Source organism: Martes martes, assembly GCF_963455335.1.
Source record: "Martes martes genome assembly, chromosome: 17".
NCBI classification, from domain to species: Eukaryota; Metazoa; Chordata; class Mammalia; order Carnivora; family Mustelidae; genus Martes; species Martes martes.
The window spans coordinates 54,852,293-54,915,183 of NC_137905.1; the positions used below are offsets into that span (position 1 = coordinate 54,852,293).

General features: G+C 43.8%; 1 protein-coding gene and 1 pseudogene across 3 annotated transcripts; one reads left to right on the forward strand and one right to left on the reverse strand.

The window, feature by feature from the left end:
- The first annotated feature begins 18,423 nt into the window (after positions 1 to 18,423).
- On the forward strand, positions 18,424 to 19,040 carry LOC308358426 (nuclear transcription factor Y subunit beta-like; annotated as a pseudogene). Its single transcript has one exon. The product of its transcript is annotated as a nuclear transcription factor Y subunit beta-like (transcript).
- Positions 19,041 to 20,193: 1,153 nt separating this feature from the next.
- On the reverse strand, positions 20,194 to 58,996 carry LOC308358024 (KRAB domain-containing protein 5-like). 2 transcript variants are annotated; one of them, XM_080828004.1, is made up of 5 exons: positions 58,937 to 58,996; positions 51,502 to 51,560; positions 48,337 to 48,463; positions 47,745 to 47,840; positions 20,194 to 21,349 (listed from the first exon to the last, which is right to left on the reverse strand). In XM_080828004.1, exons 2-5 carry the CDS (start codon positions 51,514 to 51,516, stop codon positions 21,267 to 21,269), a joined length of 321 nt encoding a protein of 106 aa, XP_080684130.1. In that variant the 5' UTR covers positions 51,517 to 51,560; positions 58,937 to 58,996; the 3' UTR covers positions 20,194 to 21,266. The 2 variants fall into 2 exon arrangements, 1 of the variants encoding a protein (XP_080684130.1); XR_013968276.1 differs by lacking the exon at positions 51,502 to 51,560 and having other exon boundaries at positions 20,462 to 21,349.
- Between the last annotated feature and the right edge of the window lie 3,895 nt (positions 58,997 to 62,891).

A 62,891-nucleotide genomic window follows, 5' to 3' on the forward strand; every position in this document is an offset into this window, starting at 1 on the left:
GCATAGAGGACGAGGAAGGCATGTTCGGAGTCCATACAAATATTAATTTTTAAGGCTTTTGCTATTTGTAAAGCACAGGTGGGTATTATTAACTTTGCTTTTGGGGGACACATATTTGCTGACAGGGATTTGACTTCAACAGTCTAAGTTAAGATTTACTATAGCATACCCAAGTTTTCTAACCCTCTTTTCCATGAAACTATTGCCTTTGGTAAATCAGCTGTCATTTGCATTTTTAATAGAGGCATCTTTTATATCTGGACGACAAAAATAAACAAGATCAGTAACTTCTGAACAGTTATGCTCTATAGAAGTTACAATGGTCAGGTCTAGGTGTAAGGGTAGCTGGGATTTGACAGGTTTAAGTATTATTTTAGGCATACGTATAGCATTACCTGGTATTTAATGAGTCAGTTTCCCATCATCCACTGGTGGCTTTTGGCTGTGAAGTTCTTACAGTCAGGGATTGTCCCATAGTGAGCTTTGAGGCTCCTTCTACCAGGAGGGCTGTTATATGCTTGGCTGTTTGTTCGCAATTGTACCTCAACAGGGGTGGCTTCTAAGATAAATATGACTATGAGGGATGAAACCATTAAGAAGCCCTTTTTGTTTGAGGTCCAGCCTTAAGGAATCGCTGGCAAGTGGGAGAAACTTTTAAGAGATAAGGGCATCCCCAAGTACATCATCTGATCATAAAAAAGGGAGATAATGGATGAACCTACTTAAGTCCATAGTTAACCCATGGAGTGGTATAAGTGCTGGCTTTTAAGGAGGGATTTTGTCATCCCAACCCCACAAAATTGGTCAAGAAGCTAGCTGAGTTCTACATTTGTTGGGGAATTCATCCCATTTTCCAGTTTTTAAAATACTCATATGCCCATGGAGTCCTGCTGTTATTTCCACAGAATAAAAAGCATGAAGATTATATGTGAGCTATTGTGTAGCAATAGAAAAGCTGTTTCTCTTAAGTTTACCTTGAGTTGTCTAGCTTAGGCAAACATTTAAGGACAATCCAAACTAGGATGTAACATCCACAAAGGTGGGTTACTGAAACATAATTTCTCTCTCTAAAATTACCCTCATTTCCAGAGATAGCCAAATCATGACTAATCTGTTTGCAAAACAAGTCCAAACTTGGCCTAATGATTTATAAAATCTCAGCAAGAATAATGATCATATACAGAGATTTTTAAAAATTTGCTTTGCAGTAAGTTTTTCCAAGGAACCTCTAGGTGGAACTTTTAGGAGACTCTTTTGGCCAGAAGCCACGCCCAGTACTTACCATCAGACATGTGTGCAGTACCTGCAGATCTGAGTGACTTTCTCATCAGAAGGTCCACAAAGTATCCTGATGTTCCTGTACATGCCAGGAAGTGACATTCTTTACTTACCTGGTGAGACTGCTGGGAACTCTGTATGCAAGGTTATCAGCTCAACTTTTCCAAGGGAATTTATGGCTCCAGGGTTCATGAAGTCAACCTTAGTTCCTTAAAGCTGTCTGGTCATATCTGAGTCTATGCATGTCTTTCTCAAATATGACATTCCCGTCAAAGCCTTGGTAAAATAACCAACATTTCCAATGGTGTCCTGTTACAAGGAGAAGAGATTCTTACTGAACTTCTGGAAATGACTAGGATTGCCATGGAAGAAAGAATACTTACCGAGACCCTTGTAATTTCAGAAGGTTTAGGTAGAAAAGTTAACTGCTTCAATTTGTTTTATTCTTTCTATATATCACTGATGTCTTAGTGATGTGCTTTTGGAATACAGGTGAGGTTCAGTGGGGTGGAGTCCAGAGCCAACAATGACCAAGAAAGAATTCTTGAGACATCGTTGGTGCAAAATGGTTTATTAAAGCACAGGGACAGGACATGGTGGGCAGAAGCAGCTGTTATTGTGAAGGGTGGCTGATTCTTTACTATGGTTTTGGGGGAGGTAAGGAAAAAGGGAGGTTTTGGAAAGAACTTTCATATGCTAAAGAAGGCTCACAGGATACCAGAGGCCTTGCCCCAGTTAAGGTTGTTTAGCCCTTTTCAGTAAGACATTAACAAGAAGATAGTTGGGAACTTCCTGGAGGAACATTACACTCTGCCCAGCCAAGTATCTGTCAGTGGACTGCAGATTATAAGGACATTTAACTGTGTTATGCCCCAATAACGGGTCCGTGATTAAAGGAGCGAGACTGATACAAAGCGAAGGTCAAGCAAAGCTTTATTTCGCGCCAAGCATCAAGAATCTAACCGAACGTTCGGGGCCGCACCTCTTACAAGAGAGGGTGACCCTTCTCTGTTTCACAGTCTAGCTTTTAAGGGCAAAGGCCATGCGTTTGGCCTGGCCACGCACAGATGACCAATGAGATTGTAACACACACAGGAAACTCCACAGTGATGCTAGATGACCAATTGAATTATAATTTACCCTAGTAGACATTTGAATCAGCCTATTACACCTTGATTAGGATTGGCGCCAAAAGGGTACCCAAAGGGCGGGGGCCCATAATCCTTGGTAGCTAGGGAGACAGTATGCAACCCCCTACTGATCGGATGTCTCCACCTGGCCTGACCCACCTTTGTATCTGGGCATTGTTACCCGGAGCTGGTTTCTGGGACCCGCCTTTAAGTGAATTCCCTGGGGGAAGGGGAGCGAGGACAGTTCAAGGGCTAAACAAGGTTTTGTTTGACCTCAATGAAAGCCTCTTGACAGAATATAAACATAAAATAGGTCCTTACAAACTGTATCTACATTTCCTTCTGGAAGCCAGGTTATTAATAGAATGCTTTGTTCTTGTAGATTGCTAAGACATTTGTGAGCCAAGGGAGACTCATGTCTTGCAGGATTGTGAACTCTGTAAGCTTAACTATTTGTTTTTCCTTTCCTAAGCTTTAGGGCAGCCAGGAGTTCATGAGGAATATCACATATACCCCATGGGTGGGGTGGGGGGTGGGGGTGGGGTGGGGTGGTGTTGTGGGTGTCATTTTCTGCTTTGGCCTCAGCTTGCCTTCTGTTCCCTCATCATTAAGAGAAAGTTTTCTTAGTTTGGAAGAGTAAATATTAGAGAACCAGCAATGTTTCAACCAAGAGTTTACAAAACTATAATCCTTTAGTTCATTTAGTCCCATGTTACTATTCTTGTTTAGTCTGAATGATGTGGGAAACAGGCAGAAAAAAAGTTATTGATTTCCTTACTACCTAGAGCCCACTGACAAGTCCTTGAAACAGGCAGAGTGACATTCTTCTAGGGACTCAACTGCCTCCACCTTAATACTTTGCAAAGGGCAAAAGGCAATCCTAGCCTGACCTCTCTCCACCCCAACCAGGATCCTGTAAGTCTACTTGAACATATAAAAATTCCTTTGGAAACGTCCTTTATCTCTAAACCCTCCAAGATACACAGTGGCAATCATCCCCAAGCATATGGCCCACCGATATACATCTGAAGTGTCCCATGAGTAAGGTTTTATTAGATGGTAATACATGACCTTTTCCCAAAAACAGCTAGCCCCTCAAGGTCCTGGAAACCTTGCTTCCAGAATTCCTTATGTTAGGTCCCCCCCAAAATGGGTACCCCAATAATGGGTCCATGATTAAAGGAGTGAGACTGATACAAAGTGGAAGTCAAGCAAAGCTTTATTTCGCACCAAACATCAAGAATCAGACCAACTGTCAGACCGGTCGTGGTCGCCCCTTACAGAGGACGACACCTCCCTGCTTTCTGGACTAACTTTTATAGAGCAAAGTCCATGCGGTTGGGCCAGGCCACACACAGGTGGCTAATTGAATTACAATTCACCCCACAGTAGCCATGGAAACTAGCCCATTGCCTTGGTAACTAGGAGACAGTATGCGCCCCCCACTGATTGAATGTCTCCACCTGACCTGACCCACCCTTGTACTTGGACTTTGTTACCTGGGACTGGTTTCCAGGACTTGTTTTTAAGTCCCCTGGGGGAAGGGGAGCAGGGACAGTTTAAGGGTTAAACAACAAAGTTATTGTTTAACTTCAATGGAAGCCTCTGGCTAAAATAAAAATATAAAATGGTCCTTACACTTAGACACTGACACTCTCCGTGACGCCCTCGTAACTTGCAAGTATGTAATGGGCCTCTCTTCACAACAGGGGAGGTGGGGATGGGGGTGGGGGGGGCAACAGCAGCTCTTCCTGCCCATGCATCCTGTCCCTGTGCTTTAATAAACCACCATTTTGCACCAAAGACGTCTCAAGAATTCCTTTTTGGTCATCAGCTCTAGACTCTACACCACTCAACCTCACTTATATTCTAAAACTTCATCATGAATGCAGTTTTAGTTAATTCTGGCAATTCTTACTGTTATGCCCATTTAACAGGTCCGTGATTAAAGGAGCGAGACTGATACAAAGCGAAGGTCAAGCAAAGCTTTATTTCGCGCCAAGCATCAAGAATCAGACCGACCGTCAAACAGACCGGTCGGGGACGCCCCTACAGAGAGGACGACCCCTCCCTGCTTTCCAGACTAACTTTTTTTTTTTTTTTAAGATTTTATTTATTAGAGAGAGAGAGAGCAAGAGCGCGCACAGGCAGACAGAGTGGCAGGCAGAGGCAGAGGGCGAAGCAGGCTCCCTGCCGAGCAAGGGGCCCGATGTGGGACTTTATCCCAGGACGCTGGGATCATGACCTGAGCTGAAGGCAGCCGCTTAACCAACTGAGCCACCCAGGCGTCCCTCCAGACTAACTTTTATAGAGCAAAGGCCATGTGGTTGGGCCTGGCCACACACAGGTGGCTAACTGAATTACAATACACCCCACAGTAGCCATGGAAACTAGCCCATCACCTTGGTAGCTAGGAGACAGTATGCGCCCCCACTGATTGAATGTCTCCACCTGACCTGACCCACCCTTGTACTTGGACTTTGTTACCTGGGACTGGTTTCCAGGACTTGTTTTTAAGTCCCCTGGGGGAAGGGGAGCAAGGACAGTTTAAGGGTTAAACAACAAAGTTATTGTTTAACTTCAATGGAAGGCTCCAGCTAAAATAAAAATATAAAATAGGTCCTTACACTTACCCATTTCAGTTTTAATCTTAAAGATACTGAATACCTGTATTTGTCCTAAAGTTCTCTTTATGAATCTTCTTGAAGATGAAACTCATTTTGAAAGAAAATAGGAATGATTAGAAAAGAGAAAAACTCCGAATGGACATGGTTCAAGATCTGATGAGATGAAAGTTTACGATAGAGCTAGCAAGGAAATCGGGTTATTTCTGTAACGCTTCACAGAACACTTCAATAATCAGATATTAAGTGATGATTTTATATTAAAACATTAAAACTTTGGGAATTGCATATCCTCTCTAGAATAATTACAGCATTTATCCAAATGCAACCTAAGGCTCGTCATTGGTTTACCAGTGCTTCCAGAGTAACTTCACACGCCAAACAGAAAGGCCTAATGAGTTAGACTTCATTTACAATTTAATTCTTGGGAAATTTGTTAAAACCTTTAAGTTTTAAAGTACATGCCTACATAGAATTCGGGATCATCAAAGACCTGATAAAAGAGAGAAAGAAAAAAAAAACTTTACACTATATATATATATATATATATATATATATATTTATTTTTTTTTTTTAAAGCAAGAGCAGACCAACAATTCAAGAAAACTTTGTCTTCTGAACAAAGAATTTCAATCTTATACCACTGTACTTCAAAATCATTTTTAAAAAAATTAGTCTATCCTGAACATACCCAAAATTCCTCTCTAAAGATTTCCCTTCACTGTTACAGAACCTGGACTGGGTCCTGATGGAAGAAGAACCAAGCGGCACTTGGAGACCTTGTAGATGGGAGGTTTATTTAACATGGGCAGACTCAGAGGACAGTGTTCACCAAAGGTCTGAGCCCCGAGCATGAGCAGGGAGGGGAATTTATACCCTTCTACTTCTGCATACTTGGTACTTTTGACACGTGTGTGAGAGAGGGTAGGGAAGAAGAAGCCAGAAAGGCTTTGAGACAGGAACTGGAATTCCCTTGTTGGTTTGGTCAGCCATCTTAGACTACAGTTTTTCCTGATCATCACAACCTATTACAACTTTCTTCTACATTCAGATTTTGTCCCAAGCCATTTTTTCCCCAAATAACCACCTTATTTCAGACAAAATTACCTTTTTAGCCTTCAAAAAAAAATGTATTCCTATTCCTTTTATCTTTCCTACATATGTCCTACTTTTCTACGTAGAGTGTCTTCTCTTATTTTCATCAGTTTCAGTTATACTTAGCGACTTTTGCACTCCTAGAAACATTAGTCTCCAGTGACAACTAAGTAGTAACCAACTACTACCAACTACCAACTTGGTGTGTCAACTGTCACACCAGAATTCTTTAGATAGCAAATCTGTGAATCAGTTAAGCATGAAGCATGTTTACCCACAGACTCAAATATCCTCCGGTTTTTCCAGTAAGTAAACAAAAGCACAAACCTATGTCCAGTCCTCAAGGCTTTAGCACTTTATCCTGTTTGAAAAGACCAAGATGTCCAATGAATTCAATCCCATTTATCATCCAAGCAAAAGTTTCAAGTTTCAGGTTACCAAAAACTTTGATGAAAGCTATCTTAACAATTTCCTATGAAAACTTTGAGACAAGACAAGATTAACTATTACATGTGTTTATTGCTAACAAACTGCAACAGAGATAACATGGCTTATCTGACCTTCAGTAAACTTCAACAGAATAAAAGTTTCATGTTTACTGCTGATAACTTAAAGACAGGTCTATCTTAACTAAACCAACAAACTTAGTTTAGTTTTTGGTTTTGTTTGTTTGTTTTTTAAACTTAAGTACTGAACTGTGTTCCACCTGGGCCCATCCCATTTTCAATTTTTGTCTGAGACCAGTGGGGAAATCTGGAGTGGGAGGTATGCAGTCCAGGGCGCTCTTTTGGTTCCGTGACAAGGAGGGTAGGAGAAGCCAATGGTGCAGGAGGCACTGAGGATGGTTATTCAGAAGTTCTTCAGGTCTCACCCCAGGTGGTACAGAAACAGGAAGAAGGGCAGGGGGGACAGAAGAGGCAAAGTGCTGCCAGAAGACAGAGAAAGGGTCCCCGGTTCTAGAGGTCATCAAATCCAACAGAGGAGTCATCACCATGTTCTCCCACAAACCAGGGGGAATAGACGGTCTGTGTCAGGCTAGAGAAGACAGGGAATTTCCCCCAAAACAAAAGGAAAGCCAAGCCAGCACTGTTTCCTTAGAGTTGAGTATAACATCTGCCTCTGCCTGACCAGGGAACCTGAACAATGAATCTAGGCAGTCTCAGAGGCTAGCTGATGGTACTGCCCACAACAGAGAATGTCCTTTAGTCCTGACGAATCTGAATATCACCTCTGGCCCCACCTGCACCACAGAGCTAGCAGCATAGTTTTGGAAAACACATGGGGGACCACAGTGTCAATGGACATATATGTGGCAGTCTGTAATCTTAGAATATGAAATTACATCCAAGATGATTGTGGGGGACCTGGGCAGCTCAGTGGTTAGTATCTGCCTTTGGGTCAAGTCATGATCCTATGGTCCTGGGACCGAGCCCTGCATTGGGTTCTCTGCTCAGTAGGGAGTCTGTTTCTCCCTCTCCCTTTGCCCCTACCCCCACTTTGCTGGTGCTTACTCTAATAAATAAAACAAAATCTTAAAAAAAAAAAAAAAGATGACAAATGTTTTAAACCAGAAGTTGCCATGTCCCTGGGATATCTCTAGAAGAAATGACAAAATAGTTGGCTACCTTCAGATGACTGAGAATAAAGCCTCTCAAACTTGCCTTCATTCCATTTCAGTAAAGGAAGAGGTACACATACAAGAGAAATTCTGCGGAAGTCAGATGAAAAACTGGACCAGACAGATCATTCCAGTAATCAAATGCACACAGGTACTTGTTTTCCAAGGATCAATATTCACATTCAAATAGAGTGGACTCAGCATGAAACATGGCTTGTGGACTATCGTCTCATGAAAAATAAAATCCAAAATATTCACTAGTATCTGACACATTCCTCTACATAAAATGTACAATGTATGTCCCACAATTACTAATGCTTTATCTACTGTAATATATTTAATGTTCTTTTGATTCTATGTGTTAATACTAATACTATTGTCCTTTTATGGATAGAAAGGATTTAGATGAAGGTTTAGTGAGCCTCTCGATATTAGAGTCAGTGTTTAAACATGGATACCCTAAAAATCAACATGGGGAACCCAGGTCAAATGCCCTTCCAGGATGTGACCTGTGTTTGGATTCTCTTTCCTCTTTGACACTCAATGGCTCACCCAGAAGTCTTCACACAGAACTTCCATGAACTGAGACTTCAAACTGAAAATTCCAGGCTACATGACACACATGTAGCCTGAGTGGCTTTCTGGCTGACTACTGAGAACCAGAGACAGAAGTCAGGTGTCCGAGGTAAACACACAGGAAATTCCCAGCAATGAGTTCACTTTCACACCTGGAGAAGCAAGACTATACACCTGTGTACCTGACAACATTTTGTACAGCTACTACCTTGCCTGAAGAACACAACTATAAATGTGTCCCCAGACGTTGATTCTCAACATCTTCCCTAGACAGGCACTAGAGATTACTTAAGAAAGGCAAGTTGGGGAGAGGGGTTGTGCCCCAGGACTACTGACATGGGAATGTGGGAACAGTCACAACAATCCAAGATTTGTCCCAAGAACTGCATGGGACAGTGTATTCAAGCACTGAAGGATCAAAATATCCACCAAGAATCCTCTATCGGGGAAAATTATTTTCCATGAAGGTAGAAATGAAGACCTTCCCACATAGAAACCCCTGTACGTTTACCAGTAGTCCTGTCCTGCAAGAAATACTTCTATTCTTCTATTCTAATACTTCTACAAGAAGCACTTCTAGTTGAAATAAAAGGATTCTAAACAGAAACTAAAACCACAAGACAACATAAAGCTCTCAACTAAATATAAATATTTCCAAAATTATAGAAACCCACAGCATTGTAATAAGGTAGCACAGGTTGCCTTTATTTCTACCTCAAAATATTTTTAAAATATTTTAAAAATCAAAGCATAAATATAGGTAATAAAGCACACAACATAAAAGATAGAATTTGTGATATCAGAAACAAGGTGGGTGCAGGAATGGAGATAAGTAGAATAATTTTGGATGCAGTTGAGACTATCAGTTTATTTTTTTTTAAGATTTTTATTTATTTATTTATTTGACAGACAGAGATCACAAGTAGGCAGAGAGGCAGGCAGAGAGAGAGGAGGGGAAGCAGGGTCCCTGCTGAGCAGAGAGCCCAATGTGGGCTCAATCCCAGGACCCTGGGATCATGACCTAAGCTGAAGGCAGAGGCTTTAACCCACTGAACCACCCAGGTGTCCCAAGACTATCAGTTTAAAATGTTTTTTTATACCTTTCAGTTTCACTGTGAAAGCACAATGAAAATACATACAGAAGACACAAAAGTCCAGGAGAATGGTACCAAAACATGTCATGGGTATAACACTGCAAGTAAGGATAAAATATACCTGAACTTGAGACAGAGGTAGGAAGTGTGTGTGTGTGTTTTTTTTTTTAAGATTTTATTTATTTAATTGACAGACAGAGATCACAAGTAAGCAGAGAGGCAGGCAGAGAGAGAGGAGGAAGCAGGCTCCCCACGGAGCAGAGAGCCCTATGTGGAGCTGTATCCCAGGACCCTGGGATGACGACCCAAGCCCGAAGGCAGAGACTTTAACCCACTGAGCCACCCAGGCACCCTAGGAAGTGCTTCAAAATTACTTTTCAAAAGTGTCTCTCATGAAAGGAGAATAAAAATCCACCAGTAAAGAGATGATGAAATTATTTCTATAATACAACTCATGTAGGCATGATGCAATATATACTGATCACTAACCAGTGAAAGAAATATACAAGATGAGTCACAAGGTATGTATGGGTGATATTGATACAGACAAATACATAATGTTCTTGGCAAAGGGCATAAAGTGGATTCATATTTGAGTAAATGCACTGTCTTCAAATCTAGACTTAAAAATTGTTATCCTATATCAAGATACACAGTTAATAAGGAAACCAGAACTAACTAATGTTCTGGAGAGTCCCAGACAAAAGGAAGTGCATGATTATGGAATTGCAAAGCCAGAGTAAGACCAAATTGAACCCAAATTTCTACATTAAAAAACATGAATTATTTAGTAAGAAAACTACCAAATAAATACAATTTTAAACTGTGTATGCAAGAAAAACAAGCATTTGAATTACCGACAAATTCATTAAAATTCACCAAAAAAAAAGAAAGTCTAATGATAATTTTACAAATAAGTGCTTAAAAGACTTGAAAAAATATATCATGTTATTAATATATTCCTCCTTTTATCTGAATGTAAGATATAACTCATTCCTTGGAACCAAGCAAATTAAAATCCTTTCATTTCTGTTTTTTAAAATACTTTATTTTTTTGACAGAGCCCACAAGCAGGGGTGGGGGTTGTGCAGAGGGAGTGGGAGAAGCAGGCTCCCCGCTGAGCAGGAATCAGTCCTGGGTCTCAATCCCAGAAACCTTAGATCATGACAGGAGGTGAAGTCAGATGCTTAATTAACTGAGTCACCCAGACACCTTAATCTGTTCATTTCTAAATAAACACCAACAATGTGTAAAATGCCCTGACAACTTCAAAAAACATAAATATTTGGGATGAAATTCAGATACATTCTGAGGAAAGCAGATGAAAAGTACATGTTTAATTTTTAGTGAAGTAAAAAATTTGTGAACAAAAGTTTTTCCTTAAATAGGGGGATTTTACTAATTACCTCGCTTCTTATAAATCACATGCCTACGTCCTATCCGAACTTTTGATCTAAAAAAAAAAAAAAAAGGATGCTTATATATAACTATTTAGAAAATGAAAACACATAGGAAAAAGTCACAGGAGCTTCATACAAGACAGAATTATGAACTGATGCGATTTTTAATAAGGTAGCAACTGAGACTTTATTAAAGCCTACAAATTCTGAGATCCAAATGTTCTGACTCTCCTGTGGAATTCATTTAGGTAGGAATTCTATGTTATTTCAACACTGAGGAATGGAACAGAGAGTGGAAATTTCTATATTAGTTAATATTAAAAAAATAACTTTTTAAAAAAGACCTTATTTATTTATTTGACAGAGAGAGAGATAGTGAGAAAGGGAACACAAGCAGGGGGAGTGGGAGAGGGAGAAGCAAGTCTCCCACGGAGGAGCAGGGAGCCTGATGCGGGGCTTGATCCCAGGATTCTGGGATCATGACCTGAGCCAAAGGCAGGCGCCCAACCAGTGAGCCACCCAGGCATCCCCCAAAAATACTTGTGAAGGGAAAGAAAGCATTAGATTTTTCTCATTTCATGGAGGTGCTTTGTTATCTGACAAAGTTACTGAGTCTCAGTTTTGTAGAGTTCAGATGATAGCCTCCATAACATTGGAAAGCATAAACCAGAAAACATGTGGTATCTGTCTCCACTGTTCCTGGATTTCTGCACTAAACTCCAATATGTCAACCATGACCTGACACATTTCTCACAGGAGGAAAAACACAACTTGCAAAGGGCTAAACATAGAGTTCCCAGAAATAGGGAGATTTCTGCAGGGCCCTCAAAGCAATGGAAAAACTCTCAGATTATGGAGGCCCTCCCTGTGAATGTGATGGACCATGACTGGAGCTGAAGGACAATCCTTAGAGAATGAGAGACCAAGAATGTTGGATGGCATCTGCCCCTCTGTAAGAAAGAGAGAAAAAACACTACGCTTCTAAACTAATTTCTATTCCAAGAGCTACTCGAATGACAGTTTAAGGTCTATCATCTTCCTTTGCATTTGGACCTCCCCTCTGTCACCTGCCTCATTCATTCCCACCTACCTGGATGGAGGGATACAGTATCCTTTCTCATCACATCCCTAGGCTCCCTCTTTGGTTCCAAAAAGGAGACCAAGTCTGGCTTTGACACAATGAGACCTATTTATTAGAAAAAAAGGAAAGGTGGGGTGCCTGGGTGGCTCAGTTGGTTAAGCCACTGCCTTCGGCTCAGGTCATGATCCTGGAGTCCCAGATTGAGTCCCAGATGGAGTCCCACATCAGGAATCCCTGCTCAGTGGGGAGTCTGCTTCTCCCTCTGACCCTCCCCACCCCCTTGCCCTTTCTCTCTTTCTTAAAGAAAGAAAGAAAAGAAAAGAAAGGAAAGGAGTACAGCTGGAGATTCTAACTGTCAATTATGACTGTGCTCAGGAGAGAAGAGAGGACACTGCAAAATCAAGAACATGTTTTCCCAAATGCTGCTGAAAAACAGCCCCTTTACAATATGAAGGAGGGATTTCCAATGTTCACATCCTGACCTCCACTTCCAAGTATGAGATACAATAATAAAGAGTGGAAATTGAAGTAGAAGATGTGAGAAGTACCCATTTTATGCCGCTCGGTATTTAGAACTGACACTCATCTACAGAAGCGATGATGTTCCCTTAAGGAAGGGAAGGTAAATCTGAAAAGGACACGTCAAGAAGTTTCTTCTCTACATGTACAAACCCCTACTTATTTCCCTTTCTGCCTGGATCTGAATTCCAGTGTTCAAAGAGGAATCTCCAAAGAGACAGTCTTCACAGGAAGGGACAAAACTCTGAGTGGGGTTTGGAAATCTGGAAGGAGTCTTCCTCACCCATGAAGAGGAAGTGTCCGTAGTTCTCTAACGTCACAACCCTGTACAGTTGCTGCTGAGTGTGGGTCAGGAGTCCCCACTCCTCCTGAGAGAATTCTATGGCCACATCCCTGAATGTGAGCTGTCCCTGCAATAAATACCACAGTCATCAAGTGGCCATTGGCAGAGTTCATAATGTACCTAAGAGACAAGAAAGAGGGAGTTAGTTCCCTTTATCTCATTATAGTTTAAAATCTCCACCCAAGGAGGAGCACAAACTCATTTAGGTAAAATGCAAAGTACGTAGAGAAGTGTTTTCTTGAGGCACTTGTGCTCCCTTATGCCCAGCTCTATGGAAGATGACAAGGATCCACTTTCTAAATATCTACCCTAACCCTAAATAAAAAGAAATCATTCTCCCTTGCTCTGTATATCTCTACTTTGGAAGTTATTTACTGTTACCTCCTTATTTGCTGCAAATTGCAGGGTTTTTTTTGATGTGACAACCCTTACCGAGTACACTTTCTGACTCACCAATCAGTGAACTCATGTTAGTTCAATTATACAAGGACAACTAGTTCTGGCTTAGGTGATTTTTCTACTTTACACAGGAAGATAATTTTTAACACAGTAATATGCTCTAAAGGATTCTCTAATTTTGAGATAAGAGGATGGCACAGGATCCACAAAACCATTATTAATACTCTATGTTTCTTCAAGATAACTTGTCAAATGAAGGCATCAACACAGGCATACACATTTTTTACCATTGTGTTTACATCGTACAGATAGTTGTGTCTGTTTCTTAGGTGGAATCTCCTAGTGGGTTAAACTTCAAAACTGTGCACTGGAGATGTTGTGAAAATGCATATTCTGTTCAGGAGTACTGGGGTGGGATCAGAGTCTGCGTTTCTTTCCTTTTTTTTTTTTTTGAGATTTTATTTATTTATTTGAGAGAGAGAGGGTGAGAGAGTATGAGAGGGGAGAAGGTCAGTGAGAGAAGAGTCCCCGTGGAGCCGTGAGCTCAATATGGACTTGATACTGGGACTCCAGGATAATGACCTGACCCTAAGGCAGTTGATCAACTGACTGAGCCACCCAGGTGCCTAGAGTCTACCTTTCTAACAAGGCAGTAGCCTATGGGCAAAGGGATAAAGTTTTGAAGAAAGAGGTAGAACTCTAAGGCAAGAACTCTTGGAGGATTTAGAATAGGCAAAAAATGCTTTTAATTGGTTTTTTTTTAAATCTTTTTTTGTTTCAGAGAGAGAACACAAGAGACAACTTGAGGAAGACAGGGGTTACAGAGGGAGAGGTATAAGCAGACTCCCCCCTGAGCAGGGAGTCCAATGCAGGGCTCCAGCCCAGGATCCTGGGACCATGACTCAAGCTAGAGGCAGACACTTACCCAACTGAGCCATCCAGGTGTTCCCTGAATGGGTTTTATAGCCATTATAGATTCTGCTGGAAGAGCAAGAAAGCCAACAACAATCCTTTCTCACCACTTCCTAGTTATCCGAGACCATCTAACAGTGATTCATAAATTAATGGGTATGAATAATAAAAATCTCAGAATACACACATTATCCTTCTATTTTTTGGGGACTATTTTGTCGAACATCCAGTAACATGGAAGGGATTGGGTTTTTACCCAGGTTGTCTGACCTTTATAGAGTCCATCTAAAATGACATGCAGGTCAATATACAGAGAGGACCTTAAGGCAGTGTTCACAGCAGGTATCAAAGTGGAGAAGCATGAGGGAAACAAGAAGGGATCCAAATAAAATTGATCTACATTTTGTTTGTTTGTTTGAGAGAGAATGAGAGAGACAGCACGAGAGGGGGCAGGGTCAGAGGGAGAAGCAGACGCCCCAAAAAGCAGGGAGCCCTATTTGGGATTCGATCCTGGGACTCCAGGATCATGACCTGGGCCAAAGGCATTTATTTAACCGACCCACCCAGGTACCCAATTGATCTACCTATTTACTTTTCATGCACACATCCATACTTTGTAGAAAAGATTTTCTTTATTTATTGGACAGAGGAAGACAGATCGAGAGAGGGAGCACAAGCAGGAGGAGTGGGAGAGGGAGAAGCAGGCTTCCCACTGAGCAAGGAGCCTGATGTGGGGCTCGATCCTAGGACCCTGGGATCACGACCTGAGCTGAAGGCAAATGATTGATGACCGAGCCACCCAGGTGCCCCACATCCATACATTTAGAAAGTAGTTATATACACATTAAAAGTAATAGAGTAGAAAATGGCCATGGTGACTATTATGCAACATTTCAAGACATGACACTCATAAATAGCTTTGTGGATGGTGATTCTTCTTTTATTCACATTATCAACATAAACGCATAGAATGACAGCAATTAAACAACTCTTATTTCCGAGTCTATGAGGCTGAGGGCTAGAAGCAAAACATGTTTACCTGTAGCCCAGAAGGCTGACCTATAGGCTCCGTAGTTTTAGAACCATCAAATAAGAGCAAACTGCTACATTCTCAATGGATCTCGTGACTGCCTATACATCTCACCTAGAGTTAATATCGAAGTGAATAAATGCCTGAGAAATCTTGCAAAAGTAGTTATACAAATACAAATTCAAAGAAACACTTATGATCTCATACACCCCGCACAGCCCCTTCCTCAAGAACACTTAGCATAGAACCATGAACTTCATGCAGCCAAACTGCAGCTCTTTCTGCCCATGGATCCTGTGCTACTCAAATGAATTTCCTAAGTTTTATCATACAAGCTTTCAAGAATTATTTCTTGGCCATTTTATTTGTTTATTTTTTTATTTATTAAAAAGACTTTATTTATTTGACAGAGATCACAAGTAGGCAAAGAGGCAGTCAGAGAGAGAGGTGGGGGGAAGCAGGCTCCGTGCTGAGCAGAGAGCCCAATGTGGGGCTCGATCCCAGGACCCTGGGACCATGACCTGAGCCGAAGGCAGAGGATTTAACCCACTGAGCCACGCAGGTGCCCCTTTCTTGGCCATTTTAATCCATGATACCTCAACATGGTATTTCATTGAAAAGTTTTGTTTCGGTGATCATTTGTGCTCTATTATATTTCAGGATTTTAAGACCCTCAAAATGTTAATTATGGTGGCATGTGGGTAGCTCAGTGGTTTGAGCCTCTGCTTTTGGCTCAGGTCATGATCTCAGGGTCCTGGGATAGAGGCCCTCATCTGGCTTTCTGCTCAGCAGGGATCCTGCTTCCCTCCCTCTCTGACTGCCTTACTGCCTCCTTGTGATCTCTGTCTGTCAAATAAACAAGTAAATAATCTTAAAAAAATGTTAATTATGTGATTGTTCTCTTTTTCTGAAAACACAACGAACTAAATAGAAGTGTATGTCCAGGGGTGCCTGGGTGGCTCAGTGGGTTAAGCCTCTGCCTTCTGCTCAAGTCATGACCTCAGTGTCCTGGGATCGAGCCCCACATCAGGCTCTCTGCTCAGCAGGGAGCCTGCTTCTCTCTCTCTCTCTCTCTGCCTGCCTCTCTGCCTACTTGTGATCTCTCTATCTCTCTCCATCAAATAAATAAATCTTAAAAAAAAACAACCAAAAAAACAAAAAAAAACTTGTTATTAAAAAAAAAAAAAAAAAAAAGAAGAAGTGTATGTCCATGACATTAGTGTGGATAAAGAAAATCCAATGGGACAGAGGGCTGACTGCCTAAGAACCTCCACCCCCAAAAGTCAAATATATCAACTACACAAAGGTGAGAGCTCTCCCTGTTCAGTGCAAACAGGGATGTGGGACAGGAGCCAATGGTCGAGAAAGAATTCTTGAGATGTTTTTTGATCTGAAATATTGGGGTTCAGGAGTGAATGATGAAGAAATAGTTATTGAGATGTCTTTGGTGCAAGAAAGTGGTATTACTAAATATGGGGACAGGACCTGTGGTTAGAAAGAGCTATACTGGGTTTGTGAGCAGTGACTGATGATGTATGTTCAGTGGAGGAGGGGGTTGAGGGAACAATAGAAGTCTAACGAATTTGGAAGCAAGGTTTCCAGGATCTTGAAGGTGGTGTCATGATGAGGTCATGTATGACTATCTTGTAAAACCTTAGTCATGGACCCTTCAGATATCTATCAGTGGGCTCTATGCGTGGGGAATGATGGCCAACATATATTTAGGGGGTAGAGATAAAGAAAGTTTTCAAAGGGATTATCCTATGTTAAAGAGGACTTACAGGATCCTAGAGGTCTGGCTCATGTCAAGCTAAGGTTACTTTTTGCCTCCAACAAAACAACATTGCCACCATTGTGAACTCCTTGAGGAATGTCACACTGTGCCTATCTCAACTGTTTATCAATGGGCTGCAAGTAAAAGGAAATTTAATTTATCTGCACTTCTTTGATTTTGTTCTTTTCCTCAGAGAATACAAGAAAGGTGCATCTGGGTGGCTCAGTTAACTGCCTGCCTTCAGGTCAAATTGTGATCCCAGGGTTCTGGGATTGAGCCCCGGATCTGACTCCCTGGTCACCCTCCACCACTGCTCATTTGCTATCTTTATCAAATAATAAATGCCATCTTTTTAAAGTTATGTTATTATTGTTGACAGAGGGAGAGACAGCAAGAGAGGGAACACAAGCAGGGGGAGAGGGAGAGGCGGAAGCACACTCCCGGCTGTGCAGAGCCAGATGCAGGGCTCCATCCCAGGACTGTGGGATCCTGACCTGAGCCAAAGGCAGATGCTTAACCCAGAGAGCCACCAAGGCACCCAGCAACTATAATCTTTAAAGAAGAAAGAAAGAAAGAAAGAAAGAGAAAGAAAGAAAGAAAACCAGCTCGTGCCTGTCCCCAACGGTGCCATGGCCAGTGCCACTGGCCTTCCTGCTACACCTGCCCCCCCCCCCCACAGGGCTGGGGCCAGAATGGGGCAGGCTGCTCCGGCTGCGGGCAGCTTTGTGCTGCTGGAGGCAGGTAAAGCTGCCTCTTGCTCAGAGGAGCTCCTGGCTGGAGGCTGAGGAGGGAGCTCCCAGGGCACCGTCAGACCTCCTCTCAATGGCACCCCAGCCGGCTCCATTTTGTGCGGTGAGCTGGGTGGGAGACACTGACCTGGACCCCATTCCCGACCCTGGGCCCTTAGCAAGGCTGGTGCACAGAGTCAGGGTGGGGGTGGGGGGCTCCCAACAGCTAGCAGGGGCACGGCAGGGCCCGGCAGCTTTGCCCCAGTGCCCTGGGCGGGTAGATGCCTGGCAGGCGTTGGGCGCCGGGCTGGCGCCTGGGTCAAGGAGTAGGGGGATGCGCGCCACGGTGGGCCGCCGCGCGCCACGGTGGGCCGCCGCGCGCCACGGTGGGCCGCCGCGCGCCACGGTGGGCCGCCGCGCGCCACGGTGGGCCGCCGCGCGCCACGGTGGGCCGCCGCGCGCCACGGTGGGCCGCCGCGCGCCACGGTGGGCCGCCGCGCGCCACGGTGGGCCGCCGCGCGCCACGGTGGGCCGCCGCGCGCCACGGTGGGCCGCCGCGCGCCACGGTGGGCCCGATAGTCAGCCCACGGGGGCGGTGGGGCTAGGGCCAGCCTGCGATCCTGCCTGGGTAGGAACGGAGGTGCCCGGGAGGAAGGAGTGGATTTGGTCTCCCCGCAGTCTGGCTTACACGTAAAAAATGCAGCCATCTGGCGGCTTGTGGCCCCTGGACTTGCCTCAGAGGTTGAGAGTGGGCAAAGATCAGACCCCTTTTTAGAAAGGTGTTTCTGAACACCACTGACAACACGGTTCTCACAGTATTTCATGACAACAAATGGCGACAGTGCTACGACAGATGCTTCTCTACTAGGCACGGTTGCACACTGCATGGGAGGAAGGCACTATGTGATTCAGCCTCATGATGCCACTGAGCACAGCGTGAATGATCATGAAGACACAAATGGTTGAAAAGACAGTTTCAGAGAACAAGGTATCTATCTTCCAACTGCAAATGTAGCAAGGATCATGAAAAATGTCATACCTCAAACGGGAAAGATTGTGAAATGCCAAGGACTGTGTTCAAAAATGGGTAAGGGAGCTCATCAGCTTTGTAACATCTGAAGCAAATGAAAGATGTCATCAAGAGAAACGGAGGACAGTCAAGGGAGAAGATGTTCTCTTTGCCATGCTGACCTCAGGTTGTGACGGTTCTGTTGAACTTCTAAAATTATCCTTTCAGAAATTCAGAGAGGCTATGAAAGGAGAGAAAGGAACTGGTCGAAGAGTCATAGCTGCAGATGGACTAAGTGAAGAACTTACAGAGGGTCAATAACAAAACGTTATGGTTTATACAATGTCATATTTCTGGTGTTCAACAAATTCAGTTTTCAAGGTCTGAAGAAATGGTGGCATGGGGTGGAGAGAAGCTTAAGTCTGTATGATTCTGGAAACAGACACTAGATGGAAGTGACTGGGGAAAGAGGTCTCTTTGTACATTAAATAGCTGTAATGTAACCTCCTAATGCTTGACTGAGGGCTTCATTCTGACTTGAGATGCTTTGTCATGAAGGATTTTCAAGAAAAATTTGGATTGTAAAGGTATTAAAATATTTTTGTTTCACATGAGGTTGTTGCTCTGTAGGACTCCTATATACATTACATATTGCGATTTATTACTATCAGAGATTTGTAGAAAGTTTCTTATTTTCATGTTGAATCATGTTACTTTTATAATTCAAGTCAACCGCTGGGTTAATTCATGGTGTTTGCCGTTTCAATAAAATATAAGGGTGGAGTTAAAAGAAAGAAAGACAGACTCCAAGCAAAAGAAACTCAGGAGAAAGAAGTTTCCATCTGAAATGTGACGGTTTCTGCATATCACTCCGTACACCTAAGGTCTGTACAAATGTAAGACAGGGAATATGAACACTATAGGGGAGGAATCTGACAAAGAGCAACAAGCCAATAAAAGCAGTTAACAGTAGGTGTATGCCAACAAATTGATCTCAGTGCCCAAGGCACACCAAAGGACACACTGTCACTGGTGTTTTCTTGTGGTCTGAGAACAGTAATGCAGAATAGAAATCTAATTATGAAAATACAGTGGATATAAATGAAGTTAAATCACCTATAGTTTCTGTTGAGGCTGCTTTTAGGCAAGCAGACTTGATCAAAGGAATGGAGAAAGGGCCCCCAGCGCCCCTATGGCTGAATACAGACAGGTCCATCAGGGGACCCACCTCAAAGTAGCCATGGGCCCTGACCAACCACCGGGCTACTGACAACCAGGTACAGTAACCAGAAAAGGGAAAATTGGATAAGCTCCCATAACCCTCTTTTAAACACAGCCCCCACCACTGTCTCCTTACAGACAGCCTCTCCTCTGCTGTCCTGCCTGCTGCTCTCTTGCAGTGTATTCAATAAACTTCTAATACCTTTGCTCTGCCTCAGGTGAATTCTTCTCAGTGCCCACTTGACTGGCTTCCACCCAACCATGGACCCACATCTGGGGTCCCCATCGGACTCTCAGAGATACCACATTTAGACACCACAGTTTCCATGTGCTGTAATACCGACTGTATTTTTTTTTAATTTAAATGTCTATTTTTATTTAAAGATTTATATTTTAGAAAGAGGAGGGGAGGGCCAGAAGTAGAGGGAGAGAATCTCAAAGAGACTCCCCACTGAGCAGGGAACCAGGAGCGGGTCTCATATTCTAGGATCTGGAGATCATGACCTGAACTGAAATCAACAGTCCAGTGTGAAACTGACTGAGCCACCCAGGCAAACCTCTAGTATATTTTACATAGAACATCTTTTTCACATTCTTTTTTTTTTTTTTTTAATATTTTATTTATTTTTTGGTCAGAAAGAGAGTGAGCACAACCAAGCAGGCAGAGTGGGAGGCAGAGGCAGAGAGAGAAGCAGACTCCCTGCTGAGCAATGAGCCCAATGGGGGACCAGATCCCAGGACCCAGGGATCATGACCTGAGCTGAAGGCAGACGATTAACCGACTGAGCCACCCAGGCTTCCCATCTTTTTCACATTCTAAAGGGGAAGACTCAACAATCCCCTCCCCCAACTTCTTTCATCTGAGAAACTTCCAAATTATTCTGGAGCTTATATCCATCGTTTTACTTGTGCATTTTCTTACTCCTGGGCTACACAGACCTGGTAAAGCATACAGACAGGCCCTAAATGAGAAATGTTTTCCCTCCCTGATAAACCAGGACCAGACCTCATCACCAACGGGGATCTTAGACTCCACACACCTTCCCCTCTGGATATGCCACCAAGGGAATATTTTCAATACTTGCAGGACTTCAATTCAAAGTGACAACTGCTGATGGCCTACTGGAGCCAGGTTGGAAAGAAGGCAGAGAAGGGATGTAGGGGAGATAGGGGATACCTGGGATATAGGGGAGTAGTGTTCTAAAGACCTAGCCTATGGTATCACTTCAGAAAATGAATACTACATTCAAGAACACATGCACCAGAAACTTCAGAACTAGAGCAATCAACATTTGCCATTTCTAAATGCAAGGAATTTCAGGAGAAAAACATGACAAGACTTCTGACTTGGGATGCCAGGCTTACCTGAGAACTGGCCATTTCTTCTTTCACTTCATCCTGTAGATTTTTTTCTCATAAGGTGTTTGTAGAGAAGTCACAGCTCCATCAGGAAAAAATGCCCCTCAAACCACCAATACAAACTCTTCATCTGTAAACTGCTCGTGTGAAGACAAGACCCTGAAATGCAGATAGACCCAACATCCCAGTGCTTTGTGTCAGGAGCTGTTCAGAAACTTGGAGTTCCTACTTGAACACCAGTCCCTGAACCTTCCTTCTCTAATTCCAGGGGTGCTCCCCTCCCAAAATGCCCAGAGAGACAGAGAGAGCATAGGCACCATGTGCTGCATGGACCTGACCCTCCCAGACTCACGTAGCAGAGACCATGTTGCCTCTCCGTGAGCCAAAGCCTGCTCTCCGCTCTCATAAAATAACCTGAAGCCCTCGTGCTCATCCCTGGCCTCACTGAGAATCACCTGGAGCCCTTAATTAATGCAACAGGATTGTTTCCACCCAAACTGACCAACAGAATCTGAGGGGGAGGCCAACAGAGAAGATCCTTTTTGAAACTCCACACGTGATCCTATTGGGAAGTAATTGCGGAGGTGACCAGGCCGAGCACATTAGCCAAGGCTGTGGTGGTAACAGATGAAGATTCATGCCTTCACCGATCAGAGTTTCTGGAGACACATTCTCCGTCTTTCTGCTACACAGAGACACCTTACAGGCGGAGCTTTTCCTTACAAATGCAAAAGTCTTCCAAAAGTAAACACAGGATTTCAGAGCCTTTCCTTTATCTGCCTTTTATTTAAAATAACCAGGTAAAATAATGCTTATGCCAGACACATTTTAGGGTGACAAATTGGTCCCCTTCAGTCGGTAAAATGTTTCTTTTCATAAGTAACTGCCACACATTCCGAAGTGAATGTTCTTTTTACCCTCACATCAGCGATATGAGAATTTTAATTCCTCAACATTCTCACTGAAAATTGGTGTTATCTTTTTTCTTTTAGCCATTCCAGGAAATACTGAATGGCGTCTCACTGTAAAAGATGAAGTGGTCTTTCTATAGTGGTCCTGGTGACCGAAACGGGAAACCACATAAAAGAATCAAGTGGAACAAAAATCACATGGCTGGGGGAGCCTGGGTGGCTCAGTGGGCTAAGCCTCTGCCTTCAGCTCAGGTCATGGTCTCAGGGTCCTGGGATCAAGCCCCGCATGGGGCTCTCTGCTCAGCGGGGAGCCTGCTTCCCCCTCTCTCACCCTGCCTCTCTGCTACTTCTCATCTCTGTCAAATAAATAAATAAAATCTTAAAAAAAATCAAAGGGCTGCATTCATGCTTCAGCGAGACTCCATTTTAAAGATTAAGGGGTACATACACCTGGTGAGTACTGGGGGAGGTACAGAACTGTGGAATCACTAAATTTGACACCTGAAACCGAAAACATGTTAGGTTAACTAATTGGAATCAAAATAAATTATTTAAAAAGATGGACAGCCTGAGTGGCTAAGTTGGATAGGCAGCTGACTCTTGATGGGGCTGAGGTCAAGATCTCAGGGTTGTTAGATGGAACCCCGGGATTGGCTCTGTGCCCAGGGTGGAGGGTTCTTAAAATTTTCTCCCTTTGCCACTCCCCTCGCCCAACACCACCAGTAACAAGTGTACTCTCTCTCTCTCTCTCATAAGACGTTTTTTCTAAAGATTTTATTTATTTATTTGACAGAGAGAGACACAGCGAGAGAGGTAACACAAGCAGGGGGAGGGAGAGAGGGAGAAGCAGGCTTCCCACAGAGCAGGGATCCTGATGCAGGACTCGATCCCAGGACCCTGGGATCTCGACCTGAGCTGAAGGCAGACACTTAACGACTGAGCCACCCAGGCACCCCCCCTCATAAGAATTATTAAAAAGCATTTGTTCTATGTTAAGAGTACAAAATAAATTTTCAGAATTCAGAATTCAGTTTCAGAATTAAGTTGTCATAAACCAAAAAGAAAAAATTAAAAAGTTACTGTACAAGGACTGTGTGTATCAAAAAGTTAGCATTAAGAACACTAGGGGGCGCCTGGGTGGCTCAGTGGGTTAAGCCTCTGCCTTCGGCTCAGGTCATGATTCCAGGGTCCTGGGATCGAGCCCCACATTGGGCTCTCTGCTCAGTGGGGAGCCTGCTTCTTCCCCTCTCTCTCTGCCTGCCTCTCTGCCTACTTGTGATCTCTGTCTGTGAAATAAATAAATAAATAAAATCTTAAAAAAAAACATTAGGAAGGAAAAAGTGAACTGACTCTTGAGTACGGTGCTTTCAGTTTGCAGTGGGAGAAATAAGGCATCTGACTGGGAAGACCTCTCTTGGTAAATAACATGGCAAGTGACGACAGCAGGGAAATGTATTGTTACTTGGTTTGAGTGTCACCATAAACTCAGTTTGGTGAGGACTAGGCATCTTCTGTTATAATAGGTCACACAATCTGAGAGGCTTTGCCGTTCTCCTTCTGTGCTTGGGTAGCCACAGTTGTTTCTTGGCTAGCAATGGGATCGGTGTGTCTGATCTATCTCCCAACTTGCAGCCCAATAGATTGCCTGTTTACAAAAAAAACCCCTTGGAATTCAGTTATGAATTACTAAAAGGAAGGTACTTTTCTTTTGTAATACTGCATGGCCACAACACACTTTAGAGTCAGGAGAAGCACAAATTGCAAGTCTGTGACACAGATGAAACTGCCTTTGGAAATTTAAAATTCTTTTTTTTTTTTTTAAGATTTTATTCATTTATTTGACAGAGAGATCACAAGTAGGCAGAGAGGCAGGCAGGGTTGGGGGGAAAGCGGGCTCCCCGCTGAGCAGAGAGCCTGATGCGGGGCTCAATCCTAGGACCCTGAGATCATGACCTGAGCCAAAAGGCAGAGGCCTAACCCACTAAGCCACCCAGGTACCCCTAAAATTTAAAATCCTTCACAATGTAACCCAGTGAAATGATGCATTCTTGCAGTAAGATTCTGAATGAATCCAAACATAAAAACGACATTAGTTCCTCTCAGTAGACAGCGGCAGAGTCAGCTTCAGCATCCAGCAGCCATCCCACAGGGATTCCCATTCAGGACACCAATAATTTAGGTGTTCCATCAGGGGAAGTGTAGAAGAATCAGCCACTTAACATACCGAGCACTTTGAATTTAGGCAGACTATCTACAGAGAAAACCATGACATGAAATATAGTAAGATCACTCTAATTAGCATATTCATTCAGAGCTAAAACATATAATGGCATAAAAACTAAGAATAGTCACCAAAACGTTCTGAATTTGGGAAGAATGAGGAAGGGAGAAAAATAAGTATTTCTATTTGTGTGCAAAGGTATATTTTGGGCAACAGCTACAAGTCAGGCAATATAAAACAAAAAATTTCTTATATGTGCAAAACACAAAGTACGTTTAAGATTCTTCCTTATATTCTACTTAGTTAACATATGAAGTAATATTTGATTTAGGTGTACAACAGTGATTATACAATTCCATAGAACATTCTATGCCTATCACAGGGGCAGTCTTTAATCCCCATCATTTACTTAATGCATCCACTAAGCCATGTCCACTCTGGCAACCATCAGGTTGTTTTCTAAAGTTAAGAATCTGTTTCTCGGTGTGCCTGGGTGGCTCAGTCATTAAGCATCTGTCTTCAGCTCATGTCCCGATGCTAGGGTTCCAGGATCAAGCCTCAAATCCTGCTCCATGGTCAAAAGAGAGCCTACTTGTCCCTCTCCCACTCCCACTCCTCTCATTGCCTCTCTGTCTCTCTGTAAAAACAATAAAATCATTTGAAAAAAAGTTTATTTCATGCATTACCTCTCCTTTTCTCTTTCCTTTCCCATTGCTCACTTGTTTTCTGAATTCCAGACATGAGTGAAATGATACAATACTTGTCTTTCTCTGAATTATTTCCCTTGGAAGGATACACTCTAGCTCTATCCATGTTGTGGCAAACGGCAAGATTTCATCCCTTTTAGGGTTATAAATATGCCTTTCGATTTCTATCTTTCTTCGTTATTCATTGAGGGGTCAATGAACACTTGGGCTGGACTGCTTCAAGCAGATATACTCACTGCCTCTCACTGTTGAACTGTTTCACCAACTAATCCATGCCATGCAAAGACCCAAAATACAGAACTACACTCATTATGGTGCTGAGAAAAGGGAGGAAAGTCCCGCACAGCAGGGAAGCAGCTTCCCTGAAGATCACCCAACCACCCTGGATCTGACCTTGACTGGGGTGATCTCCCTGGGAAATGAGGGCTTGGGAGCAACCACAGCACGTGTCTTGCAGATCCAACCTATTCCACTGTCCAGAAGGCTTCTTCATCTCAAACATCTATTCTACCCTGTGACATCTTAAAGCTGCCCTCATGATTGCGTCATCCAACACCCTCTTCCATCCCTTGTCACGGATCTAGGCAGGGAAAGTAGTGTAATCACTGACATCCAGTAGCATTAGTCCTCGAAGACACAGGAGGTCGATCAAATCCTCAGGATAAAGCAGGACCTCCCTCCTCCTGAGAAACCCACATTAGCCAATTCTTTCCCCCATGACATGTCTTCATCAGATGACACAAGCAAGAGCTCCTTGTGCCTTTGCAGTGACTAAAAGGAGCCACCTCCGGGTCCCTCCCCACACGGGAAAGAGTTCCTCACATTTCTTTTCAATAGGTCTTGACTTTCTCTTGAAGGATGATGCCTTCCTCAAATTTTACTTAGATTCACATCCCACATCCCCATGCTAAATGTCTTAATACCCATCAGCTTTCCATCTCTCTAATCTCAATGAAGCATTTTCTGAGGACACTCTCTCCATAGCACAGCCAAAAAAGAGTGCTTGTGGTGCCTACGTAGCTGGAAAGAAAAATGAGGGCGAATACAACTGGAGATCTGGAGATAACTAGGTCATAAACAAGTAGAAGTTATTTTTCGACAACTGGGGAGTCACTTGGGAAACTCAGGACACTTCTCCTCTACGTGCTAATTCTTCATCTTGATTATTTTCTGTCTCTTCTCTGGGCTACCACATGACTCTTATTGGGATAGATTTCACTTTCTTATGGGGTATCTATGACACACATAGCATGGTCATCTGCACATGTGTACCTCATAGACACATCAAAATACCACGCAGTGTAGGACATGGGGCACATGCTTTCATTTGGGGTCATGGTGCAGTGCTAGAGACTCCCAAGTCTAAGTCCAGAATATGCCATTCTGACTAAAACAGATTTAGGGAAGCTCTGGGGGAGGGGGAGTCTTCTCTAAGGGACATGGGAGGGAAAGCATTATGAGAAAGAGAGATGGTGGCTCACAAGAACGGAGTGCAGATGTCATATGAGATGTTCCACAAACTTGATACCCTGCAGTGTGGTGACTGGGGAATGCACATGTGAGAATGGCTCCTGTCAGTGCAAGGACCTTCAAAAATGCTGGCTACACAAAATCGATGCCAAGTAGCAGTATCATGGAGTACATGAGCTAAAACACCACTAATACCTCTATGTTACATACCTTGGTAATACAGCCACGGTTAATATCATTGTATTCACAAAGAGGAGAAAATCACAGCATAGACTAGGGGAAAAATAATCACATATCCCTTAAACCTTCAGACAACTGAGAAAATGGATTCCTAGGTAAATTGTTTTACTCCAGTATCATATAGGTGATTGATTCGATTAGCTCCCTACAACCTTCAATGAGATAAATGAACACTAGACGTAGGATAACTTATCATTCATGACACACCCATATCCAGATGTTAAAACACACTAGGTTTTATTAATGAAAATATATCAAGTTCACACAAACACGAAGTTATGCATTTCAAATCCACTCTATTGTCACCATTCGAAATACAGAATACACATGTGCAAAAGCATTCGAGTGTTTTCAGAAGGATATGGAGTACCTATTTCCAAAAATCTCAGGACTGAGGTACATTCCTCAGAAATGTGTATGTTCAACGGTATGGCATTGTAAAGAAGAGTTAGCTACCCTCCTTCAGTCATCTGTCAGGATTTCCTCATTTAACCACATCAAGTCATACTCTCTAAGGATTGCACTTAGAAAGATACATTGGTAGTTTACTGAATGGCTACCTCTTTTTCCTTAAAGAACAATCAGGAAAACCTCATATTTCTAATATTGAGGAAGTTCTTCAGTGTCAATACATGCAGAAGTGTGTGCTCTGAACACCCATCCCATGGAATCATACGTCAGTGTTATAACTGTAAGCACCATCTCCACTGAGATGTACTTCATATGTTTTATATCATACGGTCATCTTCCACGGAAAATTAGGTATGCATGAGTCCCACTTAATGGAGCAGAACATCCTATATCATTGATGTAACAACAACCAACCACGTGGTCTTACACACCCACAAGGAAAGGAGGAATTTTCTGGAGTGATTTCAGAGGAAATACATTAATTCTGTTAATCACAAATCTCAAATAGGGTTAATGTAAAAAACTAAAAAAAACCTGAAATCCTTATATATATGAAAAAGTCAACCCACTAAATTTATTGAAACAGACTGCCATATACACTTACTAAGTGTTTAAATTTGATTTTTCATTATAATTACTATTTTCATAGAGAGTAATGTTTGAATAGAGTGAATAATGTATTCCATTGGCTTGACTTCTTTAGCATTTACTGGCATCTGATGTTCAATTCAATAGTTTTCTAAACATTGCTAATTTTCTATTGACTTTCCTTAATGCACCCCCTGGTGTGTGCTCCAATGTATACTAAAATGAAAATCTTTCCACATTCACGATGTTCCAAGGGTTTGAATCTAGTATGCATTTTGACCTATTGAGTAAGCACTGAATTCCAGTTACAGGCTTCGCCATGTTCTTTACATTTCACACTTTCACTCCTGTATGAAAACAACGATGTTAACAAAGGTGGGAGTCCCACTGAGAGGTCAGACACATTCTTAGTATTTGTACACTTACTCTCCTATTTAAAATCTCTCATATGGAGTCAGGAGGGAGCAGTCCGTAGGCACTCTCTCACATTCATTACATCCGTAATTTTCTCTGCAGGGTGAATTCTGATGTGCAGTACGGGTTGTGTGCCTGCTAGAGGTTTGGCCACATTATTCATCTGGTGTCTTTCCAGTATGAATTCTCTGTTTAGAAGGTGTGCATGCTGGACAAAGGCCTTGCCACACTGGTTATATTTGTGAGGTTATGGTCCAATATGAATTCTCTCATAGGCATGAATGGGTGAGCACTCCTTTACTGATTTTTCTCACATTCTTTTTTTCTTTCTTTCTTAAAGATTTTATTTACTTATTTGACAGAGAGATGGAGAGAGAGCACAAGTAGTGAGGAGGGTCAGGCAGGGGGAGAGAGAGAAGCATGCTGCCTGCTGAGCAGGGAGCCTGATGCAGAGCTCAATCCCAGGACCCTGGGATCATAACCTGAGCCTAAGTGAGCACCCTAACCGACTGAGCCACATGGGCGCCCCTTTCATTACATTCTGTACACTGGTAAACTTTCTATCTAGTATGGATATCATGATGTTTAATGAGGACGGAGTGCCTGTAAAGACCTAACACCATTCTTGACGTTGGTAAGGTTTCTCTCCAGGATGAATCCTGTGATGCTGATTGAGGGCTAAGCTGTCCTTAAAGGCCTTGCCACATTCATAACTTGTTAAGGTTTCTTTCCAGTATGAGTTCTGTGATGTCGAATAAGGCCTGAGCTCCGGTTAAAGCTCTTGCCACATTCATGACATTGGTAAGGTTTCTCTCCAGTATGAATTCTGTGATGTCGTATAAGGGTTGAGCTGTGGATAAAGGCCTTGCCACATTCTTGACATTGGTAAGGTTTCTCTCCAGTATGAATTCTGTAATGTTGAGTAAGGCTTGAGCTGTGGCTAAAGGCCTTGCCACATTCTTGACATTGGTAAGGTTTCTCTCCAGTATGAATTCTGTGATGTCGAGTAAGGTCTGAGCTGTGGTTAAAGGCCTTGCCACATTTTTGACATTGGTAAGATTTCTTTCCATTAGGAATTCCCTGGTGTTGAGTAAGCCTTGAGCACCAGTTAACGGCCTTGCCACATTCTTGATATTTATAGTGTTTCATTCTGGTATGGGTTCTGCTATGCTGACTTAGGTGTGAGTGCACGTTAAAGGCCTTGCCACATTGTTGACATTGGTAAGGTTTCTCTCCAGTATGAATTCTATGATGTCGAGTAAGGTGTGAAAGGCAGTTAAAGGCCTTGCCACATTCTTGACACTGGTAAGGTTTCTCTCCAGTATGAATTCTGTGATGTTGAATAAGGCTTGAGCTCTGGTTAAAGCTCCTGCCACATTTCTGACATTGGTAAGGTTTCTCTCCTGTATGAATACTGTAATGTTCATTAAGAGTTGAGCTGTCCTTTAAGGTCTTGCCACACTCTTGACATTGGTAAGGTTTTTCTCCACTATGAATTCTGTAATGCTCAGTAAAACTTGACCTCCAGATAAAGGCCTTGCCACATTCATGACATTTGTAAGGTTTCTCTCCAGTATGAATTCTGTGATGTCGAGTAAGATCTGAATTCCGGTTAAAGCTCTTGCCACATTCGTGACATTGGTAAGGTTTCTCTCCAGTATGAGTTCTGTGATGTTGAATAAGGCCTGAGCTCCGGTTAAAGCTCTTGCCACATTCGTGACATTGGTAAGGTTTCTCTCCACTATGAATTCTGTGATGTCGAGTAAGGATTGAGCTGTGGTTAAAGGCCTTGCCACATTCTTGACATTGGTATGGTTTCTCTCCAGTATGAATTCTGTGGTGTTGAATAAGGGTTGACCTGTCATAAAAGGCCTTGCCACATTCCTGACATTGGTAAGGTTTCTCTCCAGTATGAATTCTATAATGTTCAATAAGACTTGACCTCCAAATAAAGGCCTTGCCACATTCTTGACATTGGTAAGGTTTCTCTCGAGTATGAATTCTGTGATGTTGCATAAGTTGTGAAGGGAAGGCATAGGCCTTGCCACATTCTTGACATTCGTAACTTTTCTTTGCATTATGAATTCCCTGATGTTCAGTAAGCCTTGAGCTCAAATTAAAGGACTCGCCACATTCTTGGTATTTATAGGGTTTCTCTGTACTATGAATTTTGCAATGTCGAGTGAGGTGAGAGTGCCTATTAAAGGCCTTCCCACATTCCTGACATTGGTAGGGTTTATTTCCACAATGAATTTTGTGATGTTGAGTAAGTTCTGAGCATGATTTAAAGGCTTTGGCACATTCATTACAGTTGTGATTTTCCCCTGCAATATGAATTCGTTTATCTCTATTAAGACTTGAGTGATTGTTAAAAGCCTTGCCACATTCTTGACATTTGTAAGGTTTCTCTCCAGAATAGATCTGCAAATGACCATTTATTGATGAACCGTCCTTAAAGGTTTGACCACCTTCTTCACATTTGTGTATTTTTTCTCCAGTATGCATTCGCTGATGTTGAGATAGTGTTGAGTGGCAGTCAAAGGATTTACCACATTCCTTAAATATGTAAGTTTCATCTCCCTGAGGGCTTATCTCATGGATGTTTAGGCTTGATGACTGACTAAACATGGTCCCTGGTTTATTAGATGTGAATGGGCTTTTTCCCTCATGAATTCTCTGATGATCACCAACACTGGAGGACTGGTTATGACCTTTCCCACATTCATTATCTTTATGAAGACTGTCTCCTGAAGGGAGTATACTGAGGTTAGAGCTTGGATGAAAGCCTTCCCCACATTTCTCACACTCATAATGGTTCTCTGTCAACCTAGCCCTGACACATCGGTGAGCACTGGAGCCCTGGTTCAATGTTTTCTGAGATTCAGTGCATTCAGCAATTCTGTCTCCAGTGAAAAGCCTCTGGTCATTCTGGAGGGTCGACTCCTCAGTGAAGCCCCTCTCGAATGCATCCCACTGAGCACTTTGTTCTTTATTTCTAAATCTCTGATTTAAGGTCAGGCCAGTCCTATCTTCCAAATGGCTCAAATCATTATTCTCAGCATGGACTAGGTTACTTTTCAGATGTTCCAAATGGTCTGTCCACAAATAGCTATGATTGACTATCTGATTGGAGCTTGTGCTGACAGAAACACACTGCTCTGCAGAAACAGTTGACTTAAAAAGCAATTTTTTCCACAGCAGTTTATATCCTTCACCGTCTGGGGCAGTGAGATTCTCATTAAGGGCAATTGCCTTGGTTTGGGTGTATCGCCCAGAATTTCTTTGAAGCCCTTCACTCTCCCCATCATTGTCCCAATCTGTGCTTAAGTGTAAAATCTCAACAGCACTATGTTCGTATCTGTGCATTGATACCTTCTGGAAAGAACCTTCTATGCTCCGCTTTAGCAGGAAACTCTGAGTGTCATGTGAAGATACAGCTGAAAGATACCAAATAAAAGTAAAATCATTGCACTTACTACATTCAGAAGAATATACTGATGACTTCTAATACAGAAGCATCAAGTCAATCAGACAATGTCAGAAAGTTGGCTGAGAAGGAGTCATCAGGACTTCATTTCTCCATGGACACACAACTGGCACACAATGTACTGAGCACATAGCCTAATAGAGAATTCTGCGGTATGGTCATGGTGTAGCACATATCACTTTCCTGTATCTCTAACAATCAGGAAAAGGGTCACATGAGCTCAAAATTAGCAGAAGAATAGAGGATATAGAAACAGAAAACTGAACTGAACCAAATAGGGTACAGTAAAAATAGGAACGTATCAACCACAGGAAAAGCTGTTTGTCAGAAAAGATCAACAACACTGACAGCCCATGAACTAAATAAAGAATAACTCAAAAAAGACCAATTAAATGAGAGGTGAAGAAGTGAAAGCAGACACAGTGTAACTGACTATAGGTATAAAAGTAATTGTAAGAGGCAACACTGGATAATCAGGGCCCACAAATTGTTAATAAGAGACAAGTATACATTTCAAAAAAGGTATAACCAATTTAGACTCCATCACTCAGAAAAGTAGAAAAAAAATCTCAGCTGATCTGCAAACATGAAGCCAAATGAAAGGGGAATAAAATTAAAAACCCCAACAAACAAAAAACTGTGTGCCAGATGACTTCACTGGATATTCAAACAGACACTGAAGGAGAAAGGACTGCAAATCTCCTCAAACATTTCCAAGGAGTGACGATCAGAGAAACTAGCAGAACACTCTCTCTGTGGCACCAGCATTCCCAGCTCATGCAAGCCAGATGAAGACACTAGAAATCACGAAGTTTGCAAAACTCTACCTGTGACGCATATTCACTCAAAGTCCATAATAAAATAGAGGAAACTGAATCAAAAGCACATTTTCCCTTTTTACAAGATGATCAAGTGGGAAACGGACCTGGAATGAAGGGTGCTCCAACATATAGAAAACCGTAAATTCAAGACTCCACATTAACAGAACGAAGGGCAAAAATGACATGATCACATTAAGGGAGACAGAATACAAATATGGGCATAATGGACAACATGTCATGATAAAAATACTCAAAGTAGAGAGAGAAGGAAACCCCAACCTAATGAATGGCACAGATGTATGAAAAGCTGAAACCTATTCAGTAGGGACGGTCTGCAAGCTTCCCCTCTATCATCAGCAGGTAATGTAGTAAGCCCGCCACTGCCTATAGTACTGGATTCTCTATTCAGAACAATTGTGCAACCAAAAATACAGTAAAGGAATCTAAACTGAAAAAGCAACAGTAAAACTCATTGTTCACATGGGACATGATTACAGAAATCCCTGAAGATCATTTTAATTTTTTTTACTGCTTTTGGTCATTGTTTGTATTGTTTATTTCTGCCAATTTTTCCCTACTAGACTTCCCATTTCCCAAGTTTTTCATGTTATACAATACAGAGTTAAGAAAAATGTTGGAATAAACAACTTAATTTCCACCAGAAGAACTAAAAACGGAAGAGACCAGGATTAAATTTTATAGAGGAATGAAATAAAGAAAAGTCTGAAATAAATAAAGTAGAAGATTAGTGCTAATGGAACATAGAAAGTAATGCCCATTTCAATCAATAAAACAAAACTGGCAATGCTTTAACTCCACCAACCATTACATAATAACAAATAGGGAAATTTTTTTTTAAGACTTAATTTATTTATTTGACATACAGAGATCACAAGTAGGCAGAGAGGCAGGCAGAGAGAGAGGGGGAAGCAGGCTCCCTGCTGAGCAGAGAGCCCGATGCAATGCTTGATCCCAGGACCCTGAGATCAAGATCTGAGCAGAAGTCAAGAGTCAGTACTTACTCAAGTGAGCCACCAAGCACCCAATTATTTTTTACCTCCTATCTCTGTGGTAAAGTTCTCACTATTGTTTTCTCAACTCCTCGAGAATCCTTATGATTGGGACCTTAAATTCTCCATCAAGCTCCTCACTACTGTTTCCAGTGTATCTCTGGCCTTGGTCTTATCTGCTTGTTTTCTTTGGGATAAATTCTTTCATCTTGGCATTTGTCTAACTCTCTACTTTGTTCTGTCCATTAGAAGTCAGTGATGTCTCCTGCTGTATCCTTCAGGCCAGTGGTCTGCAGGGGCTCTCCTTGCCTGCTACGGGCAGTGTTTGGTCCCTGGCCGGAATGTGGCCAGTTTGAACTAGGTGAGCTCTGCTCCAGTTGTGAAAGGAGACCTGATGTCAACTCCACCAGGACTGCGGCCCTGTAGAATCTCTACTCAGGAGACGTGATGTGGGCAGGGGCTGACCTTGCTGAGCCTGAGACAAGCCTCACTGAGAAGGGCAGTCCCCTCAGATCACAGGGGGTGGGGCCTGGTGCAAGCAAGGCAGACAGCTAGTGTCCTCACTGAGTGGGGCTCAGTCTCTAAGCTACAGGACGGGAGAGGGCTCCCATGTTTTGGAAGCCACAGGTCACTGAATGTTTCCTCTCAGGAATGTGCTCCTAGACTACTGAATACTCTCCCCACTGTGTGCCCCAGGTGGTCTTCAGATGGCTGTTTCCATGCTGTGAGCCCCCAGGTTGTTTGCCAGCCTTCTCTCCAGGAGCACCCCAGGGCCCTCCTGGTTCTATCCCATCCAAACCTGGTGACCATTAAACCTCCAGGCTTTAAGATATGCTGGTTCCAAGAACTCATGAAATTCAGCCCTTCTCCGTCTCCAAGCCAATGGCTTTGAGAAACCTCCTTATGCATCCCGAGTGCTCCTCTGTCATGACACCTACTGCACAGCTGCGGCTCTGTCCCCTCCACAATGCTATACTCCTCTCCTCCCTAAACCATGTCTCCACACTATCTGCCATCTTCCATGTGGCCTCTTCTCTCCTCTTACTTAGGGAGTTTGTCCTGTCACTCTTCAGCCCAATGTCTGGGGCATTTAGGAAGACCTGACAGTTACCTAGTGGTGCTCATGACAGGACACATGAGTCTAGAACCCTCCTACGCCACTCCCATTTCTTCTCCCAGGAATCCTTACTGTTTTAATCCTGTTAAAACTCGTATGGATTTTATAAACCTGGTACACAAACCAACACATAAAAATTAGTTTTGTTTCTACACAACAAAGAACAATTCCCCAAACAGAGACATCATACATTTACAGCAAACCTCCTCCCCCACAAAAAATGCTTCCAATTTAACATAATGGTAGAGGTCAAACCAGAAACAATGAAAAGTGTAATATACTGTGCTGGATTCAGAGAATGAATAACTAGGAAAAGCATCCATGTTCTTTCACTGGAATAACTGAAACACAATAAATCTTGAAGTGACCTACAGAAACTGCAATCTCTACCAAAACTCCAAGGTCATTTTTGTGCAAAGATCAAAATCCATCCTAACACTATGTGATGTCATGGGATAACCCATACCCAAAATATTTTGGGAAGTGAAGAGCATATATCCCGACTTAAGGTATACAACAAAGCAGTTATCAAACTAATGTCCTATAGACATGACCTCAGGAGTAGAATAATGGAAGAGTGTGGCTGAGCCAGATGTGCACTTCTCCAATGTTAATGTGTGTGTCAATGAACTGAAGATCCTGTTAAAATTCGTATTCTGGTTTAGATGTTTGCGTGAGGACTGAGTTTCTACTTTTCACAAATGTGCCACTGATGTCCTACATCGACAATGTATGCTTCGCTCACAATTCCAGGACTGAATTATGATGAAGAGATTCAAAGGTTCCTAAAAAGGGGGAAGAGCATCGAGGTGACCATGGAGTCCTTCCCTTCCCTTCACTCTTCATTCAAGCCAACCTGCCCCTACAAACGACTGGTCACTGTTCTCTGGACCTCCTCTTATTATTCCTTCTTTAATTCACCACGCCACCGTATTCATGGAAATAGCTCCCTCCTTCACAAGAAATGCAGGTGCAAACTGCTCCTGGCTGCAACACTGGCTTTTGTAACCTGGACCCCACTGAATCCGTGGCCTTTATCAATTTCAAGTTTCCCCTGCATTTTTGCTACTACCTATGGCTTCAGGCTACAGGATCACTTCTTTCCACCTAGGCTTCCTCCTGAAAACTGACTTTGGTGGGGCGCCTGAGTGGCTCAGTGGGTTAAGCCTCTGCCTTCAACTCAGGTCATGATCTCAGGGTCCTGAAATCGAGTCCCACATCTGGCTCTCTGCTCGGCGGGGGGCCTGCTTCCCCCTCTCTGTCTACTTGTGATCTCTCTCTCTGTGTCTCACAAATAAATAAAATCTTTTAAAAAAAAACTGACTTTGGTGAATATGAACACAGTTATAAAAGTTGGTTAAACTTTCTGGTCTTCTCCAAAGAATCCACTTACACAGAAAAGCCATCCTGAAACCTGTGGTCATTACTACACACTCTTAAATGGTGAGAGATAAGAGAGACCACACTCAAGGGAGTGGACTTAAGAAGCTCTCACAGAAGTACTGTGAAGTATGTAAGCCCGATGATTCACAGACCTGTACCCCTGGGGCTAATAACACATTATATGTTTGTTTGTTTTTTTAAAGATGATATGGTCCATATATACAATGGAATATTATGCCTCCATCAGAAAGAATGAAAACCCAAGTTTTATCAACATGGACAGGACTGGAGGAGATTCTCCTGTGTGAAGTAAGTCAAGTACAGAGAGTCAAGTATCATATGGTTTCACTTACTTGTGGGGCATAAGGAATAACACGGAGGACATTGGCAGATGGAGAGGAGAAGTGAGTTGGGGGGAATCGGAGTGGGAGGTGAACCATGAGAGCTGGCAGACTCTGAGAGACAAGCTGAGGGTTTTGGAGGGGAGTGAGGTGAGGGTTTGGGGGAGCCTGGTGGTTGGTATTAAGGAGGACACATATTTCATGGAGCACTGGGTGTGGTGCATAAACAATGAATCTTGGAACACTGAAAAAAACAAAACCAAGTTAAGAAAAAAAAAAAAAAAAAAAGCTCTCACAGAAATGACTGTTCTTCCGTGTACCCCCGTGGCTGCTCAGCCTATGAGGACCACAGGCTCTTCAGGTCTTCCAGCTCACGTCTTCACACTGCTGGGTACATGCTTCTCAGTCCCTGTCCCCTCCCTTCTATATTAAGGAAACTTTATCTCTACTGTGATACAGATCAATTTGCTTTCCTAGGACTTTATCCTAATATGAATACTTATGAGTAGCTTCCTTGAAGAGTAGGGCTAGTTTTCTTTACCTGCAAATCTTTTTTTTTTTTTTCAAGATTTTTAAATTTATTTATTTGACACAGAGAGAGAGAGAGAGAGAGATCACAAGTAGGCAGAGAGGCAGACAGAGAGGGAGGGGGAAGCAGGCTCCCCGCTGAGGAGAGAGCCCAATGAGGGGCTCGATCCCAGGACCCTGAGATCATGACCTGAGCTGAAGGCAGAGGCTTAACCCAGTCAGCCACCCAGGCGCCCTACCTGCAACTTCTTAGGACACTAGTTTAATCTACATAGGTATATGCTTCTTGGTACCCATCTTGATTTCTTTTCTATTAATGTATAACGGACAATGTTCCATTAGTTCAGGTGTAGAACATGGGGATTCGACAACTCTGTAGGTTCTACTATGCTCACCGCAAGTAACTACCATCTGGCACCATAATATGCTGTGAAAATACCATTGGAGGAGTTCCCTGTATTCTTTTCACCCCACGGAAGCCTCTACTTCCCATTCCCACTTCCTCATGATGCCCATCATCCTTCTCCATTCCACACTGGTAACGATCAGGCTATTCATTGTATTTGGGTGTCTCTTTATGCTTTTTTCATTGTGTCTTGCATTTGTGATAATGAGGTTTGACCCAGAAGTAATTATGCGATGTGAACTAAGTCAGAGATTCAAAGATAAATACCATACATATTCACTTCTGTGTATAATCAAAACAACACTGTAAATGAACAAACAAGAAACAGACCTATGAATATCTATTTTGTTTTAAGGGACGGCTGGGTGGCTCAGTTGGTTAAGCGGCTGCCTTCAGCTTGGGTCATGATCCCGGGGTCCTGGGATGGAGTCCCACATCGGGCTCCTTGCTCAGCGGGGAGCCTGCTTCTCCCTCTGCCTCTGCCTGCCTCTCTGCCTGTGCTCACTCTCTCTGACAAATAAATAAATAAAATCTTTAATAAATAAATAAATAAAGTCCACGGATAATCTCAATAAATATAAAACTTCCAAGATGACACACATTCTATGCTGTAACCCGTTGGTCTGTAACCATTTTCCAATACTGCTAGAAGACAGGAGGTTCCCAGGTCAAAATCCAAGTGTCTTATGGCTCATGACACAGCAAACATCCTAAATCATCTTCATCACAGTAATTCCACTGGCCAGCTGCCCACCCCCAACTGGTACTGGGCGATGCTGCACATGCGGTGGGTTTGTGTTGGAGGCTCTGAGCATAAGAAACCCTAGTGGCTTCAAGGAACATCTAGCATATATGCCCGATCTTTGGCCATGAAAAGAGACATCTGTTTTCCAATATAATAAACTCATCTGTCCGCTACCCACGATCAAGATGCCATCACTATACTACCAAATAGGAGTTGAATGACAATTATAACTAAAACATCAATCAAGGAAACACCTGTGCAGATCATGAGGTCACCACATGACTTCAAGGAATAGTGATAATTCTATATAAGGCACATCTGTGATTCGGTGCAGATATCCACAACAGTAACCAATACATTTTCCTTCATGATCTTTCGCTGCTCATCTGGTAGTGATATACAGCTACACGCAGGGTAGGTCACAAAGTCAATGTACCTGGAAGGTTTGACTTTAAGATTTTCCAACCATCGGCCATAGGGCCAATTGCAAAGCTCTGGAAGATGCCCAAGACGCACACGGTACCACCAAAGACACATCCCTGGCCACTCTGTAAACCTAACAATGAAGTGTGCATCCGACATCATGGCCGAAATCTTTCATCCAAAAGCTGTCAGTGTCGGTGGGACTCCCATTACAGACAATGGCCAATGAGTTGCCTATGCTCCCCTGTTTGGCAATAAAAGCTGTAGAACTTATCCCACCTCCAGTGACGTAAAGAGAGAAAATGGTACATCTATCAGGTTGCCACGATTGCAGGACAGCCTGCAACACAAAGATTATGGCATTTGCGCAGCTCCTAGAGGCACGTCTGCTGTGGGAATAGAGGAATAATCACTCATCTGAGCACACAGGCCCACGGAAGATCGATGACACCACAACTGACATTGGGTGTGTGGTCCTGGGAGACTGCTAACACCACTAGAGGAGGAAGACAGAGAGATAAATCAACGGAGAAGTCAGCATCTAAGATCTTGGCTGTGTGAATCTATATCAAGACATGACTTGTGTAGGGAAGCCTGGGTGGCTCAGTCAGTTAAGCTTCTGCCTAAAAACTGGATCCTGATACAGGGTCCTGGGATAGAGCCCTGCCTGGGGCTCCCTGCTCCATGGGGAGTCTACTTGTCACTCTGCTTCTGGCCCTCCCCTGACCTTGTGTTCATTCTCTGTCTCTCACAAATAAATAAAGTCTGTAGAAAAACTGATCTGTGTAAGGAAATGACAAGAAAACATAGTTCAGGGGCACCTGGGTGGCTCAGTGGGTTAAAGCCTCCGTCTTCAGCTCAGCTCATGATCTCAGGGTCCTGGGATAAAGCCCTGCACTGGGCTCTCTGCTCACTGGGGAGCCTGCTTCCCCTTCTCTCTCTGCCTGCCTCTCTGCCTATATGTGATCTCTGTCAAATAAATAAATAAAATCTTTTAAAAAAAAGAAGACATGGTTCAACTTTTTCAGAGGACATTTCATTTTGTTAGCCATGTAGGGAGAAAAAAATTAGGAAACCCCAGACACTAAGGAAACCAAAGAGCACATTAGTTTATAATACATTTCTGACTGATCAACATAAGGATTCGATCTCTGGGGTATGATATAAGAAAAAATTTCTAAGAGGAAGAAAAAAACACCACCACCACACCAACCATGAATGGTGAAATGAAGAAAGAAATTACAAAAAGAATTCAAAACATCTGTGTATCACAAACTCGAGAGATAGAAATAGAGTTAGACAGGATACAAAGGACTCATTCTCATGATATATGGAGAACTACAAAGACTGAAGAAAAAGGCATAAGAGAAAAAAATGAGGACAAGAACTTGCTAGACACTTTGAAAAAGAGACTGGCCAAAAGTTAGTGCCCAACTCTGTAGTAATAGAGAGAAACACCACCAGCAACAAAGCAGATAAAAGTAGGACATGGTATGATCATGTATGACCCAGGAGCCAAACATCAAAATCACATAAGCTGCCAATATGGGGACAACACAGAAACCGAAATTTTTCCTCTATCTATAAATAAAAAACTGGATGATCAAATTTAAAGAAACGGAAGAAGAAACAACCCACGTAGTGATAAGCAATCAAATAAGCAGCATGGCAACACAAACTTCTCACAGAATAATCATTAACACGGAAGGCATTTGTCACTGTTAGCGTTATGTTTCAATATCAAAAAATTCATGATTTAAACATACTACCTCTTGGATATCAAGCATGTATATGTGCAAATTCATACACACATATAAAAAAAATATATACACACAAATACATGTATACGGGGAAACAACTGTTTTTAGCCCAGGAGAGAGAAACTTCCTCACAGAGGGAGGACCTCATGAAGATAGTGAGAAAGTAGTTCCTCCTTTGCTCAACAAGCAACTGTTCACATGAGACACCAGTGTGCGATTCTCAATACAAAAGGGTGAGGCTGATGCACCCCGGGACCCCAGAGACCAAGAAGGACACCCCTAACAGGAGGAATTTCACGTGGATCCCAGCGCGCCTTCCCCGGGCCAGCACAGTGCTCCACTAAGAGGGACCAGAAGGAACTACAATGGCTCCACAAAGAAAATGACAGCCCAGAGCGGACATCCAGCATTCCCCAAATGGCAAACCACTCTCTGGGTGGCCCAGTGAAAGCTCACCTCACGGGGATCCCTGGGGGCATCTGTGGTGCTGGACCACTGGGGATCCTACAGACACGGAGAAGGTGGGCACGGCTTACAGCAACCAGTGCTCAGATCGTAGAGCTGCCGGACCAGACAGTGCTCCAATTTATAGTGGCAATGAACCAGAGATCCACGGGAATCTGCCCACTTGCAGAGAGGAGATGAACCTACCTGGCTAAGGAGATTTGTCAGCAGCTGTGGCTGACTTGGGTGTCCAGCCAACGCTTTGAACTAGAACATTCTCTGTTCTCTGTCTGGGTAGCTATGCAAGTTCTAAGTCACTTCCCATGGCTGATCCTAGCCTCCAATCCTGCCCCACTAGAAGCCTGAACAGAGACCCTAGACAACCTCAGAGCCTCTCTAACAGGCTTCTGGGGAGAAAACCGAGCCAGCAGCATGGACCAAGCATTGAGCATAACATCTTACTCTGCATGAGCAGGGAGCCTCCTCAGTGAACCTGGGCAGCCTCTGAGCCCAGCCTATGGTCCTGCCCAGCAACAGAGAATGGCCTTTGGTCCTGCCACATGTTCAGCATCACCTCTACCCCTGGCTGATCATGGAGTTGCCAGCATAGGTTGGGAAGGCACTCAGGAGTCCACAATTGTCCATGGACAGATGTCTAGCCCTCTGTGCTCATAGAGAATAAGTGTATATCCAAAATGATCGCAAATGTTTTACAGCAGAAGCTCCTGAGGTCTATGGTATGGATACCTCTAGAAGGAATGCCGAACAGCTGGCTACATTCAGATGACTGAGAATAAAACCACAATTTCACAGGATTCCAATGAAAATTGGCATCAGACAGATACTTCCAAGTTTCAAATGGACACAGGCTATTTCTTTTTACAAGGTTCAAAATTCACAGAGAGGATTCAGTATGAAAAATGACTTGTGGGCTACTTTTTATCATTAAAAAGAAAATCTAAAATATTCACTAGCGTCTTACACATTCCTCTGCATACTGCATACACTGTATGTCCCACGGTTACTGAATCTGCTCTTAATGTATTCAATGCTCTGGATTCTATGGGTTAGGGCTAATACTATTCTCCTTGTACTGAAAGAAATGATTTATTTTTTCATTTATTTATTTTCAAAGAATTGATGTACATAAAGGAAGGTATAGTGAGCCCCTATTGGTAGAGTCAGGGTTTGAATCTGGCTGCCCTACATAGGAACATGAGGCACACGGGACAAAGGAGAAAGAGGCCCTTCTAGACGGTGACCCGGGTTTGGATTCTCTTTCCTCCTTGACACTCAATGGTTCACGCAGCCGTCCTCACACAGAACAGCTTCCACGAACGGACACTCCAAAGTCAACATTCTAGCCCACAGCACACATATATAGCCTGAGTGGTTTCCAGGTTGACTACTCAGAAGTCGACACAAAGGTCAGGCACCCAAGGAACAATACAGGAAAGGCCCAACACACAAGAGTCCACATTCACACTTGGAGACCCAAGACTACGCAATTGAGTATCTCACTATATTATCCACAGGCTACTACCTTCCCTGAAGAACCCAACTATGAATGTGTCCCCAGATACAGGTTCACAAGATCTAGTCCCCAGACAGCCACCTGAGACTAGGTAAGAAAGGAAAGGTGGGGGGCTGCACCCCAGAGCTACTGACACGGTAGTGCAAGGTTAGCCATAGGAATCCAAGACTTGTAAGTATTCCCAGTGATTCGGACCCAGGCCAATCTGCACAACCTCTGCAGGAACTAAGTCACAGGTCAATCTGAGTTATCCCTAAAGAATTCCCTCTCAGGGGTGCCTGGGTGGCTCAGTGGGTTAAGCCTCTCCCTTCGGTTCAGGTCATGATCTCAGGGTCCTGGGATCAGGCCCCGCATCAGGCTCTCTGCTCAGCAGGGAGCCTGCTCCCTCCTCTCTCTCTCTCTCTCTCTCCCTGCCTCTCTGCCTACTTGTGATCTCTGTCTGTCAAATAAATAAATAAATAAAATATTAAAAAAAGAAAAAGAAGTCCCTCTCAGAAACCCTCTGTGCTTGTGGTCACATTAGTGTTGGGACACACACACACACACACACACACACACACACACACACGATTCCTTTTCTTCTGAAGTTATAGGTACACACACACACATACGTATGTACACGTACTTCTTCCTAGTTAGTTCTCTGACTCCAAAATCTGTCTTTAGCTTAATATGACACATTGCATTCTGTGCATATCAAAACCCTAAAACTCTGCTTGTGTTCTCTATGCTCACAGAACAACTGGAGAAACATACAGGGTAAAATTTTACTGAGAGTCCCTGAGAATTCTCTGACTAGGCCATATCATTATATTTTTAGTGACTTTGTTCAATTAGCACTTGTTAGGTAGAAACCCTGGGCATTAGTTCAGTACAACAAAAAGAAACTCACATTTACAAAAACCATTCATGACCATCCTTATCAAAATCTTAGCAATAAAAAAGGAATTTATACATACTGAAATAGAGAAATACACTCAAAACCATTCTGTGAGGTCAGCAGTACCCTGATACCAAAGCAGTATAAACAAAAGATAAAAGGCTGGTTTATCTCACGAATCTTCTGCTACTCTGGCTTTCTTTGGACACCCATCTACATGTACTAATAGAGTCAAAAGAAAAAATGAATCACACTGAAAATAACTGTCCCTCTCTAGAGATCCATCTGCCCCTGAATCCTTTCAGGTCTACTAACAAATACAGTTAACCACTGAATAACATGTTTTTCAACAGTAACGGTCCACTTACAACAGACAAGTTTATCTTGATAAATCCAGTACACCACAGTAAATGTCTTTGTGCTGACTGCCTTAATATTTTATTTCCTCAAATTACTTCCTTTTTTAAAAATTTTTTTAAAAGATTTTATTTATTTTTCCTAGGAACATCGCCAAAGGCAACAGAAGCAAGGGCAAAAATGAACTATTGGGATTTCATCAAGATCAAAAGCTTTTGCACAGCAAAGGAAACAGTTAACAAAACCAAAAGACAACTGACAGAATGGGAGAAGATATTTGCAAACGACATATCAGATAAAGGGCTAGTATCCAAAATCTATAAAGAGCTTATCAAACTCAATACCCAAAGAACAAATAATCCAGTCAAGAAATGGGCAGAGGACATGCACAGACATTTCTGCAAAGAAGACATCCAGGTGGCCAACAGACACATGAAAAAATGCTCCACATCGCTCGGCATCAGGGAAATACAAATCAAAACCACAATGAGATACCACCTCACACCAGTCAGAATGGCTAAAATGAACAAGTCAAGAAATGACAGATGCTGGCGAGGATGCGGAGAGAGGGGAACCCTCCTACACTGCTGGTGGGAATGCAAGCTGGTGCAACCACTCTGGAAAACAGTGTGGAGGTTCCTCAAAAAACTGAAAACAGAGCTACCCTACGACCCAGCAATTGCACTACTGGGTATATATCCTAAAGATACAAACGTGGTGCTCCGAAGGGGCACGTGCACCCGAATGTTTATAGCAGCAATGTCCACAATAGCCAAACTGTGGAAAGAGCCTAGATGTCCATCAACAGATGAATGGATAAAGAAGATGTGGTATATATACACAATGGAATACTATGCAGCCATCAAAAGACATGAAATCTTGCCATTTGCGACGACGTGGATGGAACTAGAGGGTATCATGCTTAGCAAAGTAAGTCAATCGGAGAAAGACAACTATCATATGATCTCTTTGATATGAGGAAGTGGAGATGCAATGCGGGGGGGTTGGGGGGAGGTAGGAAAAGAAAAAATGAAAAGATGGGATTGGGAGGGAGACAAACCATAAAAGACTCAATCTCAAGAAACAGACTGAGGGTTGCGGGGGGGAGGGGGGACGGGAGAGGGTGGTGGGGAAATGGACATTGGGGAGGGTATGGGCTATGATGAGTGCTGTGAAATGTGTAAACCTGGCGATTCACAGACCTGTACCCCTGGGGATAAAAATACATTATATGTTTATTAAAATAAAAAAATTTTAATTTTTTTTTTTAATTTTATTTATTTGTTAGAGAGAGAGCGAGCGAGCACAGGCAGAGTGGTAGGCAGAGGCAGAGGGAGAAGCAGGCTCCCCGCGGAGCAAGGAGCCCGATGTGGGACTCGATCCCAGGACGCTGGGATCATGACCTGAGCCGAAGGCAGCTGCTTAACCAACTGAGCCACCCAGGCGTCCCAAAAAATAAAAAAATTTTAAAAAAAAGATTTTATTTATTTGACAGAGAGAGCTCACAAGTAGACAGAGAGGCAGGCAGAGAGAGAGAGGAGGGAAGCAGGCTCCCTGCTGAGCAGAGAGCCCGATGTGGGGCTTGATCCCAGGACCCTGGGATCATGACCTGAGCCAAAAGCAGAGGCTTTAACCCACTGAGCCACCCAGGCGCCCCTCAAATTACTTCCTTATAAAACTATGGTATATACAGCAGACCACATACAAAGAATGGGAAGACTGATGACATGTTGTAATTAACCCACCAAACACCACAGATGAAAAGAGACTTTTGAAACAGCATGGTAAATGCACTTCACCTTGTGCAAGAGCTCCTAGAAGAGCAGTAGTGGGATCCCAGCAGTCCCAACAAGAATGGGGCCGGCATAATGCACTCAGGTACTGAAAGATCAAAAAATACCACCAAGAATACTTTACCGGGCAAAACTCTTTTCCACAGATGTAGAAATGAAGACATTCCCAAGTAAAGACCCCTCTACTTTTACCAGTAGATCTGTCCTACAAGAACCATTAAAGGAACACTCTCTAGTTGAAATAATAGGATTCTACCCAGAACCTGCAACCACACAAGAACGCAAAGCTCTCCACTGAGCATAAATATATAGACAATTACACAAACCTGTAGTGTTGTAATGAGATACCAGTCACGTTTACTTCTGCTACAGAGCTTTTTTTTTTTTTTTTTAAGTATTAAAATCACAAATGTAGGTCATAAAGTACACAACATAAAAGAATTAGTATCAAAGTTGGGGGGTGCAGGGGTAGAGACAGGAAGAAGAATTCTTTATGTAATTGACACTGAGTTTTAAACTGTTTTACAACAATGTTGTTTTAAGGAATCTCTCAGGTAACCACAAGGAAAATACTCCCAGAAGACACAAAAGGCAATCAGAAAGGTACCAAGGCATATCATGGGTATTCATCTTACAATTACAGATAAAATATATCTTTCATATTTCACACCAAAACATGATACAGAAGTGTAAAAAGTTTGAAAATTACTTTGAATTCAAAATAGTCTTTCTCTCACGCAGAGAGAATAAAAATTCACCCACAAATACATGGTGAAATGAATTCTATGTGGATGACAACTCACCTAGACAGGGTACAACATTCACTGACCACTCACCAAGGAGACAAAAAGCACGGGTCACACAGTATGTATGTGTGACATACAAAAACAAGACAAAGACACACAAAATTTACCGGCAAAACACATAAAAATCTTTTTTTTTTTTGAGTTATGCTCACATGGTCTTGAAATATACTGAGCTGAAAATTCCCTTCCTATAACAACACACACAGGTAAGACCGAATCCACACCTAACGAATTTGGTGGAATGAGCCAGACAGAAGAAACACATTATTAGGAAATTACCAAATTAGAGTAAGACAAAACTCAACCCACGAAATTCTAAATAAAACACTGATGTATGACAGAAAAGGAAAACTTCCATATAACCATAATTTAAAACTGAGTCCATGTACCCATGAAAAACAAGCATTTGATTGTCATGTCTTCGTGGACTATAACATCGTAAAGAATTCTCATTAAAATCAATCGTAAAAAGCTGTAAATGAAAATTTTATGAACACTTAAAAAGCTTGAAAGAAATGTACTACATTATTAATATATTCCCCCTCCTGCACAGAATGTAACCCTATAATCCATTCTGTAAGACAGAGGAAACAAACAACATCTTCATTTCTCAGTATATAAACAGCATGGAAGTTGAAAAATATGCTGAGACACACTGTATATGAAATTAGTAGTTGGGGTTAAATTCTGATACATTCTGAGGAAAGTAAAGAAAAAGCTCATGATTAATTTCCCAGAAATAACATCACATTACTGAAACGATTTTCCAAACATGGGGATTCGGGGTACCTGTGGGGCTCAATTAGTTAAGCAGCTTCCTTCAGTTCAGGTCATGAGCTCAGGGTCCTGGATCCAGGGCTCCCTGCTCAGCAGGGATGTTGCTTCTCCCTTTCCTTTTGCCCTTTCCCTACTCATTTTTTCTCTCTCTCTGTCTCTCAAACAAATACAATTTTTAAACAGAATAATATGGGACTTTTACTAACAGTCTAACTCACTTCTTAAAAAGCACACGCACATGTCATATCAGGACATCTGATGTACAAAATACTGAGCTAAATCACATATAGAACGAATTAGAAAGTGAAAACACACATGACAAAGTCACAGGAAGTTCACAGAAGAGAGAATCATGATGCAATTATTAAAAAATGAAATAATAAATGAAACATTATTAAGGGCTACAAGTTCAAGTTCTAAATGTGCTAGTTCCCCAACAGCATTTGTTATGTAGGAATTCTAGGAAACAAAGAGAGACATTACACTATTTCACCACTGAGGAAAAGAACTCAAAGAGCGGAAATTTCTAAATGTAAAAAAAAAAAAAGAAAAGAAAAGAAAAAAGAACACTTGAAGGGAAATAAAGCAGTAAATTTTCTCATTTTAGAGCGGTGCTATGTTATCTGATGAAGTTACTAAATCTCAGTTTTGTTTAAGAATAATATTAAAGCCTCTAACATTAGAAAGCCAAGGCAGAGAACATTAGAAATCTGTCTCCAGTGTTCTGGAAATTTCCGCACCAAACCCCACTGTGCATACATCGACTCTGTCCTACTTGTCTCATGTGAACCAGAATTTACAAAGACTTTAGCCTAGTTGGAGAGCAGATGTCCCTCTGGGAGAGAAAGAGACATAAACCTGGGCATGTCTCCAACTGACATTCATTCAAGGAGAGCTACTCGAACCACAGCTTAAGGTCTACCTTCCTCCTTAAGACTTGGACGTCCCCTCTGTCACCTGCCTCACTCATGCCCACCCACCTGGATGGGCGGCTACGGTCTCCTTTCTCTTCACATCCCAGAGCTGCTTCTCTTGCTCCAAAAACATGATCAGGTCTGGCTTTGACACAGTGAGACCTGTTTATGAGGAAAAAGAAAAATGACTATTGCTGCCAATACTAACTTTCCGAGTCTTGTGTTCAGTAGAGAAGAGATGACGTTGGACATTTCTAGAAAATGGCTTCCCAAAAGCTGTTGCCCAACAGTCCATTTAGAACACACTTGAGGCATTTCCAAAGTTCACATCCTGACCTCCCCTTCCAAGTAGCAGACATGAAAATAAGAAGGGAAAATTTCAGTCTCAGATGTGAGCAGCACCATTCTATGTCACTCAATGTTGAGAACTGCCACTCATCTTCACAAGCCATGATGTTACCTTGAGGAAGGAGAAGCTGAGGCTGAAAAGGAAACATCATGAAGATTTGTCTCTCCATCCACAAACCCCTACTTTTTTCCCTTTCTGCCTGGATCTGGAATCCAGTCATTCCAAGAGAAATCTCCCAAGAGGCAGTCTTCACAGGAAGGAACAAAACCCTATGTGGGGCTCTGGAAACCTGGAAGGAGTCTTCCTCACCCAAGAAATGGAGGTGTCCATAGTTCTCTAACATCACGTCCCTGTACAGTTGCCGCTGAGTGTGGGTCAGGCGTCCCCACTCCTTCTTGGAGAATTCTATGGCCACATCCCTGAAGGTCAGCAGTCCCTGTAACAAATACAACAGTCACCAAGTGGCCATTGGCAAACTGTGCCCCTTAGATGGTCCCTAAGATGAGGAGGAAGTTAGTGTCACCACCTAGAACCAGACCTGACCTTTCCTTCTCTATGATATGAGTGTGGAGTGAAAGAAAACCTATGGGGCAGGGGGCTGCGTGGTTAAGAACTTTCACTCCTTCCACTCCCAGGAAGTCAACTCTATCCACTACAGAGGTGACAGCCCTCCTTGTCCAGTGCAAAGTGTTGGGATGTGGAAGAGGAACCAATGGTCAAGAAATTCTAGACAAGTTTCTGATGTAAAATATTGGGGTTCTGGAGTGAATGATGAAGGAATTGTTGAGATACCCATGGTACAAACACTGGTCCTAACGCAAGGGGAGAGGAAAGTTGTGAGCAGTGACTGCTTCTCTGCTTTCAGGTAGGGCGGGGGTGAGGGATAGCAGGAGGCTCTAAGGAATTTGGAAGCAAGTTTCCAGGACCCTCAGGGCCTCCCACCTGGTGTTTTGATGAGGCCACTCACTGTTTAGTAACACTTTAGTCAGGAGACCCTCCAGATACCTATCAGGGGCCCCAAGCTTGAAGGAGGGCGGCCAAGCTACTTTTGGGGAATAGAGTTCAAGGAAGTTTCCAAAGCAACTTTCAAATGTTAAAGAGGAATTACAGGATCCTGTAAGTCTAGATATTGTCAAGCTAAGGCTGCTTTTTGCATCCAACAAAACACTAACCTTAAGGCAGTTGTGAGTTCCCTGAGGAATGTCCTACTCTGCCTTTCTCAGGTATTTATCAAGAGACTGGAAGTTGAAGGAAATTTAATTTTATCCACACCTCTTTGGCTTTGTTCTCCTCCTCAGAAACTACAAGCAAGGGGGACCCGGATAGTTCAGTGGGTTAAGGGTCTGCCTTGAGCTCAGGTCATGATCCCAGACTCCTGGGATGGAGCCCTGAATTGGTCACCGGACTCAGTGGGGAATCTGCTTCTCCCTCTTTCCCTTTCCTCACTCCTGTGCTGTCTCAGCTGAGAAAATGTGTAAAAGAAGGAAAGGAAGAAAGAAGGAAGGAAAGAAAGAGAAAGAACGAATCTACAAGCAAGAGAAATGCAGAAGAAGTTTACACCTGAAATGCTATAGTTCCTGCATATTCCTCAGTATCCCATGTTCCTTAGAAATGACAGGAGGGAAAATAGGAACATGACAGGGGAGGATCTGGCAGACAGCACCAAGCCAATAAAAGAAGTTCCCATCAGCTGAATGGAAACAAACTGATATCAGTGCCTAATACACAAGAACGGACACACCATCACTGGTATTTTCCTGTGGACTGAAACCAGGAATTCAGAATGTAAATCTACTTATGCAAATACAGTGGTTATACATACACATTTCAAACACTATTCCTTCTGTAGAACTGCTTTTTGGCAAGCAGGCTTGAGCAAAGGAGTGGAGGAAGGGCCCCAGTGTCCCCTTGGCTGAGTCCAGACAGAGCCATCAGGGGACGCACCTCAAAATTACCAAGACCCTAAGGAACCAATGGGCTTCTGACAACCAGGTACAGTGAGCAGAAAGGAGCAAGTTCCTGGTTCCCCAAAATTCCTCACCTTCCTTCCCCCATTAAGAACCGCCCCCTCCCCACCCCTTGCAGACAAGCTCTCCTGTGCCCTCCTGCCTGCTCCTCTCTTAGGTATTCTGGAAACTTCCACCGCCTTTGTCCTGCCTCAGGGGAATTCCAGCAGCTCTGCAGGACGGGCTTCCAGCCAATCACAGACCCACGTCTGGGGCCCCAAGCGACTGACAGAGACATTACACTGAGATAGCACAGCGTCCCTGTGCTAGTAATAACTACTTTATGCCTTTCTTTTCTTTTAATTTTTAAGATTTATTTTTATTTTCCTCTTCTTTAAAGATTCTATTTATAGGGGCACGTGGGTGGCTCAGTCAGTGGGCATCAGCCTTCTGCTCAGGCCAAGACAGGTCCTGGGAACGCCTCCTACATTGCGGGGTGGGGTGGGGCGGGCGGAAGGAGGGGAGGGTCCTGGCTCAGCAGGGAGCCTTTGGCCTCTGTCCATAGCACACCCTACTTGTGCGCTCACTCTTTTTCTTACAAATAAATTTTTTTACAAAGACTGTATTTATTTCAAAGAGAGCGAGAGAGACAGCACAGACAAGCAGAGCAGCAGAGAAAACACTGAGGCAGGACCCTCGCCCACCTGGGAGCCCCATGTGGGGCTGAATCCCAGATCCCCGGATCAGGACCTGAGCTGGAGGCAGAAAGCAGACCCTTAACCAACGGAACCACCCTCGGTCCCCAAGACTGATTTATATTCTAGAGGAGATGGATGCGGGCGGGAGAGGGAGAGAATGTCAAGAGGACTCCCCTCTGGGCACAGAGCCAGAAGCGGGGATACCTGTCCAGGACCCTGAGATCCTGACCTGAGCGGCCATCAACAGTCCAACCTTAGTTGACTGAGCCCCCAGGCACTCTCTTCTAGTCCATTTTAAGTAGAGTATCTCTTTCACGTGCTAAAGATGAAGACACACACACACACCCGTTTTTAGAATGAGAACTTTCCACGTTTTTCTGGACTCAGACCCACCGAGCTTATATCTGCATTTCCTTCCTCCCCGGCTGCACACAGCTGATCGAGAATGCAGACGAGCCCGAATGAGAAATGATTTCCCTCCCTGATATCCCAGGACCAGACCTCATCAGCCACAGGAATCTCGGACTCGACACCTTCCCCTCCGGATCTGCCACCAACGGAATATGGTCACTCCTCGCGGGACTTTAATTCAAAGTGACAACGGCTGATGCCCTACCGAAGCCAGGTTGGAGACACAGGACAGGAGGCTCTGGGACATGGAGAAGCATTCTACAGACCTAACCCTGAGTATCACTTCTGACCAGATCTTATAAACAGGTGAACGCAGAAGCGAGAAGCACCCGCACTCGAGGCATCCGCATCTGCCGCTTCTAAACGCGAGGGTCTGCGGAGAAACAGGGGACACGGCTCCGCGGGGACACCAGGCTCACCTGAGAACCGGCCATTTCTGCCTTCGCCTCCACCTCTAGATTTCGTCCTCACGAGGGATCTGTGGGAAATCACAGCTGCATCAGGAGAAAATGCCCTGAAATCCAGCAACAGAGCTCCTTGTCCTCACACCGCTCGCCCGCGGGCAGGACCCGGAGATGCAGAAAAGGCCCAACTTCCCAGTCCTTTGTGTCCGGAGCAGCTCAGAAAGCTCCCGTGAGGACACCCATCCCTGCATTTTTATTACCTGCTTTGTGGGGAGGGAGGGCTGCCCTGCCACCGCCACTCACAACTTCAGCGTCGGCATCGGAACCGCGGGCTGCAGGGACCCGACCCTCCCAGACTCACGGAGCAGAGACCCTGTCACCTCTCCAGGACCAAAGCCGCAAACCCACTCCCAGAAAACCACCAAAAGCCCTCGGGCTCCCCCCTGGCCTCGCTGAGAATCACCTGAGCCCTTAATTAACACAACAGTGTTGTTTTCGCCCAAACCAACTGACAGAATCTGAGGGGGAGGCCCGCAGAGGAGATCCTTCCTGAAACTCAACAGGTGACCCTGCTGGGAAGGAACTGGGGAGGTGACCAGGCCGAGCAGGGGAACCAAGGCTGGGGCTGGGAGCAGAGTTCGAGCCCTGCCTTCTCCACCATCAGACTTTCTGGAGACTGGTTCCTTCTCTCTCTTTCTGCTACAGAGAGGGAGACCCCTGACAGACCGAACTTTCCCATATAAAAGCAAATGTCTCTTGCAAAATAAACACAGGCTCTCAGAGCTTTTCCTTTCTCTGTGTTTGATTCAAAATAACCGGCAGAAAATAATGCTCAGGCCAAACAGACATATTTTCGGGTGACTAAATACTCCCCTTCAGTAGGTAAGTGTTTCTGTTCCTAAGGACCTGCCACACAGTTGTCCACAGTTCATCTACTTTTTACCCTCCCTTCAGTGATGTACAAGAATTCTAACTCTCAGCATTCTCAGGAAAATTGGATGTTATCCTTTTTCTTTATTTTGGCCATTCCAGAAAACACTGAGTGGTTTCTCACGTAAAGTATGCAGTGTTCTTACAACAGCTGTCTTGGTGACTGAAATGAAAACCACTTTCAAGGCATCAGGTTGAACAAAGAAAAAAGCAATTAATGCTTCAGTGAGACTTCATTTCCAAGTAAGTAACCTTTCTCTTCTCCACAAACCTCTTCTCCTCGCTTCTCAGTACTTTGATTCAGGAACCTGGTTCCACCCCGATGACATGATGAACAGGGCTGACAGCACAGACACAATTCCTCTGGAAATCGGACATAATCCTGTATTTCCCTACAAACCCCCAGCCCTTTCCCCAGGTGGGCTGCAGGTTTCACAGCCCCGACCTGCTGAGGCCTCCTTGTCTGGCAAAGCAATGAAGCTCTGGCTGCCCTTGATCCCCAGCTCTGTCTGCACATTCTGTTCTGGGTGTGAAGCATGGAGGAGGTCAGTTCACACAACAGAATGAATGTGAGGAGAAGAAAATTTGTTTTTCCTGCGCTGTTCTCAATTCTTCGGCTGGTCTAAGACTTAAAATGATGTAAGACATTTTCAGTAGAGAAAGCAATGAAGTTCTTCATTATGGGAATGAGAAAGACATGAGGCTCAAAGACAGGTGTTTGAAGATTCTGTGTCACGGTGACTTAAGAAGGAGGAGGTGGGGGGGGCGCCTGGGTGGCTCAGTGGGTTAAAGCCTCTGCCTTCAGCTCAGGTCATGATCCTCAGGGTCCTGGGATCGAGTCCCACATCGGGCTCTCTGCCCAGCTGTGAGCCTGCTTCCCTTCCTCTCTCTCTGCCTACCTGTGATCTGTCAAATTAAATAAATAGAATCTTTAAAAAAAAAAAAAAAAAAAGGAGGCGGTAGGATTTCGAATTTCCAAAGAGGGGATTATATTCAGAGGAGAAAGGAAAGATGAAAATATTTATCAAACAATGGTTAGTCCTCCAGGTAGGCAACTCTTTTTCTTTTTTTTTTCAATTTTATTTTTTTTCCAATGTTCCAACATTGTTTATGCACCACACGCAGTGCTCCATGCAATACATGCCCTCCTTATTACCCCCCAGCAGGCTCACCCAAACCTCCACCCCATCCCCTCTTTAACCTTCAGTTTCTTTCTCAAAGTCAATAGTCTCTCATGCTTCATCCCCCTCTCTGATTTTCCCCAATTCACTTCTCCTCTCCTTCTCCTAATGTCCTCCGTGTTATTCCTTATGCTCCACAAGTAAGTGAAACCATATGATAATTGACTGCCTCTGCTTGACTTATTTCACTCAGCATAATCTCCTCCAGTCCCATCCATGTTGATATAAATGCTGGGTATTCATCCTTTCTAATGAAGGCATAATATTCCATTGTATATATGGACCATATCTTCCTTATCCATTCATCTGTTGAAGGGCATCTTGGCTCTTTGCACACTTTGGTGACTGTGGCCATTACTGCTATGGACATTGGGGTACCGATGGCCCTTCTTTTCACTATGTCTATATCTTTGGGGTAAACACCCAGGCATGCAATTGCAGGGACACAGGGTAGCTCTACTTTTAATTTCTCAAGGAATCTCCACACTGTTTTCCAATTTGGCTGCACCAACTTGCCTTCCCACCAACAGTGTAAGAGGGTCCCCCTTTCTTTACATCCTCTCCAACACTTCTTTCCTGTCTTGTAATTTTGGCCATTCTAACTGGTGTAAGGTGCTTTCTCAATGTGGTTTTGATTTGAATCTCCCTGATGGCTAATGATGTTGAACATTTTTTCATGTGTCTGTTATAGGTAGGCAACTGTTTGTGATATAAACTGTTAATCTCTGGTATCCATGTAGGAAAGAACGTTAGGGTTTGATACCCATGGCAACGAAAGAATTCTTGAGATGTCTATGGTGCAAAAGGTGATTTTATGAAAGCATGGGGACAGGACCCAGGGGCAGAAAGAGCGCACTCTCTATGAGGCGTGGCCCATTATATACTTTCAAGTTGGAGGGGGTTTGGGATAGCACAAGTATCTAAGGCATTTTGGAAGCAAGGTATCCAGGACCTTGAGGGGTCTATCGGTTCTTGGGAAAAGGTCATTTATTGCCAACCAAAAATCCTTAGTCAGGGGACCCTTCTGATGTCTATCCGTGGGCCATCTGCTTGGAGGATGATTACCAATAGGCATCTAGAGGGTTTGAGAGAAAAGGGAAGTTTCCAAAGGAAATGTTTTATGTTAAAGTAGACTTACAGGATCCTTCTGGGGCTTGGGGAGTTCAGGTCAGGATTGTCTTTTCCCGTTAGCAACCTATTAACATCATGGCAGTTGAGTCCTTGGAGGAATGTCACTCTACCTGTTTCAAGGATATGTCAATGACCTGTAGGTATAAGGCTATTAGTATTTTTTCTTCTGCCTTTGTTTCCCACATCATGATCAGCTCTCTTCCTAATAAAGGCCCTCCATCTAATTGATTCCTGAATACACACACACACACACACACACACACACACATATATAACTTGGCATCATTGCAGAAGGCAATAATGCCATTTGTATCACAGGACAAACCTTGAAGACAGGTTTCTAACTTTTTTTTTCTTTTTTAAGATTTTATTTATCTATTTGACAGACAGAGTTCACAAGTAGGCAGAGAGGCAGGCAGGGAGAGGAAGGGAAGCAGGCTCCCCGCTGGGCAGGGAGGCAGATGTAAGCTGAATCCCAGATCCCTGGGATCATGAACTGAGCCAAAGGCAGAGGCTTAACCCACTGAGCCACCCAGGCGCCCCTCAAAATAACAGATTTAAGCAAAACATATTTGAGTACAGTTGACCCATCAGTAAGATATTTGGTAGTAAAATCATGCCAAAACAACATTTGAAATTATATCTCAGCAAGAAAGTTTCAGCAAACACTATGATCAGCAGTCAACACTGAGAGCATTTTCATGACAGTGAGGCGGGGACTAGGGGCCGAGTCTGGGCTCTCCCCATTCACCACACACAGGAGGCCTGAGCGGGGACCCAGAGAAACAGGTAAAGGCGGAAACAAGACAAGGGCAATAGGAGGCTAGAACTGCTATTATTCATAGAGGATGTGATTACATACCTGAAACAGCAGAGATTGTATTTCGAGTGTTTAGACTAACAAGAGAATTGAGAATGTCGGGGAGGGAGAACTTCCCCTGCCCTGTGGTCCATCTCACTGGCCTTAGAATCAAATTGACATGAGACAGGCGTATGTCCGTGGAACCCACACAGAGATGCAAGTCCAAGGACAACAAGGCACCACGAAGCTTACTTGAGGTAAGGAGAGGGGCAGGGAAGAAGACTCCTTGGCAAGGTGAAAAGAGAAGCTTGGAAAAACAAGATTGTTCCATCAGGCAGATGAGGGGCCTCGGTTAACACTTGTCTTCCTGCCGCAGGCTCACCTTCCCGATGTGTATTAGGCAGTTATGTGGGAAGCAGAGGGCCCTTCCTGCATCTGCTGGGTTTTTATTACTTTTAGCTCAGAACAACCTTTATGTGCCACTCTTTGGAGCAGCCTGCTTTGTGTCCCTACAAGAACGCAGTGCAAACCCTTAACACAGCGACATCAGTCTTTCTTCTTTACTAGCAGTAATTAAAAAATAATGCAAACAAAAATCGAACGGGTTGCATTTCCCATCAGCAAAGACACTGTGACTCTTTCTTATGAGGCATTTCTAGATCTGCGCAAAGGAGAACATAACATTAAACATATCAGGTGGTCTGGTTAAATTAGTTTTTGACTTAATATAAGAGATCATCAATATCCTTACAATTAGGAGTTGAACTGTGCTTTTTCTCAGAGAAGATATTGTTAAGTCCTAACCCACCCCGCCTCGGCCCCCGGCTTCCTCAGTGTGATCTTACTGGAAGTGGGGTCATCGCTGATATAATGAGTTAAGATGAGGTTATCCTGGGGTAGAGCAGGCCTCTAATTCAATATGACAGGTGTCCCTGTAGAAAGACATGCATCTTGTGAAGATGAAGGATTGGAGTGATGCGCCACAAGCCAGGGAAAGTCAAACACTGCTCACCAAGACCAGAAGCTAGAAGAGCCAAGGAAATATTTTTCCCCGACAGGCTTCAGAGGGAACAGGGCCCTGCAGACACCTTCCACACTCAGGACTAGGAATCAATACTTTTTTTTTTTTTTGGTTTCTCTTTCTTTTTTTTTAACATTTCTGTTTTAGGCCACCCTACTTGTGGTATTTTTTTTTTTTTTAAGATTTTATTTATTTGCGCGCGCGCGCGAGAGAGAGAGAGAGAGAGAGAGAGAGAATGCACAGAGGCAGGCTCCCTACTGAGCAGGAGCCTCTCGCAGGACTCGATCCCAGGACCCTGAGATCATGACCTGAGCTGAAGGCAGATGCTTAACAACTGAGCCACCCAGGCATCCCTATTTGTCGTACTTTGTTAAAGCAACCCTAGGACTCCCATATGTTTAGTAAATGCACAATGAAATAGTATAGAATTATGTACCAGATACTGAAGAGTCTTTTCAATACATAATTATTATAAAATCCTTGAGACTTCATCTGTGATACAATTTAAAGGAAACACACTGGAAATTTAAAAAAAAATTAATAAATTTGGAATTGAATTTAAATGAAACCTGAGGTTACAGGGATAGGAAAAACAAAACAAAATAAAGCAAACCCAAAAACAAAAAACCAAAACAAACGAACAAACAAAAACAAAACAAAACAAAAAACAAAAACAAAAAACAAAAAACCCCCAAAACCCTTGTATGGGGAAAACCCTTTCCAGTGGGGCACTGGGGCTGTATACATGCCACTAAAAGAGGACTTTGGGTGCCTCCATTTTGACCTCAAAACTTTCTGATTGGGTTCTTTCCAGTTCAAGTCTCAGCTCACATGGAAGATCCTGAGAGCAAATCATCCTGAGGGAAACTGAAACCACCCCCTCAAGCAGTTAAGGATGGCCCTGAGCCAGCCAGTCCCCACCAATGACTGACTCACAGACGCCATCGCTTTGACTTCCACTGCCTACCTGCACTACTACTCATCCACCCACCTTCGCCCTACATTTTCCTTAGAGACCTGGGAGTATTTTCAGTACTTTGGAGACAGTCTTTGAGAGGCTACTCTGCTATCTTCCCACTGTCTGTCTCCCTGAAGCAAATCCCTTTTTCCTTTCACCACCACCAGTTTCTCTGCCTTTGAGTTTTGTCAGCAGGAATGGCAGAACCTGGTCTGTTTGGGACCCCAAAAGATGCAGATCCCAGCCCTCCGCTGTGATGTGGGAAACAGAGGCAGAAGAGAAATGATTAAATGCCCTTACTGTCTACAGCCCAATGACAAGTGCTTCAAACAGGCAGAGTGACATTCCTCTAGCAACTCAGCTGCCTTGATGCCAATACTTTGCTAAGGGCAAAAGGCAATCCTAGCCCAACCCCCTGGATCCTGCACATCTACTTTAACATGTAAAAACTCCTTTAGAATTTTCCTGTAGCTCTAACGTACGCACCCCCCGCCAAGATATGTGTTGGCAATCATCCTCCAAGCATATGACCCACTGATATACACCGGAAGAGTCTCATGACCAAGGTTTTATTAGGCGGTAATAAATGACCTTCCCCTAAGAGCTAGCCCCCTCAAGATCCTGGGAACCTTGTTTCCGAAATTCCTTAGAGACTTACGCTGTCCCTAACCCCCTCCCGACTTGAAAAGTATCTAATGGGCCACCGCTCATCACCCCAGTGCAACTCTTTCTGCCCACAGGTCCTGTCCCAGTGCTGTAATAAAACCACCTTTTTGCACTAAGACTTCTCAAGAATTCTTTCTTGGCCGTCACTTCGGGCCCTAACATCCTTCTTACATCAAGCTGCTGTTGCACAGCTGCCCCCGAGGCACAGCACGACTAGCACATCCCCCGCATGGGATGTACCTGGGGATGGAACAAGCACGACTTGTCACGGGACACGAGTCTGTCACCTGCAGGGGTAGCAACAGTGAGCAGAAGCCCAGGTGAAAGAGGCCCTTCACGATGCTGTGGGGGTGGCGCCTCAAGACAGGGTGAGGTGTGCAGAAGCCCAGGATCAGGGAGGGCACTGGGCAGGGGGCGGCCGCTGGCGGGACGGCGCCCCCGCGAGGGGCATCGAGCCACTAGTGGGGACTTTCACACGGCACCGGGTGCGTGAGGAAGGTGGGCCAAGGGTCCCAAGCAGAGAAACGAAGAGGCGGGTGGTGTCCCCACGCCAGAGCTGGAGAGGGGGCAGGGATGGCCTCCCGGCGATTTTAACCGGCAACGGACGCGAGACGCAGCCCTCGGATTGGGTCGAAGCGACGTCCGGGCTCATCACCGGCGGACAGAGGGGCCTTTAGTATCCTACCGACCCCCGCACCCACGTATGGACCTTGGCCGACTGAGGGCCGCCGCCCTACAGCCTGAAACGGAAAAAACCTCACCCTCAGCAGTGAGACCACCGCTTCTCCGGATCCGCTTCCGGGTCTGCCGGAAATACGCCCGGCCGTGCTGGGAGGGGCACGGGGCGGGGCCGCGGCGGACGCGGGGGCGGGGTCTACGAGTGGGCGGGTCTACGAGTGGGCGGGGAGTCGGCTTCCCGTGCGCCCCGCCCCATCCGCCAGACTGAGCTTGCTCTTCTGGTTTGGATCCGTTTGTGTTGCTCCGGCATCACGTGGAGCCTCTAGCGCTGCCTCCGGACTCTTCTACAGGAAACGTTTCCATCTGTTCAGGGTAAAAGCTTACTGTGCTGTGGACACTTGGGCCGGAAGCTGAGATGTTTTCCTCCTACGAGGCCGGAAAGGTTTGAGTCTGAAGCTGCCTCTGCCAGCAGGTGGAGACGAGAGGGGGCGCTGGGACCTCGGCGGGGATCTGTGTCCACCGTGGCTCCACACCGGGCTGCACCCGTGGCTCCGCCGGGGACCTGGACCTGCAGCCCAGACAGGGAGAATGGCTCATTTAGGTGACGGAAGACCGGAGCTGTCTGCCCAGGGTACACGAGCTGGAAGGGTCAGGCATACCGCGCCTGTGCAGAACGTGCAGCTTTGTACCCACTTCCGCCAGAACACAGCTTCCGTTCTTCACCCCCCGCAGGGCAGCTGAGCAACCAGAGGGTTCAGGTCCTGCAGTTTTCCAGGGACAAGGATGGGTGGGTGGACAGGAATCTGATGGTTTACGTCACCAATCTATGGCTTTAAACCATCAAATAGGGGCACGGGTGGCTCAGTGGGTTGAGTGTGGGACTTCTGATTTCAGCTCAGGTCGTGATCTCATGGGTCCTAAGATTGAGCCCCTCCTAGGGCTCGGTCTTCAGCGGGGAGTCTGCTTGATATTCTCTCCCTCTGCCGCTCCCTCAACGCACACAGGCTCTCTCTAAAGTAAGTGAAGAAATCTTTTTTAAAGAATCAATTTAGGGATGTCTGAGTGGCTCAGCTGGTTAAGTCACTGCCTTCAGCTCAGGTTCTGATCCCGGGCTCCTGGGATCAAGTCCCACATCGGGCTCCTTGCTGGTCGGGCAGCTTGCTTCTCTCTCTGCCTCTGCCTGCTTGTGCTCTCTCTCTCTCTCTCTCTCTGACAAATACATAAATAAATAAAATCTTTTTAAAAAATCAATTTAAAAAACCCTTGAAAATAGGTACTAGTTACTTGGTTCATCTATGTTCAGTGTGTTGATCTATATATTATATGCTGGAGGGGAGCCATAAATCCATGTCTTTTGAAATAGTTGGATGATACCTACTTTTTTTTTCAGTTCGGTGAATTTTTTTTTGCCCTACTGTAATCCCACATTGATAGATGTTTTGTTACAGAACCCAAAGTCCAGGTTCCTGTGGCTCAAAAGGCCAATACCCAAGAGACAAGACCTGAATTTTTGTTTTGTTTTGTTTTTAAAGTATGCTCCACACCCAGCATGGGGGAGTGCAACGTGGGGCTTGAACTCAAGGCCCTGCTATCAGGACCTGAGCTATGATCAAGAGTTGGAGGCTTACCTCCCTGAGCTACCCAGGTGCTCCCCAAGAGATGAGTAATGATTGGAAAGGAATTTGAGCTTGATTCAGGAGTCTGGCCACCTGGAGAGAAGGCAGACTCTGATGACACCAGCTACAGACGTTATCTCAGTGCTTAGAATTTGTATAAGGGGGTCTGGTTCCTTATGCCCCAGGGGTTGTGCAAGAGTGTCAGGGGTCTGGTTCCTTAGTACCTAGAGATTACACAGGGGGTCTGGTTTCTGTTTGGTGAACCGCAGAGGTGCTCTGCTGTTTCTAGGAAAGAATGTATGATCTATAGATATTCAAAGATAAGATAATCAATCACAGAAGCTAAGAGTGTTTGCTATAGTTTAAAGACTTCTAGATTGATTGGAGGGGCCAAGGCAGCTTCACTATGTGTGTGTTCAAGTGGAATAAAGAGTATTTTTTAGGGGCACTTGGCTGGCTTAGTGGGTAGAGTGTGCAACTCTTGGTCTCAGGGTCATGATTTTGAGCCCCACATTGGGTGTACAGCTTACTTAAAAAAAAACAAAACACATCGTTTACCAAAAGCATAAGAAGAAACAGTACTTAAATACAAATATTTTATTGTAGAGAACGATCATAAGCTATTTCAGCAAAGATAAAAACTAATGAGTTTGTGATTCATCCCAATCATCAGAGAGAAACATGTGCCAAATAACACCAACCCTAGGGTGCTAGCATTCCCCAGAAAGGAAGCCAAGTTTCAAAATCTTTCACAGGTTTCAAATTTCTCACTTGTTTCAAAATCTTTCATAAGATTTCCTGACAATCTGGTGAGATATTGGCTGTTGATTATCTTTAAAATGACCAACTCTAACGGTGCCTGGGTGGCTCAGTGGGTTAAGCCTCTGCCTTCAGCTCAGGTCATGATCTCGGGGTCCTGGGATTGAGCCCCGCATCAGGGTCTCTGCTGGCAGGGAGCCTGCTTCCCCCCACACCTCTGCCTGCCTCTCTGCCTACTTGTGACCTTTCTCTGTCAAATAAATAAATAAAATAGTTTTAAAAAATGATCAACTCTCCTCAAACAATGAAAACATATGAAGAAGGTACGAAAGCATGAAAACAGTTGGAACATATAATGCAAACTGATGGAGAAGTGGTCCCAATCCATTTTTTTAAAAAACATTTATTATTGAAGTTTAGTGGACATACAATGTTATATTAGTTTCAGGTATACAGCATAGTGATTTGACAATTCTATATGTTGCTCAGTGCTCACCATGATAAATTTACTCACCATACAATGTTAATTACAGTATTATTGACTATGTTTCCCATATTGACTTATTTATTTTATAACTGGGAGTTTGTACGTGTTAATCCCCTTCACCTATTTCACCCATCACCCCACCATTTCTCTCTGGCAAGCGCCCATTTATTCTCTGCACTTAAGAGTTTTGTTTTTTTTGTTTGTTTGTTTTGTTTTTTAGACTCCACATATAAATGAAATCCTGTGGTATTTGTCTTTCTCTGACTTACTTCACTTTGCATACTGCCTAGGTCTGAGTCTTTGTTTTAGTAGTCTCTGTATCCGACAAAGGGCTTGAACTCACAACCCCAAGATCAAGAGTTGCATGCTCCACTAACTGAGCCAGACAGGTGCCCCAATCTTGATATTTCTTAAAAAAAAAAAAAGATTTTATTTATTTATTTGACAGAGATCACTAGTAGGTACAGAGGCAGGCAGAGAGAGAGGGGGAAGCAGGCTCCCCACCGAGCAGAGAGCCCGATGCGGGGCTCGATCCCAGGACCCTGAGATCCTGACCTGAGCTGAAGACAGAGGCTTTAACCCACTGAGCCACCCAGGCATCCAGTCTTGATTCTTAATAGCAAAAATCTTTCCCCTCTCAGAACTGCTACCAAAGCCACATCCTAATACTTTGAAAACTTCGGTGTTCATAGATATTATAAGATATAGTTGAATTTGACAAGTACTTATGCCTGTAGAGTTTTCAATATGGTCATCTAGGACTGTACATCTCAAAATCCCCGATGGTAGCCACATGATACAATTCCATCAGAATCTCTGGCATATTTTTTTGAAACTCCCCAGGTAATTCTAAAGGAATGCTCTGTTTGAGAAATCACATGTAGGATGTCTTGAGGCAGATTCAGTCATGGGCTGAGCTTGTTTCCCCTGCAGATGGCTTGAGTACAACCTGTGGTCTGCAGGTAGCCAGAACATCCCTTTCAGTGTGTGATCGAATAAGGTCCATAGAGAAATGTAGAAGCTGGGCAACTTGGCTGGCTCAGTCAGGACAGCGTCCACCTGTTGATCTTGAGGTCATGGGTTTAAGCCCCAACCTTGGGTTTAGGGATTATTTAAAAAAAAAAAAAATGAAAGTTTGTTCTATTGTGGTTATTATGTCTGCATCAGGAGCTGTAG

Coding starts and splice junctions, on each gene's coding strand:
- LOC308358024 (XM_080828004.1), bottom strand. Junction 47,841..48,336: donor TGGACACCTCCATTTCTTGG/GTGAGGAAGACT, acceptor CCTCATAAACAG/GTCTCACTGTGTCAAAGCCA. Junction 21,350..47,744: donor GACCGTAGCCGCCCATCCAG/GTGGGTGGGCAT, acceptor TCTGCATTTCAG/GGTCTTGTCTTCACACGAGC.